Source organism: Garra rufa, chromosome 2 (assembly GCF_049309525.1).
Source record: "Garra rufa chromosome 2, GarRuf1.0, whole genome shotgun sequence".
NCBI classification, from domain to species: domain Eukaryota; kingdom Metazoa; phylum Chordata; class Actinopteri; order Cypriniformes; family Cyprinidae; genus Garra; species Garra rufa.
Genome location: NC_133362.1, coordinates 63,271,795 through 63,343,883, shown reverse-complemented (window position 1 = coordinate 63,343,883; position 72,089 = coordinate 63,271,795).

The following is a 72,089-nucleotide window of genomic DNA, read 5'->3' as shown; positions in this document are numbered from 1 at the left end:
AGCCGGTAATGCGTGATTTAAATAAGAAAGCGCGTCATTAGCTTTTTCAGCATTTAACAACTTGAATTATGCACTGCTTCCCACACTAAATTATCATCCTACTGTATATTCCACCAGAGAGGACTGCAAACGTATTGTCATTTGGACTACTGTGGTATTGCTTTTTGACACGACTAATGCAAATAAATTATACACTCACTCTTTATTGGTTAATTTTTTCTTTATAACAATAAAAAAATGTAATGCAATACATTTTTATTGCATGGTTACATGATTTGTGGATTTTAAGACTGATTTTCTATTTTATACATATTCTACTTTTTTAGAATTACAGAGTTTTAATGTAAAATACACCTAAATAAAAACTAATATGATTTACTTTCAAATTACACCGTGTTCCAAATTATTATGCAAATTATATCTTTCTCCGATTTTCATAATTAGTCAATGCAAATGACAGTCAGTATAATTTTTTAAGTTATCAAACATAGGGTATAATTTGAATTTTATTGAACAAACCTCCTAATGATAACAGTATTTATTTCAAAAATAAAAAAATTAAAATGCACTGTTCCAAATTATTATTCACAACAGAGTTAAAACATTTTATAGGTTGTAAAGAACTGAAAATTGGCATTTTCTGAATTTGCAGCATTAGGTGGTCATATTTACTGAAATCAAAAGCTATTTCAATCAAAAACATCCTAACAGGGCAAGTTACATCTTAACATATATAGGACCCCTTCTTTGATATCACTATCACAATTCTTGCATCCATTGAACTTGTGAGTTTTTGGAGAGTTTCTGATGGAATATGTTTGCAGGATGCCAGAATAGCCTCCCAGAGCTGCTGTTTTGATGTGAACTGCTTCCCAACCTAATAGATCTTTTGCTTGAGGATGCTCCAAAGGTTCTCAATCTGGTTGAGGTCAGGGGAGGATGGTGGCCACACAATGAGTTTCTCATTTTCATACTTTGCCGAGGTCATTTTCACACCTTCAGGGACCCTAAAGGAACCTACCAGCTCTCTCCCTATGATTCCAGCCCAAAACGCCACCTCCTTGTTAACGTCGCAGCCTTGTTGGGACATGTTCCATCCACTATTCCATCCATCTGGACCATCCAAAGATGCACGACACTCATCAGTAAACAAGACTGTTTGAAAATTAGTCTTCATGTATGTCTGGGCCCACTGCAACCATTTCTGCTTGTGAGCATTATTAGGAGTGGCCGAATAGTAGGTTTATGCTCAACTGCAAGCCTCTGAAGGATCCTACACCTTGATGTTCGCGGGACTCCAGAGGCACCAGCAGCTTCAAATACCTGTTTTCTACTTTGTAATGGCATTTTAGCAGCTGCTCTCTTAATCTGATGAATTTGTCTGGTAGAAACCGTCCTCATTCTGCCTTTTCCTGAACAAACCAGTCTGTGCTCTGAATCAGCCACAAATCTGCATCAGATCACACTTAAGTTTTTGTGAAATATCTAATGTTTTCATACCTTGTCCAAGGCATTGTACTATTTGACACTTTTCGTCAGCAGAGAGACCTTTTTTCTTTCCCATATTGCTTGAAACCTGTGGCCTGCTTAATAATGTGGAACATCCTTTCATAAGTAATTTTCCTTTAATTGGGCTCATTTGGCAAACTATTTATCACAGGTGTCTGAGATTCATTTCAGTGATCCAAAGAGCCATGAGACACAATACCATCCATGAGTTTAATTGAAAAACAATTTTTTTTATGTTTATGACACTTACATCCAATTTGCATAATAATTTGGAACACGGTGTACAAAAAGAACATTAAATTGTTAGTATAGACATAAACCTTAATGAGCTACATTATTTAATTACAGATTGTTTTTGTAATTTTATGTCAATGTGTAAGTAATTTAAGAAAACAGAAAAAATACTGCAAAAAAAAAAGAATTCCTGTAATTTGTCATTAATGGAATAATACTTAAAATAATAGTTGAGTTGTTAATTTACAGATATTGTTTGTAATTTTACAATGTTTTTAACAATTTAAAATAACACAAAAAATACTGTAAAAGTAATTTTCCTGTATAAAAAATAAAAAAAATGTAATTTGCCTTTAATGATATAGGACCTAAAATAACAGTCAAGTTGTTAGTTTACAGATATTGTTAGTAATTAGTGGTGGGCATAGATTTTTTTTTTTTTAATCTAGATTAATCTCACTGTAATTTTGAAATTAATCTAGATTAATCTAGATTAAAATGGCTAATTTGAATTCTGCTGAAGGCTATCCGAATATGTGTGCTACCCAAATAATGACTAAAAGGTAGTCTTTGAGAATGGGTTTCTCAAGCCAGGTGGCACATTAGACCAGGCACTCATCTCCTGTTTCCAAAATGCATCACAAACTGCTTGACAATTGCATTTACAACATAATTAACTATACAAACTTGTGTAACCAAGTACTTCTGCGCAAAAGGCTGCATGACGTGCGCGTTCCCCTTAAATACACAGACGCGTGCGGGCATGGATATCTGTGTGCATAGTCTTCGATTAAACTGCGTTGCTTTTAGAAGCGTCAATTCAGTTGTTGCATATAGTTTAATGTCTTTATTTCGGGATTATCAAAGTAAATTATAACTCAAATTTGAGATTTTACTGGGGCACGTGCAGGGTCTAGCAACGCACCTGCCCTGAAGCAAACCCGGCGGCTTCATAGGTGCATCCATGTTTGCACGTCTCGTTTGATGTGGTCATTTCACACTCACAGTAGGCATACACACAGGTTGAAGACACGTTCTCACCTCCTACAGTGGCTATAGGTATACGTCATCCGCACTAAAATATCAAGGTGAAAGTCATCATATCTTGCGTAGTTTAGACCCAGTTCCCAACCCAACTTTGAGAATAGATTAACGGCGATATTCTTTTTATCGCCTGATAAGAGTCTCACGTTAACGCAGCACGTTAACGCCAATAACGGCCCACCACTATTAGTAATATTACTAAGTTATGAATGTAATTTGAAATCACAGAAAACTACTGTAAAAAAGTTAGTTATTTTCTGTAAAATTAGTAAATTAGTAAATTAGTAAAACTGCAGTTCAAACCAAACTTAGCTTATAAATATGCCATTCAAGACGCATATATGTGTTCCCAGATCAAACCTATGCCCACTTGGCCCATAAATATGCCATTCAAGACCAATATATGCGTTCCCAGATCAAACCCATGCCCACTTGGCCCATAAATATGTAATGCAGGACCCATATATGTATTCCCAGTTCAAACCCATGTCCACTTGGCCCATAAATATGTCATGCAAGACCCATATATGTATTCCCATATCAAACCCATGTCCACTTGGCCCATAAATATGTCATGCAGGACCCATATGTATTCCCATATCAAACCCATGCCCACTTGGCCCATAAATATGTCATGCAGGACCCATATATGTATTCCCAGATCAAACCTATGCCCACTTGGCCCATAAATATGCCATTCAAGACCCATATATGCGTTCCCAGATCAAACCCATGCCCACTTGGCCCATAAATATGCCATTCAAGACCCATATATGCATTCCCAGATCAAACCCATGCCCACTTGGCCCATAAATATGTCATGCAGGACCCATATATGTATTCCCAGATCAAACCCATGCCCACTTGGCCCATAAATATGTCATGCAGGACCCATATTTGTGTTCCCAGTTCAAACCCATGCCCACTTGGCCTATAAAAATTCTATGCAGGACCCATATGTGCATTCCCAGTTCAAACCCATGCCCACTTGGCCCATAAATATGCCATGCAGGACCCATATATGCATTCCCAGATCAAACCCATGCCCACTTGGCCCATAAATATGCCATGCAGGACCCATATATGCATTCCCAGTTCAAATCCATGCCCACTTGGCCCATAAATATGTCATGCAGGACCCATATATGCATTCCCAGTTCAAACCCATGCCCACTTGGCCCATAAATATGTCATGCAGGACCTATATTTGTGTTCCCATTTTAAACCCATGCCCACTCGGCCAATAAAAATTCTATGCAGGACCCATATGTGCATTCCCAGTTCAAACCCATGCCCACTTGGCCAATAAATATGCCATTCAAGACCCATATATGCGTTCCCATATCAAACCCATGCCCACTTGGCCAATAAATATGTCATGCAGGACCCATATATGTATTCCCAGATCAAACCCATGCCAACTTGGCCCATAAATATGTCATGCAGGACCCATATTTGTGTTCCCAGTTCAAACCCATGCCCACTTGGCCTATAAAAATTCTATGCAGGACCCATATGTGCATTCCCAGTTCAAACCCATGCCCACTTGGCCCATAAATATGCCATGCAGGACCCATATATGCATTCCCAGTTCAAACCCATGCCCACTTGGCCCATAAATATGTCATGCAGGACCCATATATGTATTCCCAGATCAAACCCATGCCCACTTTGCCCATAAATATGTCATGCAGGACCCATATATGTATTCCCAGATCAAACCCATGCCCACTTGGCCCATAAATATGTCATGCAGGACCCATATTTGTGTTCCCAGTTCAAACCCATGCCCACTTTGCCCATAAATATGTCATGCAGGACCCATATTTGTGTTCCCAGTTCAAACCCATGCCCACTTGGCCCATAAATATGTCATGCAGGACCCATATATGTATTCCCAGATCAAACCCATGTCCACTTGGCCCATAAATATTTCATGCAGGACCCATATATGTATTCCCAGATCAAACCCATGCCCACTTGGCCCATAAATATGTCATGCAGGACCCATATTTGTGTTCCCAGTTCAAACCCATGCCCACTTTGCCCATAAATATGTCATGCAGGACCCATATTTGTGTTCCCAGTTCAAACCCATGCCCACTTGGCCCATAAATATGTCATGCAGGACCCATATATGTATTCCCAGATCAAACCCATGCCCACTTGGCCCATAAATATGTCATGCAGGACCCATATATGTGTTCCCAGTTCAAACCCATGCCCACTTGGCCTATAAAAATTCTATGCAGGACCCATATGTGCATTTCCAGTTCAAACCCATGCCCACTTGGCCCATAAATATGCCATGCAGGACCCATATATGCATTCCCAGTTCAAACCCATGCCCACTTGGCCCATAAATATGCCATGCAGGACCCATATATGCATTCCCAGATAAAACCCATGCCCACTTGGCCCATAAATATGTCATGCAAGACCCATATATGTGTTCCCAGATCAAACCCATGCCCACTTGGCCCATGCCTGTCCCTTATGTGACCCATGTAATCAGCTCATATGGGCTTCCTATGTGGGACTCATACTACAAAACCTACATGGGACCCGCTGATTTCACCCAGCCAAAGCCCATGCCCACACAGTTCCCATGGAACCTGTAGTTAACCCAGCTGGGCCCCACAAGTCATTGCTGGCTGGGAGAGTTGTGGACTCGAGTCAATGACTCGAGACTCGACTCGGACTCGAGTCACAAATTTGATGACTTGTGACTTGACTTGACATAATCAAAGATGACTTGCGACTCGACTTAGACAGCAATGACTCGAGACTTGACTTGGACTTGAACCCTGTGACTCGGCAAGTCTTCTAAAGAAAAACTTCGGAGAGTTCTGATCATTATAGGCTGAAGCGAATTACACTGGTATGATTAGCGCAGCATTTGGCACTGAGCCAGAGAGGGACTCGCTAAGTGAGCGCTTGTAATGTTTTTATCCACATAATGTTAAGGATATTTAATGTTTTTTAGGGGCCATTCACATGTCAAGCCTAAAAACGCGTGCAAAACGCTAGGCGCGCCGCTTTGTTGCAGCTTGCGCTCCTGTGGCGTGACTGGCGTCAGGATAGGTAGGATGAAATGTTAGAACACCGGCTCTCACTACACGAGTTTTAAAATCCTAACCGAATATGAAATCTGGTTGCAGCGCACACATACGGAGAAACTTTGCAGATTATCTTACCTGAAATCTTAAACATGCATACACTATATTTGAAATTCGTGGCGCATCACACTACAAGATATTATTAGGATTATCATGCCGGAGGGAGCACCTCTTGTGATCTCTCTCTGGAAGGGTTTAGTGTTCAAATGCACCTGGCCGCTAAGCCCCAGCAAAAGTAATTGAATGTGTCGGGCAACGACACATTGAACGATTAAATTAATATTGTGATATGCTTTTGATACGTTTATATATATATATATATATATATATATATATATATATATATATATATATATATATATGGATTTTAATTTAAATCATGATGACTTGAGCAGGCTAAATTAATCTGTCTGCTGCTGGTCGCAATTGGTCGTTAAAAAAAGAAAAAACTTGAATTTAACAAACAAAAAGTGTTCCAAAAATATCTCTAAATTAACTTCATAAACTAAAGAAACGAAAATAAATGTAATCACTTTGTTATTAAAAACAGCAGTAATGGGGAAGAGAAAGAGAAAAAAGACAGGTTCCAGTCGGACTCGGGCCAGTAGATGAGACGTCCGACATTTTTGCAACGAATGTTTGTTTAATAGTCTATTTAACATTGCTATTTAGGCTACCTTATTTAAATATATTATTTCTTTGATTTATTTTTGCATTTTTTGGCTGCCTGTTCACTAAGTGCTAATATAAACACGCACGTTTGTTAATAATGTTTGAGCCTCATTTATTTTGTGTTTCAAAATTATATACATATGTAATTTATTTACATATAGGCCTATATACACACACGTTATAATTTATATTCATAAAACACCGTGTTTGGGAGGGGAAAATCGGGGCGAAATCGGGCTAAAACTCTTGTAGTGTGAGCCGGGCTTGAAGCAACCATGACCCGCTCTCCATGAAGAGGCGGAAATTTTAGTAAAGGACAAATGGATTTCCAGCATTAAAAATCGCTTGCAGTAGCTCTGCTATTAAATTTATTTTAAAATGGTTATTCCTGTACAGCTATGGTAAGCTGTTTCTCCAACTTGGCAGTGCTTTCAATGTTATTAAGGAAAAGGATGAAGCTGTTCGGTTGGTTCTTGTCACAAGACCTGTGGTGGGATGTTTTTATCTCTATGCGGCGTGGACGCGCCTGGAAAAAAAGGAACGCGTCGCGTACAGTAGGCTATATCTATGGTCGCGACCGCGTCGCTTCCATAAAAAGCGCGCATACCGCGCGTCTACATTTGAAATTTGAACTTGAGCGCGCAAAAGACGCGACATATGAACGGCCCCTTTGACATTTAAATTACACATAATCACTATAAACCGCTTATAAGAATAATTATAAGAAGAAACAACAGTAGCCAAATAATTGGCTAAACCTTTCAAATATTTATATATATATATTTATATTATACTTATATATTTTATTTGACTCAACTGATTTATTAAAGTCACTGAATATTTAACAAATGAAACAGTGGACTTAAAATAAATTATTAATTCAATTAGGTCTATATTTGATCACAAACAATGATAAATTCCTCAATAAAACATCACTATATATAGTCTATATTTTGTAATTATACCTACTATAGACTATTATTGACTTTAAATTTACTGTAGTAATTAATACAGAGACACTTATTTGGGCAAACAGCACTAGTGACTTGTTTAGGACTTGAAGCTTTAAGTTGAGGACTTGCAACTCGACTTGGACTTGCTCGTCTTGACTTGGGACTTGACTTGAGACTTGAATGCAAAGACTCGAGACTTACTTGTGACTTGCAAAACAATGACTTGGTCCCACCTCTGGCAGATACTATTCCACATAAAATATCCCCATAAAAGTACCACTAGAAATAACTGATGTAAAAAAAAAATTCTGAAGCAATATTTTCATCAGTGCTCTATAAGCTTTTACATCTTAAATCTGCATATTTGATTTACCTTTATAAAGGCCTTTTTTTTTTTTTTTTTTAAATGTATGCATTAACTTTGAAATTTAATCAAATTTTGGAATAACTTTGGAATTTATCAATAAATTGTAAATGGCTGTTAGCAGTGAGATTACACAATTTACACTGCAAAATTAAAAGTGAGATTAATGTTTTAAATACATTTATTGATTTATAAATATATAAATTAGAAATGTTGGGTGTGGAGGCATTAAACTACCAGCAGGTGGCGGTAAGTCACTTCATGAGCGAGTTACTTCAACTGATTCGAGCAAAATGCTGAATCATAGCAAAACGCTGATAGGAGAATGCTTCTGCTGCGATCCTTGTTTGGAACTATTTTCGTTGGTGAAACAGAACAAAACAGTGAAAATATTTTGTCTAATATGCAAGTAACTACTTGACTAACTACTTGTTTATTGAGCTAAAATTAATGTAACATTTGTAATTGTGAGAATATTCAGCATAAAGCTCACTTGGTATATTACTGAACTATATCATTTTATAAATAAACTATACATTTAACATTTTTACCTCAGTGTGTTTCTTTAGAGTGGTGTTACGCTCATTTGTTTTAAAGTACGAATAGACCAGAAATCAATATCCATTATCAATTTCTGTTTACGTTGAATGTATTAAAATATGAATCTTTCTTGCCTTTCGATGCTTCGCTAGTTGTTTTTGCCACTTCAGTTTTAATCAGGCGGTTTGTTCGGTCGGGCAAGTAAAAAAAAACATTTTAAAAGTATCTCCAAGGCTGGCGGTCAGCTAGCTCGACCTATAACGTTATTCTGAAGACGCAGTAACTTCCGCAGGGGGAGAAAAAAAATCTACAGTTGTTAGCAACTGGCCTTAGCCAAGCCCTATTGTTAAGAACTCCCAGGAGGTCACATGACAGTCAGCCATGGGTGGAGCTAAGTCTCCTCAGGTGCACTAATCAGTATTTAGCTGCTGTTGTTTGGAGTGTGTGCAACATGCTGCTGAAGCTAACATTGCCTTTCCTTTCCCACAAAGAGAGCTTCTTTTAGAGTTGATGTGTTCCTGACTTTGTAAGTTTATTTCTTTTGTGTTTGGTTACTTTGTTTCAATTTGTTGGAGTTACATTAATTGTATCTAAGATTTGTTTGCCATTTATTGTCTTTTGTTCTTAGAAACCATACAACTCTATCTGTGTCATGCCACCCTGGCTTAAATCTTATGCCTCTAATGATGAATAAAATGCATGGACTGAGTACTGGATTCATCTGTGTTTTAATGGACACCCCATCCTGGTAGCACGTTCCTCAACCAACCCTAAATCCCTTGCAAACTTTACATGGTCCTTCGAGCCGGAGAGGCTGCTAGGATGGAGAAGGATGATGAATCTGGATCTGGTAGACCTAAACGGATATTGAAACCACCTAGATGGCATCAAGATTACTTACTTACTCAGCCACAGCAAAATGTGCCAGCTTCTACGCAAAGACAAGTAACTTCTGATCAAGTTCTTATGGATGCATCACAGGGAGCTTCCATTTCTGAGACTCGTGAGGAGGTGAGAGTTCTTGCTGACGATATGAAGCACATAAAAGGAATTTTATCAGAGTTGAGCCAGGCAATGAGAGCAATGCAGTCAAGAAGTAGAAGTTCTTCCTTTTCTGTGAGTTCTGAGCAAAGTTCTAATCATACATCTCCTGTTGTTAACCATCAAGATGATGATGATGATGCTAGAGCTCCTATAGTCCGTGAACTGGGTGAATGTTTGAGACAACATGAAGCAAAATGTGATGCTAATGTATCTATATCCCCACCTAAGCTCAACAGACAAAATACACTCCTTCCTTCACCTCAGTCTATGCTTCCAGCACCACTGCCACAAGAAGGGCGAGGGTTATTAGAGCCATGTTCTCGACACCTTGCTGATTCACAAATACCGACTATATCAGTTACTACAGATCATACTCACTCACAGTTCCAGACTTCGGTGAATCCTCCTGTAATGAGTATAAATCCAGCTCATTTGAGTAATGTTCCCTCTTGGTTGTCATCTGGTCAACAGCCATCATATCCAGTATATACACCCAATGATCAGCATATGTCACGAAGTGGTATGCCTCTTTTTAGTCACCAGCAGGGCCAAGCAATGTTTCCATGGATGTTTCCTAATTATCCAGTGCCCTTTCCTACTACTTATGGTCCATTTGTTCATCCAAGCCCTGTCTTTCCAATGGCAGTACCATCTTCAATGAGTCAACTTCCCTCGATACCTCCAGTTCTGATTAGACCAGTAGAATCATCCTATAGACCCTCAAATGTGACTGAAATGAGCAATGTTCCTGTGTCTGCGCCTCAGACATCATTTGGACCTTCATCAGTGATCCCTAATAGAGATTTAACTGTGAGTCAATCAGTAGTAGCAGCAGCTTATGATCCGCCCTGTTTACCAACTGTGACTTCAAGACTAGGTCCAATCGAAAGACCTTCATTTCCATGCTTTAAAAGTAATGATCCACAGGAATTTGCAATGCTAAATATGGCGCTGAAGAATCTGCTGCCTTCTGAGGAAACGGAACAGTACAAATATCATATCCTTTTGGATCACTTAAAGCTAGATGCTGCTCGACACTTAGCCTTGGCATATGCTCATGACCCCCAGCCTTATAGTACAGCACTGAAAGCTCTTCAAAGAAAATATGGCCAGCCTCATCACTTAGTGTTGCGGGAGATAGCCTCCATTCAGAGCCTTCCAGCTATTCGTTCTGGGGATTCCACTGGATTCAGTCAGTTTGCATTACGAGTCCAGGCTCTCGTAGGCATGCTTCAGTCATGGGGTCAGGATGAAGGGGAGAAGGAATTGGCATGTGCTTCTCATGTTCACCAGCTTTTAAGTAAACTTCCAGCACATTATGTTTCAGCTTTGCTAGGCATATTCGAAATGTCAAACCAAACATTCCTTATAATCTGGTGGATTTTGCCAAATGGCTGGAGGAAGAAGCTGAATGTCAGAGTTTAGTAGTCCAAGTATCCGATCAGTCAAAAGGGGCACCCAAGTTTCAAGTGAGAGAAGGGAAACCAATGAGGTCTTCATTTCCTACAGCTACTTTCCTGCAGGGCATAAATCAAGATGAAAGCTGTAACCGACAAGAAAGAATAATTCCATCTAACAATTCTCATAGCAAGCCACGAGAGGAAACCAAGTCATTTTGTGCCTTTTGTGGTAATCAAGCCCATCACCTGAGTCAGTGTCCAGAATTCCAGCAGTTTGATGTAGACGCTAAGAAAAAATGGATCCTTGATAATGGCCGTTGTTGGAGATGTGGTCGACGACATCGTTCATCTAAGTGTGACTTGAAGAAGCATTGTCCCTCCTGTAAAGAGCGCCATCTAGGAGTTCTGCATGATGTCAACATTCGTAAGCCTGACTCTGGCATATTCTATTTGAGCAGACCAAGTGGCCTTAACTCTGTACTTTTGAAGGTGGCAAAAGTTATTTTGAGTTATCAAGGAAGAACTTTGGAGACCTACGCCATTCTTGATGATGGTTCTGAAAAAACTATGCTGCTTTCTTCTGCTGCAGAAATGCTGGGTCTAAATGGGGCGGCTGAGTCCCTGAAGTTGCGAACCATTCGACAGGGTTCTGAGGAAATTAAGGGCTCCACTGTTACATTTTCAATTTCTCCAGCATCCTTCCAGCAAAAGAAATATCAGATAAGAGCAGCATTTACATCTAAGATGTTGGATTTACCTGAACAGACCTACCCTGTCCGTACTCTCCAACGATGTTACCAACACCTCAGAGGTCTTCCGCTTGAAGAATTCAATCAGGTTAAGCCTCTGTTGCTAATAGGAGCAGACCATCCTCACCTGTTATGTTCTATTGAACGAGTGGTATTTGGTCCTGCTGGAAGCCCTGCTGCATTGCACACTCATTTAGGATGGGTATTGCAGGGTCCTACTACTCTGATACCAGAAACAACTTCTACCACTCAGTGTCATTTCCTAGCTGTTTCGACTAATGATCAGTTGCAGAAGGATGTAGAAAGATTGTGGCAGGTTGATGTCCTACCTTTTTCCCAGACATCAAAGGCAGCTTTACGATCAAAGCAAGATCAAGAGGCCCTTGAATGCCTGGAGTTGAGAACAGAATGCCTAGAGATCAATGGAGTTGTGAGATATGCTACACCCTTGCTTAGAGCCAAATGTGCACCCAAATTGAATGCTCCCCAGCAATCAGTAATGCCAACATTGCGTCGCACAGAACGACAGCTTGCAAAGAATCCAGTGCGTGCAGTAATTTATAATCTGGAGATTCAGAAACTTGTGGAAACTGGCTATGTGAAAAGGTTGACCCCAGAAGAGACTGCTCTCACAGAGGAAGCTTGGTATGTACCCCATCACTTAGTTGAGCACAATGGGAAGCATCGCTTGGTCTTTGATTGTTCCTATCAATATAATGGTGAAAGTCTGAATTCCTGTTTGTTGCCTGGTCCTACCTTGGGTCCGTCTCTTCTTGGAGTTCTGCTTCGTTTCAGAGAACACCAATTCGCAATTAGTGGCGATATCAGAGCCATGTTCCATCAAGTTCGATTACTGCCTTCGGATAGACCTTTATTACGTTTTTTGTGGAGAAATATGACCAAAGATGCTCCAGCTGATGTATATGAATGGCAAGTTTTGCCATTTGGTACCACATCAAGTCCTTGTTGTGCTATTTATGCCCTTCAGAGACATGTTCAAGGTTTCTCTGCAAACTATCCAGAAGTTCAAGATTCAGTCCTTAACTCATTCTACGTGGATAATTGCTTGCAAAGTTTTCCCACCATAAGTGAAGCAAAGGAAATGACCTCAAAATTGCGTTCCATCTTGAGTGAAGGGGGCTTCGAGATTAGACAGTGGATAAGTAATCAGACTTCTGTGATTGATCACTTACCAGAGGAAGCTCGTTCCCTTCAGACTGAATTGTGGCTGAGCCATGACTGTAATGATCCATGTGAGGGTACACTTGGACTGAGCTGGCATTGTATGCAAGATACTCTAGGGTATAAACATCGTCCTGTAGAATACCAGACTTTGACTTTGCGAATTTTGTATCGCATCCTTGCTCGTCAATATGATCCTTTAGGATTTATTATTCCCTTCACTACACGTGCTAAGATTATGCTCCAGCAATTGTGGATCAAACCAGGAAGAGGATGGGATGATCCAGATGTTCCTGAAGGCATTAAAGTGAATTGGATAGCCTGGGAGAAAGAGCTATCGGGCTTGAGTAAACTTCAAGTTCCTCGATGGTACGGATTAGTAGCATCAGGTGAAGAGATGAGGGAACTACACATATTTTGTGATGCATCGGAGCAGGCTTATGGAGCTGTTGCCTATCTTCGCCTCTCAAATGTGAGTAAAGTTGTCATCTCATTTGTTATGGCTCGATCTAGAGTTGCCCCAAAGAAGATCATATCCATCCCTCGTCTGGAGCTATGTGCTGCTCTGTCTGGATCTCAGCTGGCAAATCTCTTAGTAAAGGAACTTTCTGTGCCCCTTCATCAAGTTACACTCTGGTCCGATTCAACTACAGTCTTGACATGGATCCACTCTGAATCTTGCCGGTATAAGGTATTTGTAGCTAACCGTATCACTGAGATTTTAGATCACACTACACCAGAACAATGGAGATATGTGGACACTGGAAACAACCCGGCCGATGATTTAACTAGAGGAAAGAGGTTGGCTGAGTTGTCTCCTAATAGTCGCTGGTTTCGAGGACCTTCCTTCCTCACACTACCTCCTCATCAATGGCCTAAGTACCCAAGTATTGCTTCTGATGATGTGTCATTAGAATTGCGGAAACCTTTGTTTTGTGGCCAGACACAAGTTTCATCAAGCCTTTCCGAATTACAAACTTCCCAATTCAATACTTGGTCAAATCTAGTTGAGTATACCATTGAGAACTTTTCTCCTAATTCTACACCAGAGAACAGACTCAGTCAGAATCAAGCAGAGCTGTTGCTCCTTCGTCATGCACAGCAAGAGGATTTTCCTGAGGAGTGTAAGTTACTCCAACTAGGCCAGGATGTTTCCAAAGGGAGTAGACTTGTTGAATTGGCACCTGAGTATGACCCTGTGACATGTCTTATAAGAGTAGGAGGACGCCTTCGCCAGAGCAAGGACTTGGAGTTAGAATCTCTCCACCCAATAGTTTTGGACCCTAAGAATCATATTACTAAGCTTCTGATTGCAGATCTTGACTCAACTCTGTGTCATCCAGGTCCACAACGTGTTTTTGCTCAACTTAGAAGAAAATATTGGGTTCTACGAGGACGGCAAGCAGTAAAATCAGTTCAACGATTATGTTGTGAATGTCGGAGATGGAAAGGTTCTCCTTCAGTTCCTAGGATGGCGGATCTACCTTCCTCTAGACTTCGGCTTTATAAGCCCCCATTTTGGTCAACGGGTATGGACTGTTTTGGCCCTTTCAATATTAGTGTAGGTCGTAGACATGAGAAACGGTGGGGTCTTCTATTCAAATGTCAAACAACACGATGTGTCCATCTTGAACTTCTATCTGGCTTGGATACAGACAGTTTCTTACTAGCTCTCCGACGTTTCATAGCTCGCAGAGGTCGGCCCTATGAACTCATATCGGATCAAGGAACTAATTTCCGGGGAGGAGAGCGAGAGCTCAGAGGCTTTTGATCAGCTTAGCCCTGCTCTCCAGGAACGGCTTTCCCAGTTTCAGATACGTTTCAACTTCAACCCTCCATATTCTCCACACTTTGGAGGTTGCTGGGAGAGAGAGGTCAGATCCATTAAGACAGCCTTACGGGTGACACTGGGTACACAGGTACTTTCAGAAGAAGTTTTATATACAGTACTTGTTGAAGTAGAAGAGCTGCTAAACTCTAAACCCCTTGGATATGTATCCTCTAATATCTCAGACCCGGATCCTATAACTCCCAATATATTGTTGATGGGGCGGCGAGATGCTTCCCTTCCTCAAGTAATATATGCAGACTCAGAAATTCTTTCACGCAGGAAGTGGAGGCATAGCCAAGTACTGGCTGACAGATTTTGGCAGAGTTTTATCAGGGATTACCTTCCTTCTCTTCAAGGTCGGCAGAAGTGGAAAAAGGATGGGGAATCAATTTCATGTGATGCTGTAGTTATGGTAGTGGAACCTCAGCTTCCACGGGGACTTTGGCCTATAGGAACTGTCATAAAGACCTTACCAAGCTCTGATGGTAGGATAAGGGTTGTGGAAATTCTTATTGACGGAAAACGCTATGTACGCCCTGTCAGTCGCCTGGTGGTACTTACCAAGTTTTCAGATGACTCAGAATAATAACTGTGCAGAATTCTTTAAGTGCAAATATGTTTTCATATTTGGGGGCGGCTGTTAAGAACTCCCAGGAGGTCACATGACAGTCAGCCATGGGTGGAGCTAAGTCTCCTCAGGTGCACTAATCAGTATTTAGCTGCTGTTGTTTGGAGTGTGTGCAACATGCTGCTGAAGCTAACATTGCCTTTCCTTTCCCACAAAGAGAGCTTCTTTTAGAGTTGATGTGTTCCTGACTTTGTAAGTTTATTTCTTTTGTGTTTGGTTACTTTGTTTCAATTTGTTGGAGTTACATTAATTGTATCTAAGATTTGTTTGCCATTTATTGTCTTTTGTTCTTAGAAACCATACAACACTATCTGTGTCATGCCACCCTGGCTTAAATCTTATGCCTCTAATGATGAATAAAATGCATGGACTGAGTACTGGATTCATCTGTGTTTTAATGGACACCCCATCCTGGTAGCACGTTCCTCAACCAACCCTAAATCCCTTGCAAACTTTACACCTATATTCAGTTTTTTAAGCTAAGTATCGCTAAACTTGCACTTCCCCATAGCTAAAAAGTTAAATCCATTATACTTCTGACTCGCGCCAATAACAGAAAGCTGATTGGCTATTGCATGTTGGTCTCATTTGTAGTTTAAATACAGCAAATTATATTTGGAATAGTGAAATAAAGAACTACAACACCACGGAAACAACAAAAAGAGAATTTAAATGAGTTTTAGAGGTAGCGTTACATGGACATCGAAAAAAAAAAGACCTGTGTGAAATTATTTAAGACCTAGAACAGCGAATTTAAGACTTTTTAAGGCCTAAAATTTTGATTTTTAAATTTTAGACTTTTTAAGACTTTTTAAGACCCCGCGGAAACCCTGGAATAAGCCAAATTTTTCTAATTTGGATACGATTTTTGGGAAACTTGAAATATGGCCAGAAGTATATTATAATAAATCATCTGCGTATAATGACAATTTAATTTCAATACCTCATCGCACCACACAATGAAGCAAAGGGGAGGACCTCAAAACTATTGACAAAGGTTCTATGATCAAGGCAAAAAACAAAGGGGAAAGTGGGCACCCCTGTTGTGTGCCCTGTCCCAATCGAAAATAACTGGACCTAATATTATTGGTATGCACACTTGCCTGAGGAGAATCATATAAAAGATGTATCCATTTAATGAAATTGTCCCTAATCCCCAATTTTTTAAGCACTGCAAACATGTACCCCCACTCCACACGATCAAATGCCTTTTCACCATCAATGAAATCACAACCTCAGGTGTTTTTGAGGAGTATTTGAAATAAATTGCGTTTAATAGTGTAGGAACATTAAAAAATAATTGTCTACCTTTAATAAAAACCAGTTTGTTCCTCCGATATAATTTTTGGAAGTATGTTTTCAAGGCGAGAAGCTATTGCTTTGGCCAGTATCTTGGCATCTACATTTTGCAATGAAAGAGGCCTATAGGAACTGCATAACTTAGGATTCTTATCTTTTTTTAAAAGGAGAATTATGAATGCTTGTGTAAGTGTCTCTGGTAGAGAACCATGCTCTAAGGACTCCATGTACACTGATAAAAGTAGGGGGGTCAATTTACTCTGAAATTTCTTAAATTCGACTGGAAGCCTTATTGCAGCGCATAGTTTTAATTGCCTGAATAATTTATTATCTAAAGGGGCATCAAGAATTGTGGCATCAACTGAATCAACTGTTGTGACTTTTAAATTATGTAAAAAAGAAGACATAACATGTGGATCAGATGGAGCTTCAGATGTATACAGAGTAGCATAAAAAGATTTGAAAATGGAACTAGATAAAAAGTGTGTACTTTAAGTTGGCTTGAGAAAGCCTAGCCAGTAAGTTTTAAGTAGTTTTAAAAGCTTTTAGTTTAAAGAAAGTTTAAAGGTTTTCAGTTTGAAATAGTTTTAGTTTGATTGATAAAGTTTGAAGATAGATAGGCTAGATAGATATAAATAGTTTGAAAATAGATAGATTTATAGATATAAATAGTTAGAATATATAAATAGTTTGAATGTAAATAGATAAATAGATAGATAGATATAAGACATTCAAACTATTTTTATCTATCTTTCTATCTTTCTATTTCTAACTTATCTATTTTTCTTTCTAACTAATCCTTTCTTTCAAACCTTTTTTTTCTTTCTAACTAATCTATCTTTATTTCCTTCTATCTAAAGTTAATTTTGAACTAATCTGTCTATCTGTTTGTCTGTCTGTTGTGTCTCTCTTTCTAACTAATCTTTCTTTCTAACTAATCCTTTTTCTTTCAACCTTTTTTATTTCTAACTAATCTTTTTTCTTTCTTTCTGACTAATCTTTTTGTTTCTAATCTTTCTTTCTTTCTAACTAATCTGTTTCTTTCCTTCTTTCTTTTTCTAATTAAACTGTTTCTTTTTCCTAATTCTTTCTAATTTATTTCTAACTAAACTATCCATCCATCCGTCTGTCTTTCTAATATTAACACCAATAACAAAAAACTTTTCTAAATCCCAACTTTGAACTGTAATTTAAACAGTAATAACAAAGGGTTTGTTTATATGAGCACATTTTAAAATCTTCATCATAACATTTATCTATTGCAACAACTAGTAAAAGTAGGCCATTTATATTTTGAGAACAGCTAATCTGGCCCTGGATATGCGTTGTACAGTAACCATGTGAAGATAATGAGTAGATTAAATTGCTATTATGAGACACAATTTGCCCTGCTCTTTCCAAAATGGACAAAAATTCAATGTGGGTAAAAATTTTTAAATCCCCCCCTACAGAATCAAAATAAATACTTTACGACTGTCACTATCTCAAAGTGAAATGTGAAAATAAATTAAGTGTTCTGGCATACATTGAGCATTGGGCTACAACCAATCACACACGGCAGCGACACAGAGTGATGCCAATTCTCTCATCAAATACTGCAGCAGGAAAGATTTTATTTATAATCGTTTTGTTTTTCAGCTTACTAAAATAACAATGTCTTGATTTTCTGATGCTTATAAAGCAATCACCTAATTCATAAACGGTTGTTGACTTACCAGGCATACAATGATACATAATGAATTCACTCTGATGTTCTGTAAAAATATTTTTTTAACTTTTATTTAAATGATAAAATGATCATTTCTGATCTGAGATGAAGTCTGAGAACACTGTGATGTAATACATATTTTTCAGTCAGAGATATTACTCAAGTGATAGATAACTGTTATAATCTCATTTTAGCACAGGCTATTATACTTAATACTTTATATAATAATAAAATCCTTAATATAATATAATCCTTTGCAGTCATAGATCTTTAAATCTTTATTTAAAACATGAATACATTGTCATAAGGATCCAATTTCAGTTAATAATCGTTCAATCTCTCTGCAAACACAAATTTAATTGTGATTTTAAAAAACAACTCTTGAAATATCAATATTCTTTTTTTTTCAGTCCTGTAATTTGAATATCGAAATACTGGACTTGTTGAGAATATCACTCTTGTTGAGAATGTCATAATGTACTAGATATAAAATTACATAATTAGCTTTGGACTTTTGACAGATCTGCAGTTTGTCCCTTCAATTCATCCTACATACTAGGTACAGCTTTACAGTATTATACTTGTTTTATAATATAAAACTTATATTGATTTCAGCGATCAAGACTTTTATTTTGTTCTGTAGATGTGACGTCATAAGGCTGCGGCGCGCGCTCCTGCATTTGGGATTCAAAAGGAGAAAGGTGTGTGCTTTAACAACTGAAAGTGTTTGAATCAAGCCAAATCGTTTAGAGAATTGCATATAAAACTGTGAAATGATTTGTTAGCCAATACAACACTGTTATGCTTTATTTAGTGACACTTTAGTGTAGTCCCTATATAGTGAATATTTTTTCCTAACGAATTCGGTCACCGTCAGTAGTGTTGATAGAAACGGATCTTTTGGAAATTCCGAGTCAACTGAATCAATCGATTCACAAATGATTCACTGTTTTGAATCGCCGCTCACTGACGACATCTGCTGCTCAAAACACTGGAAATACAACGAGGACAAAAAACACTTGAAATGACAACGACTACAAACAGCAAATGTTTTCATGAAAGTGGAATCTGTTAAATGACTGCTAGGGAGCTAACTGAGACACACCCAGAGTTTTAGTTTACATTTATTTTTCTTTCTACCAAACACAGAAAAAGCTTAGATCCACGTGACACACAATTATAAAGATGGCATTTATTAAAGAGGAGAGTGAAGACATGAAGATTGAAGAAACATTCAGAGTCAAACATGAAGACACTGAGGAACAAACAGGTTGGTTTTCATTTCTCAAAGCTGAACTCACTTATTTGATCCTTATTAAAATGTACAGCTCTACAGAAAAAAAAAAAAAAAAAACATTTTGTGTAACATTAAACACAGTATAGTTTGATTGGAAAACAATGAAAGCGGTATCTGACAAAAAAAACTTTATTTAGCTTGAAGCAAACAATGATACTTCAGTTTTTAACTTGAAATTTGTTTTAACTTTAAGTGATTTTTTCTGCTATCATCAAAAGTGTGATACTGAAATGTAAATAGCAGTGAATGTTCATTAAAACAAGCAATAAATAGTCATATTTCAGAAACACCAGCTTGTAAATTGAAGATGCAGGACAGCCAAATAGTAGTGCGTTACAATAGTCCAGTCTAGATGTCATGAATGCATCAAATAACTGTTCTGCATCAGAAACAGCTAACATGTTCTGTAATAGTTTACCGTAATAGTTACTCATCTTGTATTTTAAATATGAAATGATGTTACATGAACTTTGTTACTCTCCAACTCTGGAAACCGAAACTCACTCATCATTACCTCTCTGGGTTTAATTAGAAAATATTTCTTGCTTAAATGCTGCTTTTAAATTATCTAGTGTGAAGATAAACATGGCAGATGATGTGTTTTTTAAAGGAGGTAGTCATTTGTTTTTCATAATTATATGGTAGTTGTGATAAAAGCACAACAATATGTTGCAAATAATTGTTTTTAATTATGGCTATAATTAATGGCTAAAATTGGAAGGAAATGTATTTAACAGAGACAGATCAGTAGCAGTATTTGTATCAATGAGACTGGTCTTCATTAACAATAGGCTTCTTGGTAAAAAGATGACAATAAGCCACATATTTTATATGTACAATCTTTATGTTGTTTTACATTCCATTTACATTGTTTAATTTGGAGATTTAATGTGAAATCGTTTATTGTCAAATAGTTAGTTTTTTTTTAATTAATTGACAGCACTTGTCTAAGTGTTTTGATGTCTTTTGCTTTGTGCCATTAAACTGCTGTTAACTTACATTTTTCTTATTTGTCCGCAGACCTGATGGCTCTGAAAGAGGAGAGTCAAGAACTCAATGAAACAGAAGAGAAAGATCAAAATGAGGAACATGATTTCAAAACTGAAGAAAAATCAATTAATTGCTCACAGAATAAAAAAACTTCCTCACCAGAAATAAATAAAAAAACACAAAGAACAAACCTTAATTCTAACATGAGAATTCAGACTGGAGAGAGACCTCACAGCTGCCAACAGTGTGGGAAGAGTTTCATTTTAAGAGGACATCTCCAGAGTCACATGAGAATTCACATTGAAAAGAAGCCGTTAATATGCCCTCAGTGTGGAAAGAGTTTTACACACAAAACTAACTTTACTTTCCACATGAGAGTTCACACTGGAGAAAAGCCTTTCATCTGCAAACAGTGTGGGAAGAGTTTCTCACGAAAAGGAGTTCTTAAGACTCACATGATAATTCACACCGAAAAGAAGCCGTTCATATGTCCTCAATGTGGAAAGAGTTTTACACAGAAAAAAACCCTTAATGCCCACAGGAGAATTCACACTGGAGAGAAACCTTTCATCTGCAAACTGTGTGGGAAGAGTTTTACGCAGGAAAAAACCCTTTCTGCCCACAGGAGAATTCACACCGGAGAGAAGCCTTTTACCTGCCCTCAGTGTGGAAAGAGTGTTGCGCAGAAAAAAAACCTTATTATCCACATGAAAATTCACACTGGAGAGAAGCCTTTCATCTGCGAACAGTGTGGAAAGAGTTTCACGTATAAAGGAAACCTTAAGGTTCACATGAGAGTTCACACAGGAGAGAAACCGTACAAGTGTGTTCAGTGTGAGAAAAGTTTCACTTATCAAAGCAACCTGATACGTCATTTGCAAACTCATTCTGGGAAGAAACTGCCATTTTCTTCAATGCAAGAAGAGGTTTAGAAAAAGAAGCAATTTCTACAATCATCTACACATTCATTTTGAAAGACATTCAATTGTAGTCAAAGTACTAATACATTGTTTTCCATCACACTTACAGATACATGTGAACAATCGTGCAAATATAAGACTGTCTGTTTTCTTTGTTCAAGATTGTATTGAAAAAATAAGCTTTTATGGACTTTATCAGGAGAAGAATGGAAAGATTATTCTAGTTTTGTGCAGGTCTTTTTTTTTAATCTGCACAGTTCATTCTTTGTTGTGCATCCAGTAGCCTGTACGTACAGTAGATATACTTAGTTTCCTGCCCAATTCATTTGCTACAATAAACAAGCTGTTGGCCTTCATTAATTTTCTTGTTAATTATACATTGAAGAAGGTATATGAAAAACTGATTAAATAGTTGTATTCAGCAGTTACACATTTTCATACCCCTCCTTTAACCATGCACAAATAGCTTCTCATCAACCCATTAGCTCTATTTTCTGTTGGCTACCCAGCCACTTTTAGCACATACAGCATTTTTTCTGTTGCCAAATTACACAGTTTGGTCATTTTTAACCATGCACTGCTCGCTCACACAGTGGGTAAAACAGTGTGGTCCACTTCTTTTTGTTAACTTATAGCCTTATATCACTTTTACCTTCAACGTGTCATGACTGTGTGTATGCAATGCAAACAGATGAGAATTAAACAAAAGTTCTTTAATAAAACCTACAAAGGGTAATCCAGACAGGTAAGCAGGGGAACATACATCCAACACAATGTAGAGTCATTTAAGACCGGACGAAAAGGAAGCGAGATTTAAACCAGTGAATCATTTTGCAAATCAATTAAATTTTGCTTTTAGTTACATCCTTCATTCAGGCAGATTAAAATCATTAAAGTGCTACATTTAGAAATAATTAATGTCACAGTTTTACATATAATTCTTTAAACGAGTTGTATTGATGTGAACACCTTAAATTATTAAAAACACAACTTTCTTCAACTGAATTACAGACACGGAAGCATGGCACAGACTTGTGACGTCACATGGCAAGAACAAAATAAAAATCTTTTTCATCAAAACATCAGATTTACATTAGAACTACTTTACGTTAGCAATTGTTTTCAATTCATTATAAACGACAGAGCATTTGTGATATTCTCAATCAAAGATAAACTCCATTATCTTGAAATTTAATTTACAATCGGAAACAACTTCTGAATAATTTGTAGATCAAAACTAAATCTGTGGTTGCATTTAACCATTTAATTAATGAATGAAATTATGACACATCTATGATCTCATTCCATATCGGTTTCTCCCCGGAATATTAAGGCAATAAATAAAATTTTAGTTTCATTTAGTTAAAGTGGATTTTATCAAAGGTCCATGATTGTAAACTGTAAAGGATTACATTGACAGTTTAATGTAAATGGTTAAAATAATTTATTCTAAATATTATTGTAATGTGCTATCACATTCAGAAAAGGAAATCATTTTAATGGCGTAACTATTTCTTTGGTTGTTACATTACATTTTGTTACATAAAACATTTTTTTTTAATTGTAGTGTATCTAGGGGTGTGCAGTTGTCGTATTGAGTGTAAATTATGTATTGAGTTTAAATTATAAATTTAATTTGAATATTAAATGTATGCCCCCCTATTGGGACAACCCTCCCCAATCCTTCATTTTCAACTTTTCAGTTATTTCCCTTTTTAAATTTTAAAATGAATGCTTTTACAATGTGATATGAAATTTGAAAAGGGAGCGAAAAGGTGACTTAAATTCAGGTCGATTGCATCTAAAACTTTTGTAGTGTTGACTGACCAAATTACATGTTGGTGAGAAGAGTTAGTGTAAATAGACACTGAAGAAAAAATACAGGTTTGGGACAACATGAGCGAGAATAAATAATAGGATCGTCTGAGATGTGGCTAGCCTCGTTTGAAATTTAGGCAAGGGTAGATGGCTGCAGTGTGGGGAGGAATGAAATTAACACGGAAAAGGCGGGCAGTTCTGACCTCTAGAAGTGGAAGATACCTACAAGATCAAAGGTGGTCAAAAATCTAATTAGAAAATTTTATTTATTCTTTTAATGTAGGCTGGTCCTAATATTGGAAAGCACCAAGGCTTGACATTAACACTCGCCAACCTGTCAAATAAAGCAATGATGAAGACACAAAGTAGTTGGTTGGTGAGCCTCAAAAAGAGTGAAAGTTTCTGTGTAATTCTGTGACTTATTTCATCTTCCTCGTTGTGTCCTCGGCAACACTGTTTTGTGCTTGAGAACCACCAAGTCGTGTTTTTCTGTAACTACATTTTCTACATGCCCTTATTGCTCTGCATCTTCTATTCTGTATTGGTACTTACCTGCTTGCTGCTACTACTGTCTTCTTCATCTCAGACTCTTTTTTTCAGCTTGCTCTGTCTGTTCTCTCTCCTTGTCTGCCTCCATCTCCTCTGTCTCCATCACTCCCAGCTCTTTCTATCCGTCACAACAGGAGGGGAAAGTACCTAAGGGCCTTCGGTTTCTCCACCAACAGCTTCCCACACTCAGTAAGGGAGAAAGACAGAGCGGTTGAAACAGTATAACAAAAAATGTCCTGAACTGTGGTCCTGTTGATCAAGCAATGCTGATTTTTTAGCCTATATTGCACTGAATACATGAATACATATAGCTTATTGTTTTAATATAAAGTTTGTTTATGTACACGGTGCATTACTCCAGTATTAATTTAATTGCATTAATTTATGTAGTATACATAACAATTAAATACATTTATACATTGTGTATGTGAGTAGGAGTGTAAAGATATGTCGACAGAAAGTCTTTACTTACTTCACCATTTAACAGCTCATGAGGTCGAAGAGTGAGCAGGTCTGCGTGTCTCAAAACAATACTTAACTTGTACGGCACAGCTTTGAGCTGTGCAACAACCTGCTCACTCTCTTCACATCGCCAGAGGGCTGTAACCTGTAGATGTATTATTTTGCATTATTCAGAAGACACCACAGGCTTAATTATTTGCCCCATAAAACGATCGCTCAACTTACTGTATAAAATGATGTAAATATTATTGCATTCACTTTTCACAACTTTGATTCTATTTTCAGTCGAACAGTCATCATAGGTTTTAAAAACACAGAACAGCCATTTAAAGGGAGGATAGATCCTTCCGAGTCTCGGTTAGGAACTAAATTAAGCAGTCAGAATTTGCACAGTCAGAGTTATTATAAATGTTACAGTTCTTTACCTCATCTGCAATTTCTCTTTGTTGAACAACTCCTGCAGTAGCTGGGTCATTGTACTGCATTCTGCATTTATGTTTACTCCTTTGTTTACTCCGCTTTCATCTGAAAATTAGTTTTCAAACTCAAATTAATACCCAGAAAAAAAATTCTAATATATATATTCCCTCTTGAGCAGCAGTTTTTGTGTCGCTTTTGGCACCATCACTGCACTTTGGTGATGTCATTTTTGGTGCTGTAATTTTGGCAATGTCACCGTGTTGCACTGTTGCGGCCTGTAAAATAATGTTTGTATAGAGACTGAAATATTCACAAAATAGAGGCTATATACAATTTTGCATTTTTCAAAAGATATAACTTACACCTTTTGTAATAACATATGTACCATCTTTGTCTATGTCACTGCACTTGGGTAGTGTTTTGCAAATGCCACGCTTTTGCACTGGTTCGCCCTGTAAAAACAAACTCAATATAAACTAAACATACTCAAAAATTGACGCTTATTTTATTTAATGTCTATATTTAAATTAACTCTGAAATTACCATCTGAATAACATCTGTAGATAATGTTCAGATAAATGTTTCGTTTCTGGCACTGGAATTTCAAGCGGGACACTGAAATAGTGGAATTTCCGCTTGCCTCTTTTTCCTGATCTTTTAGCCCACCTCTCTTTTCGGCAAACGTCACATCTTTTGTAGACTTCCTTGGTCGAATAAGTACATCTTGCGGAAGACTGTTCCTCAAGATGTATTCCCTGTATCATCCCTTTAATGAGGTGTACAGAGTCATAATGAACTATGTTGGTCTAAGTTTTTGTTTTCTGCAGAGAATTGATTTTTTTTTTTTTACAATAGCAAACCAATTCTCAGCGTAACAGTTGGTGTCTCGTGTTTGGCATTGGTCTTCAGATGTAGATGGCAAGTTTGCAGGAAAATCCACAGAATATCTTTTTAGGTCACCCAGAAGTATGCCGCTCCAAAGTGGAAAGATTGGCATGTAAGTCTCCAAAAGAAATGGGACAATTCCTGGGCAGTAGTATGTATTTGGTTTGTATTCCTCATTTGTTTCATCCTCCAAAGTGTTCAGAACGGATTTAAAGGTGTATTTGAAGACTGCTGTAAGGAGAACCACCAGTAATTGTTCTAGATGCTGTTTCATCAATTTCCCAGTTTGGGGACTCTTCTGTTGTTTCTTGCATGGGTATTTCTTGATTTATTATGTCCTGCAAATATGCTACATTGATTGATACACTAGCGGTGACGTATCTTGAAAGCATTGAAAAACACAGGGCCGTGAAAATGTCCACCGCATCGACCACACACATGGTTTTTTGCAGTCTAGCAAATACAAAGGTGGCAATGTCACAACACAGCAGGAATTAGACGGGAGACTGAGGTGAAGTGAAAAACCAAACGAAGGATTTATTGACAGAGTTTGTAATATGACAGTGCAGAGATGTATGGATCTTATCTGTAAGTTCGTTGTGGGTTCTGAATGAAGTAACAGTCCAAAGTTTCCAGTATGATCACAATCGCGAGGGAGAAGAGTAGCAGAAGGTCCGTAACACATGGAGAGGAGAGGAGTCTGAATCAACGGAGTGAACGGTAGACCAGACAAATGAGAACTGTGTGAGGAGTCTATTTATAGGGGTGTGGCTAATGCAGCGCAGGTGATCAGAATTCTGGTGATTGGGAGCGGGTGTGTGTGGGTCCTAATGCTGTGGCAGGTGAGGGTGGCTGTGGTGAATGCCTGACACTACCCCCTCCTCCAGGGGCGGCTCCTGACGCCCTAACACGACGCCGAGGGCGTCCACGACTGCGAGGGGCTGGCCGATCCGGGTGAAGTTGGTGAAACTCCTGGAGTAGTGTAGGATCCAGGATGTCGTCTCGAGCTACCCAAGAACGTTCCTCAGGTCCGTACCCCTCCCAGTCGATAAGGTATTCCAGACGACCTCCTCGGCGCCGTGAATCCAGGATTTCATTGACCGTGTAGGTGGAAGGCTGGTCCAGCACTTCCGGAGGAGGGGGCTCAGCTTCAGCTCTGGTGGAATCTGTGGCAGAGGGGAGACAAGGTTTAAGGAGGGAAACATGGAACGTGAAGTGAATGCGATACCTGGGTGGAAGCTGAAGCTGATAGGTCACTTCGTTGATCTGTCTCAGGATTTTGAAGGGACCAATATAGCGGGGACTCAGCTTACGGCAGGGTAGTCTTAGCCTGATGTCTCTGGTGGAGAGCCAAACCTGATCCCCTGGGTGGTATTGGGGGGTTTCTCTTCGACGCTCGTCCGCGAAATGTTTATGGCGGTTGACTGCCCTCTACAGGTGGTGATGAGCTGAGTCCCACACTCTCTCACTGGCTCAGAACCAGTAATCCACAGCTGGAACATTAGATGGTTCCTCCGTCCAGGGTAACAGCGGGGGCTGAAAACCGATTACGCACTGAAATGTGTTAGTCCTGTAGTGTCCTGACGGAGGGAGTTTTGGGCGTACTTGGCCCACGGGAGGAACCTGCTCCAGCTGTATTGGTCTTCTTGGCAGTATGACCGGAGGTAACGTCCGAGTTCCTGGATCTTTCTCTCAGTCTGGCCATTTGTCTGTGGATGATATCCAGATGACAGGTTAACAGAAACACCAAGCAGTTTGAAAAAGGCTTTCCAGACATGGGAAATGAATTGAGGGCCCCGGTCCGACACTATTTCTTCCGGTATGCCGAAGTTCCTAAATACATGGAGGAAAAGATGTTCTGCTGTCTCCATGGCTGTGGGGAGACCTTTTAGAGGGATTAGTTTGCCAGTCCCTCCAGAAAAACGCGGCGTTTTTTTGTGATTGTTGCGGGCAAAAATCCTTGATTATGCGGCACGTTTTCTTAAAAAATGCGATTGAATATGCGGGATATTTATGCAATTTTATGCGATGAAATTGCGGGAACTTGCAAAAACTGCGGGAACTTGCAAAAACTGCGGTTTGGTGAAAAAGAGAGAAAAAAGTGATTCCCCCAACACCCTTATTGCCAGATGTAGCACCGTAATGAGTGAATTTCGTTATTCTGACTTATTCTGGAATTATAATTATAACATCGACTACTCCACCCTGGGAATCTCTCCCAGGGAAATAATGGTCAAAGACACCCAGGTCTGTTCCCACAAGAATAGAGCAGAGACGTGAATATAGAAAAAAAGATACAATATTTTATTATTACTGGGATAAAAGCTAAACACACAGACACAATTTAGGACACAAGGGGTTAATATGGCAAATTAGACAAATCAAAAGTAATACATCAGATGGCAAGGAGAAATAACCAACCTACCCCAATTCCACTTCACTACGCACTTCAAACGTACACTAATGTACTCATTTCACCACAAACACACGTGTATTCAGATGACACGTGTAAAAATCAGAAGAACAAAATCACTCAGTGAACCCATTAACATGGATCTAGAGTGGTCAGCACTCCTTAGCCCGTCCAACAAAATTAACAAAATCAACATCAAATTGACACAAATCGTCTCTAGGTTACGTATGTAACCCTAGTTCCCTGAGAAGGGAACGAGACACCGCGTCCCCTAGGGGTCGCTATTGGGGAACGCTGCAGCGTGACTCGTGTCTGAAGAATGCATAGAAAAACTCCATGAAATGGCCGGCGACAGCGTATGACGTCACTGAGGCGCGCACGTCGCTGCTGGTGCATCACTACCGGGCGACACAGTATAAAGAGTCGCCGAAGTAAACATACACCCGCTTCACTGTCTGAAGGGAGGAACGGCTAAGTTAATACTTAGACTTAACTAGAACAGGAACTGCCAGTACTACTGAGTCTAGTTCCCTCAGTGAACTGACTCAGAAATAGCGACTAACAGGCCTGTCCCAAGACAGAGACCGTTCTAGCAGGGGTTATCCTCAGATAACGCACCCTGGATAACAGATGGTCAGGAGATATCTGAGGTGATATCGAGTGAAGTTGGGCCCAGGGAGACCGGGGTATTAAACCAACTCAAAAAGTGGGAACGAGTACCGCGTGACCCATACCGTATAGGATTTTAGAAAGAACCCAAAAACTTGGTGGGAACTTACCACTTATGTGGATTTTAGGAAGTGCACAAAGATCCCGTGTGCACTTACCACTATTGTGGATTTCAGAAAGTGCCCAGGGTTTAGCGTGGGACACTTATATTAAAGCTCCATATTTGTCATAGGATGACAAGAATAAAAATAGGGGAGGAACCCTCCCTGTTTAGAGAGGGGAGCAATGCAAACTGTTAGTCGACTGATGAAATCATGGAGCTACTGACCATCATGATAGTGGACGCAGACAGCGGACAGACCCCTAACCCCGACTTGCAGGGAGGAACATCCGTCCTTAAAAAGGGCAATGCTCTGAAGGGACCCTTTAGTGTAAAGGGGAGCATACTAGACCCAGTCCACATGGATGCCTACTAGGAGAAGGTGGTGCTCAGAAATTACCCTTCCTCGGAAGGGGAGCATACTCATCCCACTAGGAGCCGTGCTCTAAAACGGGACCCTTGCGAAGGGGAGCGAATGTGCTCAAATCAGGACCTTGAGAAAGATAGGTTATTTCTTCCTAGCCAAGGGAGAAAAATTCACCATGCGGCAGTGGCGCTGCTTTGAGGGAACCCTAAAAGGTGAGCTGCCAACAGCCTGAAGAGGCTTCAATCGTAGGAGCCTTCGCTTCTAGCATGTTAAGGGTAGGTTTCAAACCCTGAGAAACAGGGAGAAATGCCAACACCCGCCAGAAGGTGGTGCTCTAGTAGGACCCTTTCCGCAGAAAGGGGATCAGCCAAGGTCATTTCAAGGTCCTGAAAAAGGGGGGAACTCCTAGTTAGTCATAGCCTGAAGGGGAGGTGACACTCGACCCGGAAGTCAGGCGCAGACAGGCTCCTAACCCTGATTAACAGAGAGGAAAACCCGCCTGCCAGGAGGCAGCGCTCGGATTTCACCCTTCCTCAGAAGGGGAGCTTACTCCTCCTGCCAGGAGCAGTGCTCGAGAGGAACCCTTTTCTCAAAAGGGGAGCAATCATACCTGACTCAGGAAGCCTGATGACAGATTCTACCCAAACAAAGGGGAATTTGTCCACACGACAGTGGTGCTACTAAAGAACCTTGAATTAAGGTGAGCTGCTGTCGTTGAAGAGCTCTGAGAGGACCCTTTCCGCGGAAAGGGGAGCTACTAAAGTTACTTCAAGTTCCTGAGAAGGGAGCTCCTGGATAGTCATGGTGACAGACTCCTAACCCTGAAGGTCAGGGAGGCGCTCATTGGGGACCCTTTCCTCGGAAAGGGGAGAGCCCAGCTCGTGCGTGAGGCCTGAAGAGTGAGAATCAGCCTGGACAAGAAGGACAGGCCCCTAACCCAGATGAACCGGGAGGAGAACCTGGCTCTGTCAGCGGGAAACAGTACTCTAAATAAAACCCTTCCGCAGAAAGGGGAGTACTACCTCGGTTCAATCGACCCTGCCCTCGGGCTAACAGGGGAATCGACAGAACCCAGTCTAGGTGGACTTATGTTCCTGTCTCAATGGGACATAAATCCCCCGGAGCAGGAACTTATGAGGATAGACTCCTAACCCTAAAGGCCAGGGAGGAACGCCCATCCCGCCGAGGGTGCGCTCGTTAGGGACCCTTCCCTTGGGAAGGGGAGAGCCCAGCTCGAGTGTGAGCCTGAAGAGTGAGAATCAGCCTGGACAAGAGGGACAGGCTCCTAACCCAGATGGACCGGGGAGAAAACCTGGCTTGTCAGCGAGAAGCGATACTCTGAATAAACCCTTTCCGCGGAAAGGGGAGTACTACTTTAGTTACTGGAGAACTGAGAAATTGCTCCTTGGAGACAAAACTCAGGAGGTGCTGGAAAGAACCTTCGGCTGATAAGATCACTCCACAGGATCTAAAGTCCACAGAGAGAGTCTGGAAGAGGGATTCTCAGAAAAAGGCCTGCAAAGGACAAATGTTAAACATGCCAAGGGCAATCCTAAGAAAGAAACTTAGGGAGCTTACCTTGAAGAGGACATAAGTCCTATGTCTAACATATGCTGAGAGGGTGGTTTACCGCACGACCTGTGAAGTGGATAGGACGAACACTGCCGTAACCATAACCCGTAGGATCAGAGGGGCAGCATCCGCCGTAAACTCGTCGTGTTTTTCTCTAAGAAGCAAAAACACAACACACAGGCCTGAGACAGTATTAAGTTCTTTTTCTTTATTAAAAGAAAAATATGGATCGTACTCACCCATGAGTGACCTGCATTTAACTCAAACTTAAACAAAACCTGTTTAAGGAGTTAAAATCCAGACCATCGTAATGGAGGTTCTTATGCTTTTTTTTTTTTTTTTAGGACATAAGAACCGCTGTGTGCAGGGAGCTCATGTAGTAGGGCTCGGACCTGGGCCTTCATGGAGTGAAGGACTCAAAGGCAGTGATCTACCAAGCCCAAGTCACATAAATCCAGAAAGGCCAATGAGCCTGGGAAAACTAACAGATCAGTGAAAGACCTCCGGTTAGTCCTCCTGAAAACAGCCCAAACCAGCAGAGTGGGCTGTCTATTTAAACCCTAGCAGGGGAGACAGCACCATCTAGGCAAGAGCTTAAAAGAACTGCTTTTCTGTTTTAAAACAAAAAGTTAATCAGTAAGCCCACACACAGATATCCGCAGATATCTGTATGTGTAGGAAGGACTACCTGAGGTAAAAACTGACTGAAAGTCTCCAGCCCTAAAGTAGGAGGAATTAACATACAGCTAGCCTCAGACAGCTGTAGTTAATAAGACTGTTCTGCCATGATCTGCATAATCATGGTCGAACTAGTCTAGGAAATCTCCCCCTTTATATGTACACATATACGCATACATAACATGCATAAGTATATACATATACATGCACACACATATTTATGGCAGTAAATTAACTCCACAATCGCGACGCGCAGCACATATTCGGCTCCCGCGGGAGCTAAACAAACTCCGCCCAGACGCCAAATTCCCTCGGGAATAAAACAAGCAAGGAGCCGCTGGCGACGCCGCGAATGCGTCTGTTACTGCCGCGAGAGGCAAACACACTCTGCAAAATGAGGAACAGAGAAACTCACCTCCCTCTTTTGCGTACTGCGTTTTCGCGATAAGCCCGTTAGTCCCTCGGGAGCTGAACGAGCTGTAATTTACCACACCCACATAGCAGAGAGTCGTAGCAAGTGGGTATGAGAGCGTGCCTCTCGTTACAAACAAGCAATGAATGCACCGATCGCATTCTACTCTCTCAAGAGGTAATCTTGCTTGCGTTCTCCCCTCACAGCTCAGGCGGTGTGAAAGTGCGGGTATCAGATTACCACGCACGTCACAAGCAGGCCTCCGGTGAGAGAATATTGCACTCCTAGACAAAGAGAAGGCTGAAGACAGCGAAGAGGGTGTATGTTTACTTCGGCGACTCTTTATACTGTGTCGCCCGGTAGTGACGCACCAGCAGCGACGTGCGCGCCGCAGTGACGTCATACGCTGGCGCCGGCCATTTCATGGAGTTTTTCTATGCATTCTTCAGACACGAGTCACGCTGCAGCGTTCCCCAATAGCGACCCCTAGGGGACGCGGTGAGAGTTCCCTCGGAAGGGAACAATAAACACACACACACACACACAAAAAAGAATACAATTAAATAGTCATAAGTCAAAATCAACTAAACATGAAAAAAAAAAAAATCAAATGACCATAAATCAAATCAATAAACACAAAAAAAAGAAAAATTGATCAACAAAAATAGAAAAGCAACAAAATAACATATGCAATCACATTACACCTGGTCCATCAACAATATACACACAACAAAATTTACTCCATAAGATCACGCAAACTCACAACCCTTAGTAGCGATTTCTCACACTCACACACTCGTACATATACACACTCGCACACGCTTCCAACAATAAACAAACAGACCACACTCAAACCACTCACATCAACTTATAATTTCATCCACACAACAATCTAATGGTACCATACGAACCCCACAAACATAGTCCTCCAGTTGAAACAGTGCGGGGATGGCCAAACGGCCACACGGATTAATATTCGGGTCTCACAATCTCCCGATGTCCCGTTCACTTGATGTGGACTGGTCAGGCAGGCGAAAATGAAGTGAGGCAAGACAGAACGTCGCGGCAACGCGCGACCACAATGTAGAGAATTTTGGTTAGCTCAAAGAATTTAAGATGATCAATATATGTGTGTATATGCATGAGACTGTTTCTCTCATCACATGTACACTGCAAACTTCACCAGGTCTTATGACCAATGAATAGGATGAAATGAGTTATTTAAAACATACATTTCAGTCAGGGAAAGTAGTTTAACTCACAGGAAATCGTGTATAATAATCGTCATTAAATATACGCAATTTCCAGTTTCTGATCAGTAACAGTAATAACGATATCGACTGGTTTCTTTGTCCAGCAAATTGTTCAGTGATACCCATTACTCTGACGTTGGCCCGTCGTCACGGCAACGCATTTTTACTAACCAGAACGGAGTTAAAACAATTGAACAGAATAGGGCTTAAGGTAGCAATATGAGATCGAAACAGTTTAAGTGACTTTGTAATGTAAGCATTCAGCACAGAGAATCATTATATGTGAATATATGGTTGTTTATTAAACTATTCTACTTACAAACGATCGCACATAGACAAACGTACATAAAACACAAATAGACAGAGAACGCGTGAGAGAGAGAGAGTAAGAGAGAGAGTAAGAGAGAGAGAGACAGAAAGTGAGTTTGCAAAGGGACAGGAATGAAACAGTTCTGAACAACCTGAAATCGTTTCTTTTATAAAATGCCTTAAACGCAGCTATCTACGTTTGTAGAAAGGACGGATACTTGCAAGCTTGTTGTTGTTGTGCATTGGTTCCGTATGTGTTCAGTTCAGAAAGTCCTTTCCAGTTCCTTGAGAGTATTGCAGGCCTCATCATCTCCTCTGCTAGGTGAGACCCCCCCCCCATGGATCTGGGGGGAGGTGCGGGTGACGTGTCTTTGTGTCCCGAAGGCAAGAGCGAGAGAGAGGGATGAGGGAAGGTTTATAAACCTGTAGGTCGTTCACGCCCACAGTTGGACCTTGTCCAATCCGGTTGATCTGAGTTTTGGAGGGAAGATTGAAAGTCTTTGTCTCTCACAATGGGGTTTCGCATGTGGAAGCTGATTGGTTGTTTGGCCACAAAACTTTCAAAAGTTCAATAATACCTATAAAGCAAGGAGTTAAGATGCCACAAACATTAACATTTAGGGAATAATAAATGTGAGAGTCTTAGCATGCACAATAATTCACCTATTGCGGATTAATGTTTGAGGCCGACATACATAACAGAAACAACAATATAAGAAAAGGTAACACATTGATACGTGTACATTTCTATATAACTGTATGTGGGACTGCATGTCTGAATAAGGAAAGTCTATCTTTCCCTGCATTCCTGTAGGAGTCTTATCTTGATGGTGGGGGGATGAGCTGGATAGTGACCAGAGGTCTGGCTCATAGCACATAGGTGTTAATCATGGGGGAGAAGTCATTTAAGGAATACAACTAGTTATTTCATGTCTGATGGGCTCCAGGCACTACATATCCCCTCTTTCGAACGTTGTTGTCCGTCCAACAGACAACAGCGAACGACGTCAAAGGTGCGGAACAATCAGGCATGCACCCGGCATTCCTGGCAGGAAGAGAGAGGTGGCTCTCTGGAGGTTGGTGCTTCAAGGAGTGGCTGTGGTGCCGTGGTTGACGTTATCAGGTGTGATAATATAGACAGTGGCAAGGTATGGGTCCTCGAGCTTTGTGCAGCAGGTGTCGAGGCACTGTCACTTGTCATCCTGACCCAGGTTGGTCTGTGTCAGGTGGTTGTTATCTAGTATCTGTGGTCCCTGCAGTCTGGAATCGCTGGTTGGACTCTCACTTGTGAGAGGGCAGGTAGTTCCAGGGTTCGCAGAGAATTGTCGTAAAGATTTTGTAGTGTAAAGAAGTTTCCGACGGACCCGGTTAGGGTGCAGGAGGGCAGCAGGTGTCTGTTATCCCGCTGTTTTGCTCAAATGTCATCAGGCGTCTGATGTTGGGGGTGTCGACACTGACTTGAGCGGGTCTGAGTTGTGTTGGTAGGGGTTTTGCTGTTGGGCCTGTGGGCCCGTTGCTCCATTCAACATTGTCTGGCTGCTCCTGAGGTGTCAGCTGGTCTCATGGGATGCTTTTTCCTTTTAGGAAGTCTAATGCGGTGTTGCGTTGGGCAAGGGGTCAGAAGTTTATCTTTCAGTACTTCTCAGTGGAGTTTCATTCAAGGAGCTCTTTGTTAACATCAGAAACTCTGTTCTGGAAAAGCAGGCGTGTCCAGCTGTCCTTGTGGGTGTCGGTTAATTTTGGTACTCGGAGACTTGCAGGTTCAGTTCATTTACCTCCTGTCTGAGGCCCTTGAGGGTGTGGGCCAAGGAGAAGATGATGCTGCTCAGCTCCTGGTTGTCCAGGCTGGATGTGAGTTGTCCATTTGTCGCAGTCCTGCTGTTCCTTTCTCTGTCATTGCAGGCCGTTGGCTGCTTTAGGCTGAAGGATGCCGTTCTCTGTACTCTGCTGAGTCTCCAGTTGGTCCTGGTGAGTGGCAGGGCTGGATGTCCGAGACACGCTGGTTCACAGTTCCTATTATGAATCTCGCTGGCTGCGGCATGCTTTTGGCTTCCTGCGCTCTTTGGATGCAGGTGTCGCACTCAGGCATGTTTCACTGAAGTACTGGTGAGCAATGTAGGTGGTGACACGGGTGGTCTCTTAGTTGACACGGGTGTCGTTTCTGGTGCCATCTGGTGGTAAACGTTCACAGATGTTTCTCGTCGACTGACTGCTTTGTATCGTACAGAGGCTGTGTCGTTTGAAATCCGCTGGTTTCGAGCTGGCATCAAACTTAGCATATTCTGATGTCCTCTGTCACTGCATGCTTGGCAGTGCGCCACTTTTGCGTTGGTAGTGGCTTTGGTACTCTGGTGTATTCTGCACGGTGCATCTTGGGCATACATCAGCAATGACCCCCCTTTGTTCCTGGAAAGCTGGGAGCTGTGGCGGTGTTTGGTTATCAGGAACAAATGTGAGGATGTGTCATCTAGATGCGGCATGTGTGTGACATCACTGAGTTGTTTTCGGCTTAGTGCCTTAGTGTGGTCGGAAAGTGCAAGGTTAAGTGTCAGCATTGCTTGGGAGCAGTGGAGGCTGCTTTAGCAGAGCTATTTTGTAGGTGGAGCCAGTGTGCGTGGGTGTGATGTAGGCGGCGTAGCAGCGTGAGGGTTTGTTGTGGCTTAGAAGCGATGCTTGGGTTGGGTGGGTGGGTTTTTGTTGTTGAAAACCTTAGGGAGCCACAAAATCCCTCAGTTTTTTTTTCTGGGCCTTTCACTGTTTTTCCACAAATAGCATGTAAATGTTCCTATTGTGATGGCAATGCTTGTCTGGAACAGGTGTTGATGCTCGGCTGTTTCAAACTGAGTGTTGTTTGAAACTGAGCTTAGTCTACTTTGAGTCTATGCAGGTTAGCAATTTTAAGAGGGAGTTCTTGTGAGTTGCTGCGACAGGAGGGTTGATCCAGGTACCTTTCACTCGTGCTGTGGTGTCGGGTGGCCCGGCTTAAGGTGTTGCAGTGGGACCATGTACATGACATTAGTTCTGCATCATCGTCATTTGTGGAGAGCAGCTTTGGCACCACTTCTGAGTGGCCATTTTCCCTTAGGCTTTTCATGACGGAATTGTTTAAAGTCTTTGAAATACCTGAATGGTATGTACACTGCAAAATATTACTTTTCAGAAAGGGGGTGTGGCTTCTAGAGTGGGCACCGCTTCACGTATTCCATTGAATGTGTGTGCAGCGTTAGGGTTTTAGCCACACTGTGTTTTGAGCCGAACGGTGACCCCTTTTTGTGAATGCAGGTAGTTCGTTCGCCAGAGTGTAAACATCTGGGAGTAATCTTATCTAGCAAGGCTTTCTCCCAGTTGAGGGAGTATCGTAGGGCTGTGGGAAACAGGAAGTAGCAGGTTTTGCATTGTCTTTTCCAGGTTAAGTTCAGAGCACAGGTGTCCTCAGTGTTGGCCTGCACTGATCTCAGATCACTCCCACACAGTGATGTCGCTGCGTGTTCAGCTCCCATACACCACTGTATGTTTGTTCACCTTGGTCAGTCAGACGTCCCCCCTTGGCATGGGGCAGCTGGACAATCACTTTGCTAATCTTTATTGCCTTCTGGTGCTTGGCTGTTTTCCGGCGGTCTGTAGAGTCCGCTGAATCGAGCGATCGCTGTACGGAAGAAGGCTGTAGCATTTGGGTGGTGACTCACAGTGTGATGTGGATATCTGAGGGGAAAGATTTTCTGGCGTTGATGCAATCTTCCCTTGGTGCCTGTCGCGTTGTCTCACGTAGGCTCAGATGCTGGTCGTAGCAGTCGTGGTCTTAGCTGCTGTATTCAGTTTTTGACAGTTTTGACTGCTGGTACAAATGGCTGGGGTCCTGTTAGCTGGAGGTGGAGCTAAGCAGATCTGTCTCGTGGTCACACTGGGCAATTTTCTTGCTTAAAAGTCAATGTTTTGCAGACAGGCGTGTGTTGTAGCCTACTGCAGTGTTCAGGAAGACAGCGTTTTGTGGTGACAGCTGTCAGATTCCCGGCCAGCTTGCTGGCGTGTGAGGTGTGAACGGTGGGCTGTTAGGCCCGGGAGAGATTTTGTGTTGAGCTCTCCTGTTTGTTCATATTGTTATCTGCAAGCATTTGAGTTCTTTAAGGTGTGCTGGGTTCAGCTCACTTTGTGTTTCTTTGCGGAGTCGTTACTTGAACTTCGGCGTTGGCTGCTTGCAGGAGGCCTTAAGAGGCTTTGGCCGTGGCATGAGTGCTTCTGTCTGCCTGGGTCCATTGTAAAGAGAGCTTCCGCTGTTTAGGAGTGTTCTCCTGTACTGCTCTCTGCGCTTAGTCTGTGGGGGTGTTGCAGGCGTGTCTTGAAGCTTTTCTCCTCTCTCCTCGTATAGGTCCTTGTCCTCTTCATCCGCTATCTCTGAACATCCAGATGGTCTAGGCGGTTCTGCGCGCTGTCCTGGTTCCGTCGTGGGCGAAGCTTTCTCCGCTGCGGCTTTAGTCAGACGATCTTGTTGAGGGCATGGTCACTGATGGTCCGGGCTGTAGATGAGTTGATTGGTTCTCTGCAGCCGTAGCTCTTGACTGGATCGTGATCCATTCGCCTGTGTGCGTGGTCGTCCGGCTGTTCTCCGCTCAGGGGCTGTAGTCACTAGACCCACGGCAGGATGGCATCTTTGCCTTGTCTGTACTGGATGGTGAGACTGGATGGTGACATGTTGACACAAATAGAGAGGGAGAGACAAAGCACAACGAGCCAATGCAAGTCCGTACAGAACTAATGAGCTAAAATGTTGCTATGTGTTGCGCACTTAACTGATGTCATCATATGGTGACGCAAACTAAACGCTTATTATCCTAGCTGTAAAGAAGGGGTCAGATAGTTTGTGTGGGTAAACACAGGAAACTATGAGTAAACTTAATGATGAGCGATTAACTTTAGAGCTATTCAGTTCATCGGTGTAGTTACCAAAAGATTTCACTGATGTTCAGACAGGTTCAGTCTCTAATAGGGAGAAAAATAAAAACAAAATCCATCAGAAAGAGAGGTATAAAGGGTTAAAGCAAAAGAGAGAAAGTGAGCTGACTGCCAGCCCTGGGGTCAGTGACGGGGCCCACCGGGTGGGGGCGCTATGGAGTCGTCACACCTGGGAAATGGCAGAGCTGAGAGAGCAAAAGAGAGAAAGGCCCCCCTGGGATGGGCCGAATTACCCGGGGTAGTGAGAGTGCAACTTGATCGATTTGGTCAAAGTTTAAATTTAAATCAAGACTGTTTAATCAAAAATTTAAAATGAGCAAATACAATTATAATTGCTAAAGGGAGAGTTGAATCTAAGGCGGCGAAATAATTAAAATTAAATCACACACACAAAAAAAGAAAACATACATTATGTTAATTATCATTATGGTTTAAATAACAATAATTAATAATGTAAGATCAAAAGGGAAAAAAGAGAAGGGAGAGACTGACTGGAACTATCCATAAGCGTTGTTGCTCAAAGGAAAAAATAAAAATAAATATGAAATCAGGCATAGGTATTGGAAGAGGTTTTAGACAGACTTCTATCTTTTAATAGAAGGAAATACCTTTTATGCGGGATTTCAGATTCCACCTTGTGTGGATTTAAACGCGCATCTAAGCGCAGTTACCATGGCGACGCGTTATCGCGGGTGTATATTTCTTGTGTCCGTTTTACTGAACACAGGTACATGTGTTTGCAAACTTTAACTTAATAGGATGGTTACACTATTAAAAGGTTGCTTAGTTACGATGCGTGCACCTTGATCTTGAGTCAGCCTGCTGACACAAGACTTGCGTGTGCTTTGCACAAAATAAATAACACTCGATCAAGATTTGTACAGTAATAACGCGAAGTTGTTTACTATATTAAATCTATTCGATGAGCAAACGGGCTCAACCTAATCAGTTAGCTAAGCTGAGGTTTTAACCCAAAGGAGCAAGATAGCTGATTAGCATTGGAGTGCACATCAATGGCTAATCTATCTACACTCAAAACATAAAGATATGGCCTTTGTAAGGTGAAAGAGGAACATCGCTCAATCAACTTCTTCACGCAAAAAAAGAGGGTTTCTTCGCTCAATTTAGGGTGGCTTTAGGACGCGCTATAAAAGATTTCTTCGTTTTATAGGGTCAATATATAAACTGCAGTTAAGTTACATCTTCAACAGCGGTTGAGTTTCTCTGTGCGAGAGGCTCAAACATCTGTGAAGGTGTTAAAGGTGGGCTGGTCCACACCGTTCTAACACACACACACAAACAAAAGAGACGCGAGTCGCGAGCCAAGTTTGAATAAACAAGCATGCAGACACACAAACTATTCCTGAGCTGCTCACATCACATAGTTTAAAACTGCCCCGCATTCTAACGCCAATTAATGTAGAGAATTTTGGTTAGCTCAAAGAATTTAAGATGATCAATATATGTGTGTATATGCATGAGACTGTTTCTCTCATCACATATACACTGCAAACTCCACCAGGTCTTATGACCAATGAATAGGATGAAATGAGTTATTTAAAACATACATTTCAGTCAGGGAAAGTAGTTTAACTCACAGGAAATCGTGTATAATAATCGTCATTAAATATACGCAATTTCCAGTTTCTGACCAGTAACAGTAATAACGATATCGACTGGTTTCTTAATCCAGCAAATTGTTCAGTGATACCCATTACTCTGACGTTGGCCCGTCGTCACGGCAACGCATTTTTACTAACCAGAACGGAGTTAAAACAATTGAACAGAATAGGGCTTAAGGTAGCAATATGAGATCGAAACAGTTTAAGTGACTTTGTAATGTAAGCATTCAGCACAGAGAATCATTATATGTGAATATATGGTTGTTTATTAAACTATTCTACTTACAAACGATCGCACATAGACAAACGTACATAAAACACAAATAGACAGAGAACGCGTGAGAGAGAGAGAGAGTAAGAGAGAGAGAGACAGAAAGTGAGTTTGCAAAGGGACAGGAATGAAACGGTTCTGAACAACCTGAAATCGTTTCTTTTATAAAACGCCTTAAACGCAGCTATCTACGTTTGTAGAAAGGACGGATACTTGCAAGCTTGTTGTTGTTGTGCATTGGTTCCGTATGTGTTCAGTTCAGAAAGTCCTTTCCAGTTCCTTGAGAGTATTGCAGGCCTCATCATCTCCTCTGCTAGGTGAGACCCCCCCCCCCATGGATCTGGGGGGAGGTGCGGGTGACGTGTCTTTGTGTCCCGAAGGCAAGAGCGAGAGAGAGGGATGAGGGAAGGTTTATAAACCTGTAGGTCGCTCACGCCCACAGTTGGACCTTGTCCAATCCGGTTGATCTGAGTTTTGGAGGGAAGATTGAAAGTCTTTGTCTCTCACAATGGGGTTTCGCATGTGGAAGCTGATTGGTTGTTTGGCCACAAAACTTTCAAAAGTTCAATAATACCTATAAAGCAAGGAGTTATTAAGATGCCACAAACATTAACATTTAGGGAATAATAAATGCTGCTCATAGACACCAAACATGATCTATGTATCTTCTCGTTTGACTGAGTGATTCTACATGTGAGAGTCTTAGCATGCACAATAATTCACCTATTGCGGATTAATGTTTGAGGCCGACATACATAACAGAAACAACAATATAAGAAAAGGTAACACATTGATACGTGTACATTTCTATATAACTGTATGTGGGACTGCATGTCTGAATAAGGAAAGTCTATCTTTCCCTGCATTCCTGTAGGAGTCTTATCTTGATGGTGGGGGGGATGAGCTGGATAGTGACCAGAGGTCTGGCTCATAGCACATAGGTGTTAATCATGGGGGAGAAGTCATTTAAGGAATATAACTAGTTATTTCATGTCTGATGGGCTCCAGGCACTACAACAATAGTACTCGAAAGAACGAAGACAAAGACCCAAACGGAAATGGGATTATGAAATCATGCAAGCCCGCATATTTTGCGAGCGGAAATCTGCAATTTATGCGGCGAAAGTGCGGCGTATTTGAAAAAATACGTCCCCCGCATAAATATGCGGACTTTAGCTGATTATGCATGGAATCATGCGATCGCATAATCGCGTTTTTCTGGAGGGACTGGTTTGCAGGCTTTAGAGAACCGATCCACCACAACCAATACACAGGTGTTACCTTCGGATTCTGGGAGGTCAGTGACAAAGTCCACTCCTAAGTGGGACCAGGGCCTCTGTGGGATGGGTAATGGAACCAGCTTTCCTGAGGGGAGATGGCGAGGAGTGTTAGACATGGCACAGACTGAGCAACTCTGGACGTACTTGTTGACATCTCGGTGCATACTGGGCCACCAGTACCGATCCTGAAGGAGTGAGAGGGTCTGTCTGCTGCCTGGGTGTCCAGAGCCCGGAGATTCGTGAACTGTGCCCAGAAGGGTGTGTCGTAGGGAGTTGGGTACGTAAATTTGACCCTCTGGGCACTCCGGCGGAGCGGGTTCTTGGAGGGTGGCGTCGTGGATGTCCTGATTCAGATCCCAGATGATGGGGCTGAGAATTATTTCGGATGGTAAGATGGATTCGGGTTCGGTAGGTGCATCGTTGGAGAATTGGCGGGAGAGGGCATCTGCCTTAACATTCTTGGAACCCGGACGATAAGTGATCTTGAAATCAAACCTGGTGAAAAACAAGGCCCATCTAGCCTGGCGTGGGTTGAGGCGTTTGGCTTCTCTGAGATTTTGGAGATTTTTGTGGTCGGTGATGATTGTGAAAGGATGTTTTGCCCCCTCCAACCAATGACGCCACTCCTCTAGGGCTAATTTGATGGCCAGGAGTTCTCTATTGCCAACGTTGTAATTCTGCTCCGCCGGAGACAGTTTCCGAGAATAGTAGGCACAGGGATGGAGGAGGAGAGGCTCACCGACCGCTTGAGAAAGCACCGCTCCAACCCCAGTGGTGGACGCATCAACCTCAACCGTGAAGGGAAGTTCGGGGTCAGGATGGTGTAGTAAGGGAGAGGTGCTGAAGGTGTTCTTGAGCTGCTGGAATGCTTCGTGAGCTTTGGGGTTCCAGGAGAGTGTTTTGGGTTTACCCCGAAGGAGGGAGGTCAGGGGAGCCGTGATGAGGCTGTAATTGTGGATGAATCGTCTGTAGAAATTTAAGAATCGTTGGAGTTCTTTGACGGAAGTAGGTGTGGGCCAATCCTGTATGGCTTGAACCTTCCTCTGGTCCATCTGCACACCCTCCTTACTGAGAACATATCCAAGGAACTGAATGGTGCTTTAGTGAAACTCACATTTCTCTAACTTGAGGTAGAGTCTGTGATCTCGGAGTTTGGAGAGGACCTGCTGGACGTGCTGGCGGTGTTCGGCCTTGTTCCAGGAGTAGATCAGGATGTCATCAATATAGACCACGACGAAACGATGGAGGTACTCCCGGAACACCTCATTCATGAAGGTCTGGAAGACAGCTGGACTGATGGATAAACCGTACGGCATTACCCTGTACTCATAGTGTCCAGAGAGTGTTATAAAAGCTGTCTTCCATTCATCTCCAGATCTAATTCGAATGAGGTTATACGCACTCCGCAGGTCCAGTTTGGAGAAGATCGTCGCTCCCCGGAGTTCTTCTAGGGCAGCAGGGACCAGAGGAAGAGGATAGGGCTGCTGAATGATCTGTGAATTGAGCTGGCGGTAATCAATACATGGTCTTAACCCCCATCCTTCTTACTCACAAAGAAAAAGCTGGAAGTGGCCGGTGAGGTTGATGGTTGTATAAAGCCTTGTTGAAGAGCTTCCTTGATGTATTCCTCCATCGCCTGGCGCTCCGGGATGGACAAAGAGTATATTTTACCCTTAGGGAGTTGGGCTCCAGGCAGCAGATCGATGGCGCAGTCCCATGGCCGATGAGGTGGAAGACAAGTGGCTGCTTGTTTGCTGAACACGTCCTGGAACGCCAAATACTCTTCTGGAATGACAGTGGATGTTTCCGTGTCAGGGCTTTCGACTTGTGTGGCTGAAACCGGAACTGCTGTGGAGATTGGGTGCAGTAAGTGGGTGAGGCATTGCTGATAACACTGGTTACTCCATTGAATGACGTCACATGGGTTCCATCGCATGGTCGCATGGTGGGAGTATGAAGATCAAGCCAGGGGCGTCCCAGGACAATGCTCGCGGTGGAGTCCTCCAGTACCAGAAACTTTAGTTCTTCCTGATGAAACAGTCCAGCTTGGAGGATGATGAAGGGTGATGTGTACCGAATCTTCCCACGCCCCAATGGTTTTCCTTGGATGGTTGTAACAGATAAAACTTGGTTGTGACGTAAACGAGGAAGTTGTAGTTGATTTAAACAGTCTTTCGAGATGAAGTTGCCTGAGGAACCTGAATCGATGAGAGCAGAGACAGAGAGATTTCTCAGGGGCATGCAGAGTGACTGGTACGAGAGTGAGATTCGTTATTTTAACTTCAGACTGAAAAGTACTCACCACGGGGCGCGGGGGTTTGATGGGACAGGAATGTATGTGATGATTAGGTTGTCCACAGTACAAACATAATCCTGAAGTCATCCTACGGTATCGTTCAGTGCGTGAGAGACGAGTTGATTCCAACTGCATGAGTTCTGGTACTGGAGGAGAAGCGGCCACGGATGCAGACTGAGGAGCGGTTTCCGGGGGCTGGCAAGCGGCTAGTCGCTGGGAGACTCGAGTGGTACGTTGGAGAAATCCTTCCAAACCAATGGAGTCATCGTAGATTGCCATAGCAGCTCGTATCTCTGGATTGAGTCCTTGACGGTAGGCGCTGAGAAGTGCAGTTTCATTCCAGCCACTAGCCGCCGCCAGCGTGCGAAAATGGATGGTGTAATCAGATACCGAAGAAGATCCTTGATGCAAACGGAACAGCTGATCGGAAGTGGTGAGTTCATCCGTGGTGGCACTGAAAACCTCAGCGAAGAAAAATGAAACAAAAGCACGTACATCAGTCTCAAAAGGGTGCTTGACGAAAAAGCAACAAGAGAAAAATAGAATATAAAGTCGGCAACACCTAAGCTCCAAAAGTATCAAATATATTTATTGTTAAAACAACTTTCGCATAGCGTGTGTTACGTTTCGAGCACGCAGGCTCTTCATCAGACAAATTGACTACTAATGTGCATCCCTTTTTATCTCCAGGTGATCACAATCACATGTCAAAACACCATGTTACTAACAAATAAATCGACTACAATAAATTTACATGCAAAGATATATAAAACTATGAAAAATACAACAATTAATGTACACTTCAAAAAACACTTTTCTTAATTTTGTACCTGCAAGTATACATCCGAATAATAACATTAATCACACCAAAACCTTTTGATATATTCTATACATAAAAAACACATCTGTATTACCATAACAATTCAGAGAAATGGGCGAATATCAAAATCTTCATTAAGTCCTCTAGGGGACAACGTATCTAATGTGAAAATCCAAAAAGCCTCACGCTGTAAAAGCAATTTGTCAATGTCACCTCCACGACGTGGATACTTGACTACCTCGATGCCTATGTATTGAAGAGTGGAAACTGAATGTCTAAAAGCTGCAAAATGCTGAGCAACTGGACTTTTTGGATCGTGATGTCTAATTGCACATCGATGTTCAGAAATACGATTTTTCAGAGGTCTACTAGTCTTACCAATGTAGCATAAGCCACAAGGGCAACGAAGCATATAAATAACGTTGGCCGTCTTACATGAAATGGTACCTCGAAATGATGTGTAAAAGTTGATGTCTTATACGTGAAATTACACTGTTGACAATTACCACATCTATAATTACCATGAGGTATTTTATCCAAGAAGTGAGAAGCCGGTTTCAAATCTGCTCTGACTACAATATTTCGAAGGTTAGGCGTTTTTTTATGCACTAGACGAGGTGGTTTTTCAAAACATTTCTTAAGACTAGGATCACTCTCTACAATATGCCAATGTTTTAATAAAACATTATTGACATCCCTGGTAACAGGCGAATATTGCATGTAACAGTTGACACGGCGTTCCGTTTTTTTATGTTTTTTGACTAAACTCTCTTTTTGTGACACATCTTTAAAACGACTTGCTGCAGACTGAATCCACTCTTCTTTATATGCTCGATGTATGAATCTCTCTGATAAAATGTGTGACTGTTGTTGAAAATCATCATCACTACTACAAATCCGGCGAATACGACTAAATTGAGAAATTGGCAAAGAACGCTTTAAGGACATGGGATGATAGGATTGTCCATGCAAGATAGTATTGCGATCAGTAGGTTTTCGATACAAAGTAGTCTCAATACCCGACATGGTATGAAGAACAAGCACATCCAAGAAATTCATTTTCTCTTGATGGAAATCAATGGTAAATTTTAACGCAGTACATTTATTATTTACCAAGTTGTGAAATTCTAATAACTCAGCTTCAGTGCCACTCCATAATAGAAAAACATTGTCAATATATCTTTTCCATACAATGATGTGTTTTACGAAATCGTTGACCGGATTAAACACAAATTGATGTTCAAACATCCCAAACTTTTCGTCGATAGTCTGGCGTAGTCTTTAGCAGTGTTTTCTCCTTATTCAATGAAAACACTGCTAAAGACTACGCCAGACTATCGACGAAAAGTTTGGAAAAACTTCTTGAGAGGGAAACCAAATTATACCTTCATGGAGTAACGTTGAGTGACTATTTGAGAGTTAAGAGAATACCACGCGGCTTAAGAATCGTCAAAAGCCCCATCATCGGCCAGGACAATGTGAGTTTCTGCGACAAATGGTGTGAAATCTTAAACAAGTGCGCGTTCGATTTGATGGCATTGACTGTACAAGAGATATCTACACAACTGGCGAATATTCGAAAGGAAATTGAGGAGGTTAAAACTCAGCTAGCTGTTGATTATCCTGACCGAGAACAACTCGATTCAGTACTACAGGAATGCAATCTGCGAATTGCGGAATTAAAAAAGGAGATTATCGCATCTAAGAAGAGTAAGTTTGATAGAGATGCTACTGATTATGCCAATGGTCGGGTTTATCAGTGGAGATCACAACTGAGGCGCTATGCATCATCACAATCGACTTTGCGGGGGCCACGAAGACCCTCACAATATGATGACTACAGGTATTCGTCTGCTCAGTCGTCTTCATCATTTTATCGGGATTCAGATTCCAGCAATTTATCCCAGTCACAACGTTTTTTAGAAAGCGGACGGCAATTCAACATCACTCGTCAAAGAAAAAATGCAGGAGGAGCAAAAAGAGCCCCCATAAGATCTCAGTATGTGACACGGAGAACGATGCAGAGGTGATTAATGTGATTCATTTATCCAGTAAAGTGATCTCTAATAATTGTTTAACTGTTCTCAACAAAGGACTTTCGTTTTCACCTACGGCACATTGTAACGAATTTGACGCATATATTGATTTACAGAAGTTTTTTCGTACCTTGAGACTCAAAGAATTTTTTAGTGTAAGACCGTCCAGTGTACATCAGGTTCACTCTCTGGACTCCGGAGTCTCTGTGTCCGATATATCCTCTGGTGATGGTGATTGTGGCATATCTAATAAGGACTGTCAATCTACTGAAGAACATCGGACTGTTTTTAGAGGTAAATCTACATTTGTTCCTTTTAAGGGTAGGAATGCCTCTTTGGACACTTATTGTAGGTTAGTTGAAAGTGATGTAACTTCTATATTAAAATCTAAAAGACAATATAAACTTGCACACAATTTATCAGAAGCACAACTGTCTGAATTGGCAGCACTGAAACAAGATTCATCTATAGTTATTCAAAGTGCTGATAAAGGTGGTGCAGTGGTGATTTTAAATCGAAGTGACTACGAATCTGAAATTCAAAGACAATTGTCCAATTCGACCTTTTACAAAAAATCAGTCCCTCCAGAAAAACGTGGCATTTTTTTGTGATTGTTGCGGGCAAAAATCCTTGATTATGCGGCACGTTTTCTTAAAAAATGCGATTGAATATGCGGGATATTTATGCAATTTTATGCGATGAAATTGCGGGAACTTGCAAAAACTGCGGGAACTTGCAAAAACTGCGGGAACTTGCAAAAACTGCGGTTTGGTGAAAAAGAGAGAAAAAAGTGATTCCCCCAACACACTTATTGCCAGATGTAGCACCGTAAGGGGTGAATTTCGTTATTCTGGACTCAATTATAATTATAACATCGACTACTCCACCCTGGGAATCTCTCCCAGGGAAATAATGGTCAAAGACACCCAGGTCTGTTCCCACAAGAATAGAGCAGAGACGTGAATATAGAAAAAAAGATAAAAATATTTTATTATTACTGGGATAAAAGCTAAACACAGAGACACAATTTAGGACACAAGGGGTTAATATGGCTTCCAAATCAAAACAAAAAAATAAACAAATTAGACAAATCAAAAGTAACACATCATACGGCAAGGAGAAATAACCAACCTACCCCAATTCCACTTCACTACGCACTTCAAACGTACACTAATGTACTCATTTCACCACAAACACACGTGTATTCAGATGACACGTGTAAAAATCAGAAGAACAAAATCACTCAGTGAACAAGGGTACCCATTAACATGGACCTAGAGTGGTCAGCACTCCTTAGCCCGTCCAACAAAATTAACAAAATCAACATCAAATTGACACATCAATAAACACACACACACACACACACACACACACACACACACACACAAGAATACAATCAAATAGTCATAAGTCAAAATCATCTAAACACGAAAAAAAAAGAAAAAAAAGAAAATCAAATGACCATAAATCAAATCAAATCAAAAAAAAAAAGAAAAAAAAATTGATCAACAAAAATAGAAAAGCAACAAAATAACAGATGCAATCACATTACACCTGGTCCATCAACAATATACACACAACAAAATTTACTCCATAAGATCACGCAAACTCACAACCCTTAGTACTGATTTCTCATGCTCACACACTCGTACACATACACACTCGCACACGCTTCCAACAATAAACAAACAGACCACACTCAAACCACTCACATCAATTTATAATTTCATCCACACAACAATCTAATGGTACCATACGAACCCCACAAACACAGTCCTCCAGTTGAAACAGTGCGGGGATGGCCAAACGGCCACACGGATTAATATTCGGGTCTCACAATCTCTCGATGTCCAATACATTAGATGTGGACTGGTCAGGCTCGCGAAAATGAAGTGAGGCAAGACAGAACGTCGCGGCAACGCGCGACCACAATAGTACTCGAAAGAACGAAGACAAATACCCAAACGGAAATGGGATTATGAAATCATGCAAGCCCGCATATTTTGCGCGCGGAAATCTGCAATTAATGCGGCGAAAGTGCGGCGTATTTGAAAAAATGCGTCCCCCGCATAAATATGCGGACTTTGGCTGATTATGCATGGAATCATGCGATCGCATAATCGCGTTTTTCTGGAGGGACTGAAAAATTAAGTTCAAATCCTGTGGTTAATTTTAAGACATCTGTACATAACACTTTAAAATTGTTTGTAGATTCAGGATTGTTGACGAAAGCTGAATATGAATATATGTGTGTTGAACATCCGATTACACCGGTGTTATATACACTGCCCAAAATTCATAAACCTTATAGTGATATTCCTTCTGGGAGACCTATAGTGGCAGCTATTGGGTCTCTTACAGAAAAAAAATTCAGCTTTCGTTGATTTTCATTTACAGTCTTTGGTGATGTCTTTACCTTCTTACATCAGAGACACGATGGATTTTATTGAACTTGTTAACAAGGTGAAATTACCGGATTGTCCTGTTTTTCTGGTCACTATGGATGTTGAATCGTTGTATACCAATGTTCCGTTTCAGGGTGGGCTAGAGGCAATTGAATTTTTTCTGAATCAACGTCTTTGTCAGGTTCCCAGTACTGCATGTTTGAGTGACTTGGCAAAATTGGTGCTTTCACACAACTATTTTTTGTTTGGGTCTGAGTATTATTTGCAGATTTCGGGGGTCAGTATGGGATCTAAGATGGCCCCAAGTTTTGCATCTTTATTTTGTGGGATGTTTGAACATCAATTTGTGTTTAATCCGGTCAACGATTTCTTAAAACACATCATTGTATGGAAAAGATATATTGACAATGTTTTTCTATTATGGAGTGGCACTGAAGCTAAGTTATTAGAATTGTACAACTTGGTAAATAATAAATGTACTGCGTTAAAATTTACCATTGATTTCCATCAATAGAAAATGAATTTCTTAGATGTGCTTGTTCTTCATACCACGTCGGGTATTGAGACTACTTTGTATCGAAAACCTACTGATCGCAATACTATCTTGCATGGACAATCCTATAATCCCGTGTCCTTAAAGCGTTCTTTGCCAATTTCTCAATTTAGTCGTATTCGCCGGATTTTAGTAGTGATGATGATTTTCAACAACAGTCACACATTTTATCAGAGAGATTCAGACATCGAGCATATAAAGAAGAGTGGATTCAGTCTGCAGCAAGTCGTTTTAAAGATGTGTCACAAAAAGAGAGTTTAGTCAAAAAACATAAAAAAATGGAACGCCGTGTCAACTGTTACATGCAATATTCGCCTGTTACCAGGGATGTCAATAATGTTTTATTAAAACATTGGCATATTGTAGAGAGTGATCCTAGTCTTAAGAAATGTTTTGAAAAACCACCTCGTCTAGTGCATAAAAAAACGCCTAACCTTCGAAATATTGTAGTCAGAGTAGATTTGAAACCGGCTTCTCACTTCTTGGATAAAATACCTCATGGTAATTATAGATGTGGTAATTGTCAACAGTGTAATTTCACGTATAAGACATCAACTTTTACACATCATTTCGAGGTACCATTTCGTGTAAGACGGCCAGCGTTATTTATATGCTTCGTTGCCCTTGTGGCTTATGCTACATTGGTAAGACTAGTAGACCTCTGAAAAATCGTATTTCTTAACATCGATGTGCAGTTAGACATCACGATCCAAAAAGTCCAGTTGCTCAGCATTTTGCAGCTTTTAGACATTCAGTTTCCACTCTTCAATACATAGGCATCGAGGTAGTCAAGTATCCACGTCGTGGAGGTGACACTGACAAATTGCTTTTACAGCGTGAGGCTTTTTGGATTTTCACATTAGATACGTTGTCCCCTAGAGGACTTAATGAAGATTTTGATATTCGCCCATTTCTCTGAATTGTTATGGTAATACAGATGTGTTTTTTCATGTATAGAATATATCAAAAGGTTTTGGTGTGATTAATGTTATTATTCGGATGTATACTTGCAGGTACAAAATTAAGAAAAGCGTTTTTTGAAGTGTACATTAATTGTTGTATTTTGCATAGTTTTATATATCTTTGCATGTAAATTTATTGTAGTCGATTTATTTGTTAGTAACATGGTGTTTTGACATGTGATTGTGATCACCTGGAGATAAAAAGGGATGCACATTAGTAGTCAATTTGTCTGATGAAGAGCCTGCGTGCTCGAAACGTAACACGCTATTTGAAAGTTGTTTTAACAATAAATATATTTGATACTTTTGGAGCTTAGGTGTTGCCGACTTTATATTCTATTTTTCACTGAAAACCTCGGAGAAATGGTTGGTAAACAAATTATATGAATTTATTAGGTATTTGTTGTTGTTCCAAATGGATTTTGCCCATTGCAGGGCCTTACCGGAGAGGAGTGAACTCAGAAAAGCCACCTTAGAGTTTTCGGAGGGAAAACGGGATGGTTGCATCTGAATGAAGAGATTAACTTGAAGTAAAAAACCGCTACACTCAGCTGCATCTCCGGAGTAGATGGTAGGCATGGCCATGGGACTTCCTGAGACAGATGGGGTCGAAGAGGTAGGTGTCAGTGAAGCCTTGAGGGCATTCACCAACTCTGTTAACTGGTCGGGGGCTTCGGCGGATTCTGTGCTCATTCTTTCGGTGTTGGTCTGGTCTTCTGTCACAACACAGCAGGAATTAGACGGGAGACTGAGGTGAAGTGAAAAACCAAACGAAGGATTTATTGACAGAGTTTGTAATATGACAGTGCAGAGATGTATAGATCTTATCTGTAAGTTCGTTGCGGGTTCTGAATGAAGTAACAGTCCAAAGTTTCCAGTATGACCACAATCGCGAGGGAGAAGAGTAGCAGAAGGTCCGTAACACATGGAGAGGAGAGGAGTCTGAATCAACGGAGTGAACGGTAGACCAGACAAATGAGAACTGTGTGAGGAGTCTATTTATAGGGGTGTGGCTAATGCAGCGCAGGTGATCAGAATTCTGGTGATTGGGAGCGGGTGTGTGTGGGTCCTGATGCTGTGGCAGGTGAGGGTGGCTGTGGTGAATGCCTGACAGGCAAAGGTTTTCAAGCCTTTATTGTCGGTTTTTTCTGTGAAAAGCAGCAGAGACGGCTTTGATTACGCGTGCCGCGCACAGATGCAAAATGGTCTTAGATCTAATGTCTGAGCATTTTTTCTGCCGTTTGCAGATCGCATGCACACTTTCAAGGTATGCAAGCACTGATACTTTGTTGAACGACAGAAGAACCACTTGCATTAGAGACCAGCTGTAATCCGTCTCTACACTGTGTATTTGAACAGTGGTATACGTGGACAGTTTCAGTAAAATCTGCATGAGCCAGAAAGTAATAGGTGGCACAGAATGCTCAGAAGAAATCATTTCGCTAACTGGCAAAGGTGGGGCTTCCTGTTCCTGGTAAGGTCAGAGCATAGTACAATATTCTCTTTTTTTGATTTGGTACACTGGAGATGACACTGCCTGTAGAATCTAAATACAGCGTCACAAGGGACTATTTTAAGCAATGTGCTCAAATAGTCATCCCCTTGTCGGTGTAAAGGTGGGCGCCAAATGGGTCGACTTGAAAATTGTGTACATACCCCGGTGTGTTATGGAATGATGTGTCTGTTTGTCTGATAATTGACTGTGTCAGCTGGGTCTCCAGTAAAATGTTGTCATGAAGCGGCATGTTTTTTTTTATTTCATGAGAGATGTTTTTCAGGATGTTTTTATTGAGGCTGTGTGTTATATTTCCCGCAACAAGCTCCTCAGCTGGGGTGTTTCGCAATCTGTTGTAATATAATTTGCTCACACCTTCAAGGACATTTTGGGCTAGAGTTCCCCGCCTGATGTTACTCGCTTGTCTAAAACGCTAATGAGATTTTCTGTGAAGAATTTCGCCAGAGCGGAACACGGTTACTGGGACGTACTGATGTTTCAATGGTTTACGTGTGATAGTGAAGTTGTAAGTAGAACCGCATGTAGGGAAGATACATTTGGCCCTCACCTTTATATATGGACAATGACGTTTTCGGCTTCCTGTTACACGCACGTGTTGGTATGTAAACTTAAGTGGACTGCAAGGAGTGATTTTCCGTAATTGTATTCCTTTCAAAGATGATATTTTGGTTTTTTTCATGTTTTTGGTTCTATAAGGAATTTGAAGGTTTTTGGTGGGGGGTTTGACATCTTTTGAAGGTTATCTTTTGTACCTTTAATACTTGAGGGACACGCAGCAGTTGCACCCTGAACATTTGCACACTCAGATCAATGGGAGCAGGAACATCAGCCTCACTCAGAACAGTCCGATCACTGGGAGGAGACACATCATCAGCGTCACCCTGAATAATGTCCCTCACGCCTCTCCTGTTGTAGCGCCACACAATGTGAAGCCATTGTCTGTTGTTTGGTGTGTCTTGGCCAAATAGCGTATGCCATATCGGTGCGGTCTGATTTGTGTTTTGTTGATTTATGTTTGCTTTCCGAAAAAATGTAACAATTACATTTACATTTATTCATTTAGCCGACGCTTTTATCCAAAGCGACTTACAATTGGGAATACAACAAGTGATTCATCCTAAGGAGGCAGATCAACATAGCAAGTGCTCAAAAATACCATATATCAGGCGTTGTTAGAAAAGTGCTGGCTAGAAGGAGAAGATCAAGAAAGAGAGGAAAAACAGGCTAGAAGGGAGGATCAAGAAGAGAGGAGATTTTTACCCTGCTAGTGGTGACTGGTGAGATATAAAGCTTTTTATGAACACATTTAGCACGGGTGACCGTGGAAAATCCACTGTGTACGGAAGCAAAGTTAGCCAAACATAGATGAATCTTACCTGTCCTGGAGAAAATTAGCAACGTTGGCATCTGTCTTTAAATTCGTCTCTGTTTTCAGCCGTCTCCATCTGTCAAAGGCATCTCCTATACAAATCCTTGTTTTACTTCGGACTTTGTCACGGCGTATTTCGGATTCATAACGAGGTCTTTTAGGTTTTGCAACGTTAACCCAGCGTAAGCGGCGCAGCAAAAATAGACTTGGCGCCAAAACGATCGCAGCACTGACGCTTCTGCTCTGCTCTTGCTACGCGCTGCTACGCTGTCCCTGCGTGCGGTGTGAATGCTCTAATCTGTTAACATGGGCGCCGAAAAAAATATGCGCTGCTTACGCCCTGCTTACACGTGCAGTGTGAAACCGGCGTTAGACTGTGTTTTAGGTTATTACTTGTGGAGGTTTTAGGTCCAATAATTAACACCTCTGTTTTTTTCAGAATTTAACAGTAAGAAGTTGTTCGCCATCCAGTTTTTAATATCAGCTATGCATTCTGTTAGTTTTTCAAATTGGTATGTTTAGCCGGGCCACAAATAAATATAGCGCTGAGTATTATCAGCGTAACAATGAAAGCTAACACCATGTTTCCTGATGATATCTCCCAAGGGTAACACGTAAAGCGTAAACAGTAATGGCCCTAGTACTGAGCCTTGAGGTACTCCATACTGCACTTGCGATTTAAATGATACCTCTTCATTTATTGCCACAAGCTGATGAAGGTCAGATAAGTACGATATGAACCATGCCAGTGCACTACCATTAATGCCTACATAAGTTTTAAGTCTATTTAAAAGAATTTTGTGGTCAATAGTATCAAATGCAGCACTAAGATCCAGTAGCACTAATAGAGACATGCAACCACGACTGGATGACAAGAGCAGGTCATTTGTAACTCTAATAAGAGCAGTCTCAGTACTATGATATGGTCTAAAACCTGACTGAAAATCCTCACAGATACCATTTTTCTCTAAGAAGGAGCATAATTGTGAGGATACGACCTTTTCTAGTATCTTTGACAGAAAAGGGAGATTCGAAAATGGTCTGTAATTAATTAATTCATTTGGGTCAAGTTGTGTTTTTTTAATGAGTGGCTTAATAACAGCCAGTTTGAAGGTTTTGGGGACATATCCTAATGATTAAGAAGACAAATTAATAATATTTATAAAAGGATCTATGACATCTGGACAGAGGTGGGACCAAGTCATTGTTTTGCAAGTCACGAGTAAGTCTCGAGTCTTTGCATTCAAGTCTCAAGTCAAGTCCCGAGTCAAGCCAGACAAGTCCCAAGTCAAGACTAGCAAGTCCAAGTCGAGTTGCAAGTCCTCAACTTTAAGCTTCAAGTCTTAAACAAGTCACTAGTGCTGTTTGCCCAAATTAGTGTCGCTGTATTAATTACTACAGTAAATTTAAAGTCAATAATAGTCTATAGTAGGTTTAGCCAATTATTAGGCTACTGTTGTTTCTTCTTCTTATTATTATTATTATAAGTGGTTTATAGTGATTATGTGCAATTCAAATGTTAAAGGGGCCGTTCATATGTCGCATCTTTTGCACGCTCAAGTTCGTTATTTCAAATGTAGACGCGCGGTATGAGCGCTCATAATGGAAGCGACGAGGTCGCAACCATAGATATACTGTACGCGACGCGCTCGTTTTTTTCCAGGCGCGTCCGTGCTGCATAGAGATAAAAACATCTCACCACAGGTCTTGTGACAAGAACCAACCAAACAGCTTTATCCTTTTCCCAGCAGGCACAGGACGTCAACATGACGTCAGATTGACGTTGTTCCCCAACCACTATGACGTCTATCAGACGTTGCATTTTGGTTGGAAATGAAAATCGGGTTGACGTCAGAACCCAACGTCAGGCCGACGTCAATGTCCAACGTTGGCTCGACGTTGGATTTTGGTCACTTTCCTATGCACAGAGGTGTAAAATCCAGGTTCCATGAGTAAAAGTCCTCCCCAGTGTTTTGTTCCAATCACCTGGATTTTCTAATTAGCACAGTATTTCAACCAGGAGGACTGAGATTGGACCAAGTCATTCCTTTTGAGTCTCAAGCAAGTCTGAAGTAAAATCTCAAGCCCCTAAAGAGTTAAAGTTAATGAGATAACTGAATGATGATTGTGCATAAGTGATGAACATCTGCTGTTAACAAGCAGCATCATTGAAGGAAAGAGAAACACAAGAACTTCAACTGACTTGAATCAACTGAACAAAACATTTCACCTCTCAAAATCTGAATAAACATCTCCACAAACAGCATCACCAGCTTCACTCATTACTAACCAGGTTGACTTTATTTCATGTCTGCAGAATCTCTTATTGAGAATTATAAGAGGTTTAGATGTTGATGTTTTATTGGTCAAGAAAAGAAAAGAAAAAAAACCCCACAATGTCACCATAATTGTGGTCAAGGGTTGCTTTAGTTTGTCTCTTGACTCTTGGAGTAACTTAGTAAATTCACGAGTGAAGTAATTTCAATGCTGTTTTTCAGCAAACATTTGTGTGTTGAATTGAAAGCTTGCAGCAGCAGATAAGTTCACACTTTCCCCATCTAACTAATTTAGATGAGCATCTTGAAGTGGTCTCTCTCTTTGATTTATTGAGTTACATGTAGCTATTGTAGAACTGCAATACAAAAAAAACAACCTTATTAAACAAATGTCACTGTAATGCTTATGTATAGAAAGAAAAAACTGCGTCAGCTCAGGCTTTAAGACATGAAAACTTATCATACGCTCCTCAACAGTGGTGACAATAATTATTCATGCTGCAGTGCATGATGGGAGTGTTTACTATGCTGTTACCCAACATGCATTGCAGCATGAAGCGTTTTGTTGATTGTCACCATTGTTGAGATACATATGCTGGTTCTTGATGTGTGTGTGTATCTAAGTGGTACAGATGTTAAAAAAAATGTTTATGTGTTATACAGGTTTTAAATTCGCTATAACTGTTAGAAGAACACTAGAGGTGCTTAACCTGTGGTAGTTTTGCAGATTTGATAGTGCAAAACCTTAACATAAGAAGAAAAGAAAGTTATTTTGTGTGTGTTCAAATAAGCTGTTAATGATTATCTCTTCATATAGAAATAGCTGTTAGCTGCTCGCTGTACAGCTCTGATCTCACTGCTTTACAACACCATATGCATTGTAACAGAGAGATATCTAACGCAAGAGTCAAGGGCACAACTAAAGCAAATACTGACCTCCACAATGGTCACAACATTTTAACCAATAAAACATCAACATCTGATACTCTATAATAACAACAGGTGTTCATCACTAATGCACAATCATCATTCAGTTATCTCAATAACTTTAACTCTTTGAGGACTTTTGCCTTGAGACTCAAAAGGAATTACTTGGTCCAATCTCTGTCCTCCTGGCTGAAAATTTGTGCTAATTAGCAAATCCAGGTGATTGGAACTAAATACTGGGGAGGACTTTTACTCACCGAACCTGGATTTTACATCTCTGAAAACGCAACCTAAAAACAACCAAATATCAACGTCTAATGATGTTACAGCTTGACGTTGTGTGGACGTTACCACTATGACGTCTATCAGACGTTGGGTTTTGGTTGCCATACCTGATGAATAAATGTCAGCATTTGATGTCAATATGACGTTGGTTTAAGATGTTGGCTCGACGTTGGATTTTGGTCACTTTCCAACACAACCTAAAATCAACCAAACATCAACATCATTTGACGTCGTTATTGGACGTCAAATAACGTTGTCTTTAGACGCTGGCTAGACGTTGAATTTTGGTCACCTGACGTCACAACCTAAATCTAACATAATATTAACGTCATATGACGTTGTGTGCCTGCTGGGTTCCTTAATAGCATTGAAAGCACTGCCAAGTTGGAGAAACAGCTGGAAATGCTGGAAATCCATTTATCCTCTACTAAAACTTCCGCCTCTTCATGGAGAGCGGGTCATGGTTGCTTAAAGCTCCGGCTCACACTACAGGAGTTTAATTCTGATTTCACCCAGATTTTCCCCTCCCAAACGCGGTGTTTTATAAATATAAATTATAACGTGTGTATATAGGCCTATATATAAGTAAAATACATATGTATATAATTTTGAAACACAAAATAAATGAGGCTCAAACATTATTAACAAACGTGCGTGTTTATTTTAGCACTTCAGTCAGTGAGCAGGCAGCCAAAAAATGCAAAAATAAATCAAAGAAATAATATATTTAAATAAGAAAGTAGCCTAAATAACAATGTTAAACAGGCTATTAAACAAACATTCATTGCAAAAATGTCGGACGTCTCATCTACTGGCCCAAGTCCGACTGGAACCTGTCTTTTTTCTCTTTCTCTTCCCCATTACTGCTGTTTTAAATAGCAAAGTTATTACATTTATTTTCATTTCTTTAGTTTATGAAGTTAATTTAGAGATATTTTTGGAACACTTTTTGTTTGTTAAATTCAAGTTTTTTTTTTTTGTTTTTTTTTTTTAAGTAACAACCAATTGCGACAAGCGACAGACAGATTAATTTAGCCTTCTCTAGTCATCACGATTTAAATTAAAATCCATAGATATATAAAAAAAAACGTATCAAAAGCATATCACAATAATAGTTTAATCGTTCAACCTAAATAAATGTGTGCCATTAGGCGCATATCCAGTCCTTTGTGCGGAGAGTGAAAGCATCAATGCGATGTGAAACTTAATTTTTGCTCATAAAGGTATAAGTGATATATCATCTGGAATTGTAAAGGGTCTACCTTAGTTTGTGTAACAAACAGTATTAACAAAATGTGCTTTTAAAGAAAACAAACAGGATACGCTTTCTGATGTCTTGGTGTTAAACAGGAGGGCTTCACAATAATTAACCAAAACCCAGGTAATTGCGTCACAGACACGATTATCTATAGACCATTTCAAGGATGTAAACAATAACAAGCGCGTTGGAACGTTACTGCGCATGTCCGGTCCTGAAACATTTCCGGTAGCGCTATTTCTCCGATCTGTCAATACGAACACATTCTTTTAAAATCTAGCGAAAAAGCTAGTTAAGGTAAAAAAGCTGCTCATTAACTAATCGATGCTGCGTGCGTGTACACGGGAGATTGCTAAAAGCATATCACATGAACGGAAATATTGTGAACATTTATTCGTACAATGGATGTCATCAGTCTGAAGCAAGCAGTGCAACTTACTTCATGTTTTGTTCCCAAGATATCCGGAGGTTGTTCGTGATTAATTTACTTGCATTGCGTGGTCAGTCTGTATTTCTGTTTAAATATTTGTTTTCATTAGTACATTACTTTTCACAATACATATCGTTCCAAACAACGCTAAATGTATGCTATTAAAACTAAGTTCTCGATGCTATTATTATGTGTTGAATTCATTTCAACATGTGTTCAACGTTGGTTTGGTCAAGTTTGTTGCTGTGGAACAGTGCAAGTGGAGGGTATGAATGCTCCAAGTCATCATGTGATCACAAATAAACAAGATTGTCGCAATTCAATGCTGGCTAACGTGTTTTACATAAACCTGTATATCTGCAGATTAATAAATGCACACATAAAGCATTCATATATGTTTTTATGCACGTATTTACTGTTCACACCCACACAAATTTTAGAATTTTATATACATAAACAGACATAACTGTGACATTACGCCCCCCCCAAAGAAAAAAAGTGTCTCTTTTTTGTTGTTTTTTTGTGATTTCCTACATCCTTTGGGTTAAAAAAGAATTCTACAATTTAGAGTTTTTACGTTTTGTTTTTATTTTTAATTTTACAGCATGTCCACTGTAGTGGACCACAGGACGATTTTAGTTCGAAACGACAGCCAAACTCAAACAACAAAACTGTACAGAATATGGCTGTAAAGGGATATTAATCCAACATTTATGTAACAAAAACAAAACAACTGAAATCAAGCATTTTCCATAACTTGCAATGAGTCTGTTACGGCGCTGTGCAGGAATTTTGGCCCACTCATCTTGGCAGAATTGTTGTAATTCAGCCACATTGGAGGGTTTTCGAGCAAGGACCGCCTTTTTAAGGTCATGCTGTGGGCATCTCAATAGGATTCAGGTCAGGACTTTGGCTAGGCCACTCCAAAGTCTTCATTTTGTTTTTCTTCAACCATTCAGAAGTGAATTTGCTGGTGTGCATTGTCCTGCTGCAGAACCACAGAGTGCGGCATCTTTCCTGTTCTTCCTTTTCTGTCTCTGTGTCTGTCTCAGTCTGCTCATCTGAGTCTCCTGCAATTTCTTCCTCTTCTTCAACATCTTCTTGTATGTTACATTCAAATTGATCCTCATCTGACAGCTCTAAGTCAGAGTCTCCCTCAACTATCTTATAAAAATCCTCTCTGCTTCAGTTCTGCCTCATACAACATGCAGTCATTAATTACATTAAGATGGTCCTGATGTCCACTATAGTTGACATTTAAAAAAGGATGATATTTTGAATCATAAACAATTTAACAGCTTTGAAAGCTAAATGTATTGTTACTGACACTTTAATAAACAAATATATATGTGATAATAATAGTAAAAAACATGTAAAAAAGCAAAATTTTACATATCTCTCTCCTTCCCATAAAATGTGCTCATTTGTATGCCGGCCATTTTGGATTCAGTGTAAGAAGTGGTTCCTAGCATGCCAGCCAATCAAATGACATATCACTAGAAAGCCCAGGATGTCCTCTGCACAGTACAACAGGACTTGACAGAGTGGCTCAAAAAATTCAAAGAAAGTGCATGAAAACACAATGTCCACTACAGAGGACATAAGTCAATGGGCGGGGTCTCAGGATATATTCATTCAGGTGAAAATGAATACTGGTGTAATGTAAAGGCTGATGCTAATTCAGCTTTGCACAACATATTTTATAATAGAAATCATTTAAATAATTAATCATGTTAATAAACATAAAATACTTATTTCAAAAACATAAAAAAAATACTTTGTCCAAACTTTTGACCAGTACTGTATATAAACAAAAAGCATTCTCTCACTTTCAACTGTTTTTATTTCCAGCACATGTATTGATATGTAAATATTTGTATGAACATAAAATGCTTCAACAAATGAAACAACATTTGAACTGAAATGGAGTACAAAGGGGGAACAAATGACAAAAGCAGCAGTCTGTATCCGGCCTGGTCATCAGTCGCTTTAAGTACTACACTAAATTACTGAATACTACACTCAAGTTCTCAATCACATCTGGGTGTTGATATGGTCAGATGTGGTTTGTCACTGCAGGATGATCAGCTGTCCTTGGGTGTCTACAGATGATGGCTCTCCTTACACTGCCTTCTCAGATTTGGTGACCCTTCTGTATTTCTGCAACTGTTTACATCAGTTTAGAATACTTTCTAGAAAACAAAACAAAGGATATTAGCCATCATTATGAAAATGTATATAACATTTAACCAATTCTATGGGAATTACAGGGAGCTAACAAATTTCAGTATTACACTGTATTGTCAGATTTAGTGACCCTGCAGCATATTTACAACTGCTTACATCAAAATGCTTCCTAGACTAAGAAACAAATGATATTAGAAATCACCTGTATAAATTTTGTTTACATTATATAAGGATAAAAGTAGAAAAACAATTATTTAATATAATGCACAATATAAAAAAAAATAATGCTATTATTGCTTAATACGTCAGTACATCTTGGAATTAACATTACCAAAGCTTATGTGATGGAAAATAATATTTACCATAAACATTACGTTTTGTAAACTACTGCCGTTAACTGTTAACGTTACACAATACGACATTCACGTACTTTCATGTTACTCACTGCATTTGTCAACTGACAAAATAACTAGACGACTAATATGAATTTAACCCACATAACACTTAGCAATAAAACAGAAATAAAAAACTTGCCTTTTTTCATTAACGTTACACACGAAAGCTAGATGCATATGTAAACAATGACAAAATGCTACTTTAAATTATACGGCATCATACTTGAAGAGTTAACGTAAAGATATACAAATAAACTGATTAATTAAAAACGATATTTACTTGCCTGAATCGAAGTGTGCGCTGTATATTGTAAGGAATTAATTAGCTCAAATTTATAATGATTCAAATAAGGAATCGAATCGAAAGATTCGGAACTTGATTAAATTGATTCAGAGTTAATAGATTACACTTCTTAACCATTCGTCCAGCAAAGTGGTCAATTCAGCATACTGTATTAACTCAAAAAGGTTTATATTATGTTCCTGGCCAAGATCACAAATAAACCAAAATATTACGTTAGGAAATTTTAAAGCTGAGGTAGCTTGATCTAAACACAGATAGAACTTTTGTGAACATAAAGTCAAGACACTTCTTTTAATGAAACAATGATTTATTGAACTACTCTAAGACACAACACTAATCTCTACTAAAACACAAATAAACACACACACACACACACACACATTCACACTCACACTCATACAGTTCCGGGGATGAGAAATACTGAGTTGAGGAGAACCCCAAATGTTCTAGTATCTTAACTAGTTCTTAGATCGCAACCTTAGAAAATCACAAAAGCAGAGACTTAGCTTTTAACTACTTAGGGAGTATTTTGCACCAGTTTCAGCGAAGTAAACAGAGATCTTGTTACTTGCGTTTGTGCTGGGAACGGGGGTTCCGGGGGCTCGTCTGAGCGAAAGTTCTGGTTGGTTGCTGGTCGATGACGTAGTTTGGGAAATCCCTCGACGTGGAGGAGTGGTTTTCTGGAGCCGATCTTTCGGTTGCCTGGTTACGCAGGTTGATGCGCTGGAAGTTCTTTTGAGTCGGCGTTGCGAGACTTGGAAAAGTTCGGCAGTCACGAAACTTCAGTTCTGTAGAGTTTTGATGGCACCGTTGCGTGCTTGGTCGAGTGGTCGAGCGCAGATGGAAAAGCACTCAAACCACAAGAGGCGAAAGGCGTGAGGCGAGAGCTGGGAGCTCTGAGTTCTTGCTGAGTTCGCTTAGTTCTGTTAGGAACATGAAGTTTTAAACGGGCCGCTAGGGCACGTCCCAAGATGCTGGGATCCAATGGCATTGCTAAAGAGGCGGGTCTCGCCAACCCCTTTCTGTCCTGTAATTCCTTTTGGTTCGTGACTTATTAGGATATGGATTTCTCTGCAATTTCTGTCATTAACTTCAATAAACTATTTATGCACAAAGTATACAAAATATCATTTTCTCATTCACTCAGACAAACTGCAACCGCCAAGATCATTCATCCCGTATCAAACAATAGTATATCGCTTGCATGCTAATACATTTGACAACTTCCTTTCCTAAAGGCATATAATGCATAGATTAAACTCCAATGATCACATAAAACACATAATATAAAAGAAAACATGAAAACATATGATACTGTTGAAAAGCTGATTGTTTCTTAAAGATTGTCTCTGCAGTGTACTCAATTGAGACGCTGCGTTGGATTCGGAATGTCAGACGAGAGTGGGACAGGAAGTCCGAAAAACCCTGTGAGTCACGCTGGACGCATCATGTGCCATGCCAGCTTAATTTCAGAAGACTGGAGGTTTGTTTCTTAGGTGCTCTGAGACAGAGAGCATTTTCTTCTCTCTGGATGCGTAAGTCGCAGATCTCGACAAAAGCGGTCCATACAATTAGCGTCTGGTGATTATCATGTGATGGTCATGTCTCAGCATTTTGACTGAGAAAGAGGGTCCTTTTGTTTCTTTGGAATATGGCCATTTCTGTTTTGTACGTTGTCCGCCCAAGATTCCTACACATCCCCCTTTTGGCTGGCGATGTTTCTGGTGTGAACATCGGCAGGCACTGGAACAAGAGGCAGAGAGAGAGAACAAGGCACACGCAAGACACAAACAAAATCTCCATCACTAGCTGAATTCTGGTGCAGGGATTTAGTTATTTGGCCTGGTACAGTTAGAGGCACTTGAAATGACGTAGGGCCGCATCGGTGAGAATTATTGTTAATTTGGCGGTCTTGATTGACCGGAGTATCGGGAGTTCAACGAGGCGGCGTAGACGTGTGCTCGATCAGGTGCTACGTCAGACAGTGCTTGGGATCGTATTCAAGGCGGGCTATCCATTAAGGAGTCTCTTTCTCGTAGCGCATGGGCCATGGGAGTAACTAGGCGTTGCGTTTGAGCGTAACCGTTTTGGTATGACTGTGAACCGTTCGTTAAGATTTATGACGTTGCTAAATCGTAATTCAGCTTGGAGTTTGTTCGCATGTCGTTTTAAGGTGGCTAGGTTTAGAATGTTAAACAGAGTGCCTACAGCCGCACCAGCCCCAGCAGAGCGCCCAATAATCGTTTGGGACGCCGGTTGTACCCGCTTAATTCAGCCGGGGTTACGATCATTTTCTGTAATTAGCGCAGCATGTGGTTCACATCTGCCTGCATGTGGGCAAGGGCTTCCCGTGTCTGACGGGTGTCGGCCCAAGACTTTTGGGGGCTGATAGGGTGTAGTTTGGTCTGGAAAACATCATAGGGTCGAATCGGCCATACACCTTTAGAGGTAGACTTTGCGGTTAGCTATTGGTAATCCTGATTACGCAGAGAAACAGGGCGGTGAATCATAACATCTACCTGGAGATAGAAAATAACAATGGGACAGTTAATCACGAAGATCATGGTTTGGCGGGGTCGCCTATATCGTTAACGTTTCTGGCAATGATTTGCAAATAATTTGGTGTACTGAGTCAATCTCCTCTTAAGCGGCCTAGACTTCAAAGAAAAGTTAGGTAAGTTTCTGATAAGGGCTAGAAGGAAGGGACACATAGAGAAAGGGAGAAAAAGGAAAACACGAAGAGACACAATGACACTGACTGAGGTTAGACAGTAAGGATAAGTGTCACATGTGTGGATCAGCTCCTCTCTGCTGGGTGGAGGTTGGTCCTAGCAGTGCGGCAGAGGAGAATGTTTAGGTGATTTGTGTTGTGTTTGGGAGGTTAGCTGTGTGTTTACCTAGAAGGATAGAAATCATGTTAGTGTGAGGCATAGTCATGAATTGTCGGTCTGTGTCAGTGGGTTTGGTCTTCCCCCTTTTTCTGTTAGTTGGAACCCCAATGTCTCTTTATCTGCTTTTGGTGAACCCATCGAAGAACTGGCTCGCTGCGCCCTTGTCCGATTCTGGTTCGGTCGGTAACAGGCGAGAGCTTGTGGGATTGCTATCAGTGGGGTACGGACTTTCTCTGACTGGCGATAGGGAGTGTTCTGCCAAGGATGGCGAAACCGTAATACCACACTTTGTTTCCAACACTGAGTTCCTTGTGCGAAGGAGATGGTTAGTATGGGGCTTTACATCCAAATGTCTCTATATTTCCTGCATAATTTTTCAATTTTGAGTTATGCTCGGTGGCTTGGGTTTCTTGGTTGAAGCTGGCAACACATCAGGCATCCTTCTATGTAATCTGCCACATCTTGTTGTATGCCAGGCTTCTGTGCCACCTGTTTGAATGGGTTGTAGGTGGTTTTGGCACCACAGTGCACTGCGCATGGTGCATCGTATGCATGCCTAAGCCTCATCCCCCTTTGGCTCTGAGGGACTACAAGCTTTTGCGCAGTTAGGGGCTCAGAGACATATGTGAGGGCACCGTTTTGCAGATGCAGCATGTTTTTAATGGATTGGAGGGTGCGGAGGTCTGAAGACGTGGATTAGTCGAGTGAGATCTCGTAGGAGAGTAAAGTTCGAAGATGTGAGCAGAAATGGGTAGGTCTGCTGATGTGGGAGGAGGAGGGGTGTTGCATACCAGTGGTATGTTGGTGGCGGGTAAGAGCTGTAGCCATCGGGATGGGTGGGAGGGCATGAAATGTATTGAATGGTTGTGATGGGCAAGGGTCGCTGTTGAGCCGGACCACGCCCGCTTTCAGATTGCCCTGGTGATTGTCTGGGCAGTCATGGACTTACGCTGTGGGTATCAGTTTCATTGGGCCACAGTCCGGGACGTCCTTTGCAAAAGAGTCCCTGTACTCATGTAGAATTTCTTTAAGTCCTTGGTGATCTGCTTTCTTGAGTCTGGTGTCCTTTGGTAGGCTTTGGTGTCTGTGCTTCGTTACTTTGAAGAGATTCAGGCTGCCGGCTGAGTTTTCCTGCCCAGGGGCTAGCACTGCAACAGATACTAAAGTGTCTTAGACATTTATGGCAGTTCTGAGTTGAGGGGGACCTGAGTCTGAGTCCCATGCTTGCAGTGAGCAGAGGAAAGGGCCTTGTTCTTTGCTGCTTGGCGTTGAACTTGAGCTTGGCCTTGACTTTGACACTGCATCGTCACTAAGCAAATTGAAGGCAACGTCTGTGGCTTGACACTGCGACTCATTGGGGACTACTGACTGGAAGGGCAGTGGCTCACGGACTTGCGTCCACAATTTCAGGTGCTTAAAGTCTATCAAGGGTTTGAAGCGATTTAGCAGATCTTTTCCTATGAGGAGCGGATAGTTGTTTAGAGGTGAGATGTAGACTGGGTGGATGAGATTCATCGGTCCCACTGTTAGGTGAATTGGGGCCACATGTTTCAGCTGTAGGCCCATGTTTGAGTATGCTTGCAGGTTCAGTTCGCACCTTTGGAGTTTGAAAGTTCCATCAGTTCTCGTTCTTGTTTCTTGAATTTTTTCAAGGAGTTCAGTTGACATTAGAGTGATGTCGGCTCCTGTGTCTAGAAGGGCTTCCACTTTGACATGACCTTCGATGGTGATGGGGAGGTAAAACTTTCTCGTTGTACCTTTCTCGGTGAGATCGCCTAGGAGTTGAGGGACTGGCGTTTGAGATGAGATAGGTAGGAGTTCAGGACTGATTCTGTGTTCTTCGGAGGAGTGGCAGACGACCAGGACAGCACTTTCAGGTGACTGAGTTGTTATATCAGCAGGTGTTTGTTGGAATCTTCTGTGATCTGACGTGTCATGTGTTGAGTCAGTTTCTGTCTCTTGCTCTGGATGTTTAAAGAAGCTTTCTTGTCCATCTGAAGTTATGACAGTTACAGTGTTTTTGGGGTAAGGAGAAGAGGTGCTGTTCTGTGTGGTTTGTTGGACCAGGTGGTCGTTGCCTTCTTGTCTGGCCGCTAGTCAGGCCGCAGTGGGTTTCTCTTTCTTTTCCCACTTTCGATCCTCCTTTTTGCGTTTGAAGAACTCTTGCATCATCATTTTCATCAGTTCTTGTGAATCAAAACACGGCAATGTCTCTTCTTCATGTGTAGATTCAGCTTGAGCTTGATCAGTGTGGGATCTTTGTAAGTTCTTTCGTCGATTTATTGGACTGGTTGCATTAGATTCCCACGAGCCATTTCCTGAGCTTCCTGATGAGGTTGGCCGACTCCATGATCTCTCCCATCGATTCTCACAAGGTCTTGGGTGGTACCAGGATTTTTCCCAGTAGCATTCAGGTGAGTGTTGTCGTCCGCGTGGTCCATCCCAGCGGTCGTTTCTTTGTGTAGATCGGGCGCCAAAGTGAAAGTCACGTTCTCTGTTGAATGAGGATGGTCTCCATTCTCTAGGAGGTGGCTTGAAGATTTCTTGGTGTTGGGCGCCCTCTAGGGTCATTTCTTGACATTGTGTGTTAAAATCAAGAACTGCAGTAGACTTGGTGCCCTTTTCTGATGCCATCTTTTGCTTGCCGTAGGCTTTGTGCGCCAGGTCTCGCAGCTGTTGAGACGTCATTGTTTGTGGGCATGCAAGGACGCCAAGGTGGTGGCTTACCGCAGGATGGAGATTTCTCAGAAAGAGAGTCTTAAAGTTCATGTCCTGCTCCATATCAGGTTCATTGCGAGCTCCGAAGTATGCTTCTCTAAGCCGGCTATAGTATGCCTGGGAGGATTCATGACGACCCTGTTTTGTCTCCAGGGCGGCCACCAGTCCTTGCTCTGATTCTGGGACTGCAAATTCCTTGATGAGGGCTTAGCGGAGCGATTGGTAGTCATTCTTTGTGTGAGAAGGCTGTCGGTCCAGGAAGCTCTGCACTTCAGGGCTGGATGTCGTTCGCAGCAGATAAAGTCTGTCTTTGTCAGTAACGTTGGGTCTCATTTCTAAGTGAAAATTGACATCATTCAAGTAAGAGTGGACGTCTTGACCATCTGGCACACTCGGGGTGAATTTGCTGATGTTTCGGGTCAGCTTGTCAAGGTCTTTGAGGTCCATGCCATGTGATGGGTTATGGCTGGCCTTGGGGAGTTCTCGTAGCTTGGGTGTGAGGTAGGTTTCTTCAGCAGGAGCTGGTGAGGGTTTCAAAGTTGCTCCCTCCCCCTTTTCCTCACATGACGTTTCAGGAACATGGGACCCGGGCCTGCTTGGCAGGGGTGAGGGCGGGGCCCGTTGCGTCCTGGTTGGCTCGGGGCACAGTTCATAAGCATGTCTACGTTCATTTTTGACACTGTCAAATTCCTCTTTCATGTCGTCAAGTTGTTGAGTGAGGTAACTTATCTCAGTTCTTGCCTCGTTCAGATGTGTTTCGAGGGCTTTAATTCTGCTGTTCTTGTCTCGGAAGTCCAGCCTTGCCTTTTCCAGTAGCTGCTCTGCGTACTGTAGCTTGTCGCTGAGGTCGGCGCGGGCGGACTTTGCGTGCTCCATTTCTTGTGTGTGGTTTGCTAGAGTTTCTTGTAGTCTAGCGATCTCCTCAGTTGCTCTGGGATCCGTCTCATTGGACCCTTCCTGTCGATCTTGAGCCTCCAGCTCTAGCTGCTCGATGCGTCGCTGTGCGCGTTTCAGCTCCTGCTGGAGATAGGCGGCTTGTCTGTCGCTCCGTCTGAGGGAGGCGATGAGGGTGTGACTCAGGGAGCCAGTGATCTTTGCTAGCTCTTTGTGTCCGTAGCTCTGACCTGGATCATGTTTCATGATGCCTGTTATGTTGTTGTCCAGTTGGTCTTGTGTCTGGTGTTTGACAGCTTCGGAGGCTTTGGGTAAGAGGCTGTCCGTCACGGCGCTTAGCCAGATTTCCAAGTCCTCCCAGTGACCAACGGGGTCTGTTGGGCAAGGCATGTTTTGATGCCGTGAGGAAAGACCAGACCACTGACTGACACAGACCTGTAGAAAGAAGAACAAACAAACAAAACAAACAAACAAAACCAAAACAGTGGTGTGAGTGTGGTGGTGTCAGGTGTAAGTGGGTTTTGGGTGTGTTGTGTTGAGGTGAGCGTGGTTCTCCCCGCAGGTGGTTCACTGGTGTGCACGCCTCCAGCTAGCGGAGGCGAGGGGGTACCCACGGGTGTTGTAGCTAGAACAGAGAGAGGAAAGAGGAACAAACACCCACAGCAAAGAACGGCGTAGTCGTCGGCTGCTTCCCCCTTTTTCTAAAGAGAAGAGAGAAAAGAGACAACAACAAAAGGAACACTTTGGGAAGAAGGTAGAAAGAGAGAGATTGGGAGAGAGGGAAAGTGAAATACACCTTTCTGGCCGTAGAATGAGTACAGTCAAGTTTTTGTTTTTTTTTCAACTTGATGTATGCTTCTAGATACGGTGCTCAGAAATGGGAATTTCAACACGCCAGGACTATGATTGTTATTATAATCCCCTCCGGGATGAGGGAATATACAATAACAATGACAGTATTGGGTTTGCAGCTGGTAGGATTGACACTGTACACCAATCAGAGCGTTTCTGGAAACGGGTTCACGACTGGCGCCTATCAGTCCTCGCTGGACTCGTTGGGACCTTGGCTGTAGGGTTCCACGATGAGAGGGGAAAGTGAGAGTTAGGCACAAGTTTAATTGGCGTTTTCAAGTTGTATGAACATTGATTAAATGTCTTTTAAACAACCAAAATTCTCTGCTTTTATGATTCTCACAGGCACAATCGAGGAAATAGCAGCAGTAGTCGAATCAAGAGGAGGACAGCTAGGTGAAAGAGAGAGAGTGAGGAGAGAGACAGCCAATTGGAAATGAGGTTTCGCTCCCAAGTCAGGGAATATGACAAGACTTGATTATTACAATTACAATTAAAGCCTTGGTTTGCAAATTAAAATTGATGTTTCAATTCAGTAATGATTGTGGGAGAACTAAAACTGTAACGCTTTGTTAAAGTTTTAGTCAGCAGTTGTAATCAAATGAATCAACACAAACCATTGAGGTATGGGAAAAGGAACAACTATTGATTGTAAAAAGGAGTCGTTTTCAAATCAATAATGATTGTTCCTGGTTATAATTTAGAAGTTTTCATTAAAAATTGGTCAAGGAAATTATAATTTCTCTATTCAACGTGTATCATTGCCGTCTGAAAAGGGGAAACGTGATTATGATTAAACTTAAAATTAAAATGTTCAATTAAAATCAAAAAAATTTTTAATTGGAATCAGAAGTTTAAATTAGAGATTAAAATTTCCAAATAAAAAAAAATGTTTAACATAAATTATCACCTTGGCAATGAAAGTTGGTGACCAAATTAAAATGATGCCTCCTTAAAATTGACTACAAATAATCAATGTTAAATCAATCACAGAAATTGCGGTGTGGCAAGGAGATGTGATTATTTATTAAGATTGATCAAAGTAATCAAATGAATCAGCTTGAAAATATTACTTGATTATAAAGCTTGTAATAGTTTAAACTGGTAATGCAAACAGTCAAAAAGGAGAGAGCCTTAAATCAAAAAAAATAAAATGTTTTAATTTGAGATTTATGATAGCGCTTTAATGGTTTGTTACAATCGCATCAAAAAGAGATTTAACACTAGATTTACTAAACCTGCGCAAATTTGCGTAAAATCCCTGGACCTAACACCTACAAGCACCCTGCTGAGATTTCCACAGGCCTTTTGTCCTCCTGCTTTTGTTGTGCAAATACACCCATTACCTGTGAGGCCTGGCACATTTGCATTTTTTTACTCAGAGTAACTCAGATCCAAGGCAGGCCAAACCTCTGTGTGTAACAAACCTTTAGAATTGCCTGACGTATTTATACAAAAGACACACATTCACAATATATGGATACACAAGTCTGTTTTATTTTTATACATATGTACATACTTTTTTTTTATACATACATATTTATTTTATATAAGTGTTTCAAACTTTGCAGAGTTTGCAGACCCAGTGTCCATTGTCCCTGCATTTGGCACAGGTGAATTTTTTACATGTTGCACAGGAATACCTGCTGCGATTCCTGTTGCAGCTCTCTTGCACCTGGCACTGTGTTGTCTGTACAGTCCCTGGCACAGCAGCTTCAGCAGCCTGCCTCTGTGCCAATATTTCCTTCTGTTGCATGAATCGGCAACGAAGTTCCTTTGCTAGAAGACTCAGAAACAATCTTCTTTTGCCTGTCCACCCAGTACATGCCTTGTACAAAATGTAGGCATTCACTGCCGCTAGGTCCAGCATATTGTAAAAAACTGCTACTGGCCACCTGCGTGTTGCTGCTCTTACCGAATACATCCGTGCCATTTGGTCCAACACGTCTACACCACACTGTAAAAGTAGAGAGAGAGAGAGAGAGTCATGAGTATATGTGCTTTTTTCTATAGGTCTGTATAGTACACATCAGAAAACATTGTAGTACTGGTGTAAAATTATACACAAATTCACATACCTTCATGTGGTTATAGTCTGTTATCGTGTTGGGTTTCCTCTTTCTGCCATCACCGATCGTCACGTTTTGGTGCATGGAACTTAGAACACACACAGTCTTCTTTTTTTTAGGGGCATAAATTGTCAAGGAGACACTGCCACTTCTAAGCACTGAAGTGGAGAATACCTCTCGCTGTGCAGTGTCTTTTGCTAGTTGAGGAAGTTCACGTCGGACTTTATTCATCGTGCCCAGTAGCGTTGTTTGACGCTGCAGCAGTCTGTGCGCCAGTGACAGTGAAGTAAAGAAATTGTCCGTTGTGACATTTCTCCCTTTATCCAAAAATGGCTCCATCAGATTCATGACCACATTCTCTGCCAGCCTCTCTCCCTTCTGACGACTGGGGTCCTTTCCCAAGTAAGGAGATGCCTTGCAAACATATTTGGTCTCCAAATCCGTGGCCATCCAGAACTTGATCCCAAATTTCTTGATCCCAAATTTGTCTGGCTTGGTTGCAATATACTGTGTGAATGGACAACGTACCTTGGTAGGGAACAGCTGTTCATCTATGGTCATGTGTTCTCCTGGAGTGAAACTCTCAGCACAGTTCTTGTTGAAGCGTGTCCAGATGTCGGAGATCGCAGCAAATTTGTCTGTCTTCACCCGTTCTGCCCGCGTGTCCTTGTCATCAAATCGAAGGTGTTGCATAATTGAAATGAATCTATCTCGGGGCATTGTCTCTTTGATTACAGGCACCAGAAAGCTTTCTGACCAGCAATCCACAATGGCACCAACGGGACACATGATTGCTCTTACAAACAGAATTGAAATGAATGCCATCAGTTCATGAATTGCCAAATTCCAGTCTGGCTCTGTTCTGCGGGCTTGGTGGACCGTGCACTCCCTGATGGTCTGCAGCATTCCCACGTCTAACAGACAAAGGAAGCTTTGGAGCACGCTTGTAATTTTACGCTGTCGGAAGATAAACAAATAGAGAATGGTAAATTTACATGAACCTCACTCTAAATGGGTTTATATAAATATCATATGTACTATGGTAATGACAAACCTTAGCAGACTCTGTGGGTCCAGCTTGCGCAGTGAAGCATGAGTGATTTGCTACTGCGCTGGGTATTCCAATGTCCTCC